General features: G+C 48.4%; 1 protein-coding gene across 5 annotated transcripts; it reads left to right on the top strand.

The window, feature by feature from the left end:
• The first annotated feature begins 15,696 nt into the window (after window positions 1-15,696).
• PSD4 (pleckstrin and Sec7 domain containing 4) lies at window positions 15,697-61,979 on the top strand. Of its 5 annotated transcripts, none has more exons than XM_017891502.1 (17): window positions 15,697-15,895; window positions 40,862-41,905; window positions 43,384-43,509; window positions 43,801-43,876; window positions 44,315-44,690; window positions 51,077-51,253; window positions 51,731-51,811; window positions 51,941-52,053; window positions 52,275-52,333; window positions 52,548-52,637; window positions 54,452-54,495; window positions 54,873-55,033; window positions 56,297-56,367; window positions 56,480-56,646; window positions 57,462-57,606; window positions 57,804-57,947; window positions 59,882-61,979. In XM_017891502.1, the coding sequence occupies exons 2-17, from the start codon at window positions 40,973-40,975 to the stop codon at window positions 60,137-60,139; spliced, it is 3,021 nt and encodes a 1,006-aa protein (XP_017746991.1). In that variant the 5' UTR covers window positions 15,697-15,895; window positions 40,862-40,972; the 3' UTR covers window positions 60,140-61,979. The 5 variants fall into 5 exon arrangements, with proteins under 5 accessions (XP_017746991.1, XP_017746992.1, XP_017746989.1 ...); XM_017891503.1 differs by lacking the exon at window positions 15,697-15,895 and adding an exon at window positions 15,928-16,024; XM_017891500.1 differs by lacking the exon at window positions 15,697-15,895 and adding an exon at window positions 25,468-26,786 and having other exon boundaries at window positions 56,483-56,646.
• Window positions 61,980-70,740: the final 8,761 nt, after the last annotated feature.

Below are 70,740 nucleotides of genomic sequence, written 5' to 3'. Positions count from 1 at the left end.
AGTCCCCACACTCCTCTTTCTCTCTGTGAGAGCCACAAAACCTCATAGAAGCACGTGTGGTGGAATTAACTGGGAAGAAAGAACGACTTTCGAAATAGTGATTAAAGGATCATAGCAGAGCCACTGAACATGAGATGGCACTGTCAACACGCCCCAGCCTCACCACCCAATAGGGCAGGATCCCCAGGCCTGGCTTGCTGCTTATGATTGTTCTCTATCTGCCAGCCCCAATGCCCACAGTTCTGTTGCTGTCTTCTATGAAGGATTTCACTTCTCCTGACCTCCTGCCACTCCAAGTGCATCCAGGGTTCACCTTTGGCTCTCCAAACACAGACCAAAGTTCTCTGCTAAACACAGAGTCCATCCACTCCAGAAGGGTAGAACTTTAAAATTATAGTTATCTTTAACATCAAACTCTTTGACAGAACTTGTGCCCCTTTCAGACCAGGGCAAACCTTCTGCTGAAAGTATGCCTCCCCACGCCCCTTCTGAGAAACTCAATTCAGAACATTGTGCTGCAGGGAGCAGAGGGGAAGGGGTCAGCTCCAGACAGAGTCGATTTTCAGACAGGCCATTTGCAAGTGGAAAGGGACAAGAGTCTGTAGTTTGAAATCATAACTCTCAGGGATGAGGTCCAGCTACATCATTTAATAGCCAAGTGATTTTGTACCAGCTCCTGAAGCTTCCTGAAGCTCATTTCATTCATTTAGAAAATCACGGCTGGGCACTGTGTCTCATGCCTATAATCCCAGCACTTTGGGAGGCTCAGGTGGAAGGATCACTTTAGGCCATGAGTTCAAGACAAACCTGGCCAACAGAGCAAGAGCCCACATCTCTACAGAAAATTTTAAAATTAGCCAGGTGTGGAGGCTGAAGCAGGAGGATCACTTGAGCCCCAGAGGCCTGGCTGCAGTGAGCCATGATTGTGCCACTGCACTCCAGCCTGGGCGACAGAGCAAGACCTTATCTCTAAAAAAAAAAACAAAACAGAAAGAAAACCAAGATCATAACACTTCTCAGAATTATCGTCACTATTAAATAACATGCAAAAGTGCTCTAGGTAAAAGCTCACTATAAAACTGCTTGAATAAGATTATAACCCAGGTATCACAAGATGTCTCCAGCCCGTGGGTCATCTGAATGTCCTGGTCCTGGCTCAGCTCACCTTTAAGCCCCTCACTACACCCTGACATGCCCCATGTACAGATCGTAAATGCTCAGTTGCAGAAATTTTGACAAATATATACATTCATTTAACCACCACCCCAATGAAAATGTAAAACATTTCCATAACTCCTGAAAATTCATTTATGTCCCTTCCTAATCAGTTCCTCCCACTCAAGAGGTATCCACTGTTCTGACTTTCATCCCATACGTTGGTTGTGTCCTGTTTGGAACTTCATATTAATGGAATCATATAGTATATACTCTTTTACTTGGCTTCTGCCTCTCAACATGTTTTTGAGGTTAATCCATGTTGTGAGAAATCAACAGATTGTTCCTTTCTGTTGTTGAGTAGTATTCCAACTCATGAATAACAGGCTTTCCATGGACTTTTGAGATGTTTCCAGTTTTTGTCTATGATGCATAGAGCAGCTATTCTTTTATACCATTCTTCTTGTGGACATTTGTTTTCAGCTCTCTTGCTTTGAGTAAATGCCTAGCAGTGAAAGGACTAGGTCAAAAGGTAGGTCAATTTACAAGAAGTTGGCAACTTGTTTTCCAAAGTTGTTGCATGGTTTTACGCTCCTGGCAGCAAAGTGTAAGAGTACCAGTGGCGGCCAGGTGCAGTGTCTCATGCCTGTAATCCCAGCACTTTGGGAGGCCAAGGTGGGTGGATGTCAGGAGTTCCAGACGTCCAGGAACTCCTGACGTCAGGAGTTGCAGACCAGCCTGGCCAACATGGTGAAACATTGTCTCTACTAAAAATACAAAAATTAGCTGGGCGTGGTGGTGGTGGTAGTTGTAGTCCCAGCTATCTGGGAGGCTAAGGCAGGAGAATTGCTGAAACCCAGGAGGAGGACGTTGCAGTCAGCTGAGATCACTCCATTGTACTCCAGCCTGGGCGACAGAATGAGACTTGGTCTCAAAAAAAAAAAAAAAAAGAAAAGGAATACCTGTGGCTCCAACTCCTTGTCAACTTGTCAATATTTGGTATGGTCAGTGTTTTAAATTCTAGCCTTTCTTAAGAGGATGAAGTAGTATATCTTTGAGGTTTGAATTTGTACTAAAAATATTGAGCATCTTTTCATGTGTTTATTGGTCATTTGTGATTTTTTTAAAATTGTAAAATATCTGTTTAACTCTTTGGGCCATTATTTTACATTTTCTTATTCATTTATAGTTTTAAAATTATTTTAATTTTGTGAGTACATAGTAAGTGCATATATTTATGGGGTACAGGAGATATTTTGATATGGGTATGCAATGCATAATAATCACATCAGAGTAAATGGGATATCCATCCCCTCAAGCATCTATTCTTTGTGTTACAATAATCCAATTATACTCTTTTAATTATTTAAAAATGTTCAATTAAATTATTATTGACTATAGTCACCCTGTTGTGCTATCAAATACTAGGTCTTATTTATTCTTCTAACTATTTTTTGCACCCATTAACCTTCCCTACTTCTTCCTCACTCCCTCACTACCTTTTGCAACCTCTGGTAACCATCATTCTACTATCTCCACGAGTTCAATTGTTTTCATTTTTAGCTCCCACAAGTAAATGAAAACATGCAAGGTTCATCTATCTATCCCTGACTTATTTCACTTAACGTAATGACCTCTGGTTCCATTCATATTATTGCAAATGCCAGGACCTCATTCTTTTGTATGGGTGAATACTACTCCACTGTGTATATGTACCTCATTTTCTTTATTCAGTCATCTGTTGATTGACACTTAAGTTGGTTCCAAATCTCGGTGATTGTGAAGAGTGCTATAATAAACATGGGAGTGCAGATATCTCTTCATTATACAGATTTCCTTTCTTTTGGGTATATACCTAGCAGTGGGATTGCTGGATCATGTGGTAGTTCTATGTTTAGTTTTTTGAGGAGTCTCCAAATTGTTCTCCATAGTGGTTGTACTAATTTACATCCCCACCAAGAGTGTGCGAGGATTCCCTTTTCTCCACATCATCACCAGCATTTGTTATTGCCTGTCTTTTGGATAAAAGTCATTTTAACTGGGGTGAGATGATGGCTCATTGTAGTTTTGATTTGCATTTCTCTGATGATGTTGAGCACCTTTTCACATATCTGTTTTCCATTTGTATGTCTTCTTTTGAGCAGAGTCTGTTCAGATCTTTTGCCCATTTTTAATAGGATTATTAGATTTTTTTTTCCTGTAGAGTTGTTTGAGTTCCTTATATATTCTGGTTATTAATCCCTTGTCAGATGGATAGAGTGTAGTAAACATTTTCTTCCATTCTGTGGATTGTCTCTTCGCTTTGTTGATTGTTTCCTTTGCAGTGCAGAAGTTTTTTAACTTAATGTGATCCCATTTGTCCATTTTCCTTTGGTTGCCTATGCTTATGGGATATTACTCAAGATATCTTTGCCTGATCCAATGTCCTGAAGAGTTTCCCCAATGTTTTCTTGTAGTTTCATAGTTTAAGGTCTTAGGTTTGAGTCTTTAATCCATTTTGATTTGATTTTTGTAAATGGCAAGAGACAGGAGTGTAGTTTCATTCTTCTGCATATGGATATTCAGTTTTTCCAGCACCATTATTGAAGAGACTGTCCTTTCCCCAGTGTATGTTCTTGGCACCTTTGTCAAAAATGAGTTCACTGTAGGTGTATGGATTTTTTTCTAAGTTTTTACACTGTTCCATTGGTCCATGTGTCTGTTTTTATGCAAGTACCATGCTGCTTTGGTTACTGTAGCACTGTAGTATAATTTGAAGTCAGGTAATGTGATTCCTCCAGTTTTGTTCTTTTTGCACAGGATAGCTTTGTCTGTTCTGGGTCTTTTGTGGTTCCATATAAATTTTAGGATTACTTTTTCTGTTTCTGTGAAGAATGTCATTGGTATTTTGATAGGGATTGTACTGAATCTAAGGTGGCTTTGGGTAGTATGGACATTATGACAATACTGATTCTTTCAGTGTATGAACATTTTAACAATATTGGTTCTTCCAGTCCATGAACATAGAATATCTTTACATGTGCTTGTATAGTTTTCAAAGTTCTTCTTGTTATTGATTTCTAGTTTTATTCCATTGTGTTCAGAGAAAATACTTGATATTATTTTAGTTTTTAAAAATGTTTTAAGACTTATTTTGTGGCCTAACATGGTCTATCCTTGGGAATGATTCATGTGCTGAGAAGAATATGTATTCTGCAGCTGTTGGATGAAATGCTGTGTACATATCTGTTAGGTCCATTTGGTCTACAGAGTAGATTAAGTCTGATGTTTCTTTGTTGATTTTCTGTCTGGATGATCTGTCCAATGCTGAAAGTGGGGTATTGATGTTTCCAGCTAGTACTGTATTGGGGTCTATCTTCCTCTTTAGCTCTAATACATGCTTTATATATCTGGGTGCTCCAGTGTTGGGGATGTACGTATTTACTCTTGTCATATCCTTTTGTTAAAGTAGCCCTTTTATTCTTATATAATGACCTCTTTTGTCTCTTCTTATAGTTTTTGTCTTGAAATCTATTTTGTCTTATGTAAGTAGAGCTACACCTGCTTCCTTTTTGTTTCCATTGGCATGGAAACAAAAAAAAAGTCATTTCTTTATTTTCAGTTTATGTTTGTCTTTTTAGGTGGAATGTGTTTCTTGTAGGGAACAGATTATTGGGTCTTATATTTTTTAATCCATTCAGCCACTCTATGTCTTTTGATTGATGAGTTTCATCTATTTTCATTCAATATTATTATTGATAAGTAAGGACTTACTCCTACCTTTTTGTTATTTGTTTTCTGGTTGTTCTGTGGTCTTCTCTTCCTTCTTTCCTTCCTTTCTGTCTTCATTTTAGTGAAGGTGATTTTCTCTGGTGGTATGTTTTAATTTCTTGCTTTTTTATTATTCATGTATCCTTTGTAGGTTTTTTGATTTGAGGTTACCCTGAGGCTTGCAAATAATATTGTATAACTATTTATTTATTTATTTACTGAGACAGAGTCTTGCGCTATCAACCAGGCTGGAATGCAGTGGCACGATCTTGGCTCACTGGAATAACTCATTATTTTAAACTGATGACAATTTAACACTGATTGCATGAACAAACAAGCAAAAAGAAAATTAATAAAAACTCTGCACTGTAACTTTATCCCTCACTTTTAACTTTTGGTGTTTCTGTTTATATCTTATTATACTATCTATATCTTGAAAAGTTGTTACAGGCCAGGTGCTGTGGCTCATGCCTGTAATCCCAGCACTTTGGGAGGCTGAGGAATGCAGATCACTTGAACCCAGGAGTTTCTGACCAGCTGGGCAACATAGCGAAACCCTATCTCTACACAAAATACAAAAATTAGCCAGGCATTGTGCTGTGCACCCATGGTCTTAGTTACTCAGGAGGCTGAGGTGGGAGGATCACCTAAGCCAGGGAGGCTGAGGCTGCAGTGAGCCATGATTGTACTACTCCACTCTAGCCTGGGTGAGAGAGTGAGACTTTGTCTCAAAAACAAAAAGTTGGCATAGTTATTATTTTTGGACAGTTCTTTTCATCTTTCTACATAAGTTGTGAGTAGTTTACACACCCCAACTATAGTGTTATAATATTTATTTTTTTGTGTACTTACTATTACCAGTAATTATCTGAATTTTGTACCTTCGGATGATTTCTTATTGCTCATTAATGTCCTTTTCTTTCAGATTGAAGAACACCCTTTAGCATTTCTTGTAGGACAGTTCTTGTGTTGATGACGAAGTCTCTCATATTTTGTTTGTCTGGGAAAGTCTTTATTTCTCCTTCATGTTTCAGAGATATTTTTGCTGGATATAGTATTCTATAGTAAAATTTTTTTTCCTTCAGAACTTTAAATATGTCATGCCACTCTCTCTTGGCCTGTAAAGTTTCTACTGAAAAGTCTGCTGCTAGATGTATTGGAGCTTATGTTATTTGTTTTTCTTATTTACTGTTATTAGGATTCTTTCCTTGACCTTCGAGAGTTTGATTATTAAATGCCTTCAGGTAGTCTTCTTTGGGTTCAGGTAGTCTTCTTTGGGTTAACTCCACTTGGTGTTCTATAGTCTTCTTGTACTTGAATAATTTGTCTAGATTTGGGAAGTTCTTGTTATGATCCCTTTGAGTAAACTTTCTACTCCTATCTCTCTCGTTACCTCCTCTTTAAGGCCAATAACTCTTACATTTGCCCTTTTGAGGCTATTTTCTAGATCTCGTAGGCATTCTTCTTTTTTTATTCATTTGTGTCCTGTATCTGTGCATTTTTAAATAGCTTGTCTTCAAGCTAAATAATTCATTCTTCTGCTTGATCAAATCTGCTATTAAAAGACTCTGAGGCTGAATGCAGTGACTCATGCCTGTAATCCCAGCACTTTGGGAGGCTGAGGCAGGAGGATCACATGAGGCCAGGAGTTCAACACCAGCCTGGCCAATATGGCAAAACCCGGTCTCTACTAAAAACACAAAAATTAGCTGGGTGTGATGTTGCATGTCTGTAATCCCAGCTACTCAGGAGGCTGAGGCATGAGACTCACTTAAGCCTGGGAGGCAGAGGTTGCAGTGAGCTGAGATTGCACCACTGCACTCCAGCCTTGGTAACAGAGAGAGATTCTGTCTGCAAAAAGAGAGAGAGAGAGAGAGAGAGAGAGAGACTCTGATGCATTCTTTAGTATGTCAATTGCATTTTTCAACTCCAGAATTCCTGCTTGATTATGTTTAATTATTTCAATCTCCGTTGAATTTATCTGATAGGATTCTGAATTTCTTCTTTGTGTTGTCATGGATTTCGTTGAGTTTCCTCAAACAGCTATTTTGAATTCTCTGTCTGAAAGGTCACATATCTCTGTCTCTCAGGCTTGGTCCCTGATCCCTTATTTTGTCCCTTATTCGGTAAGGTCATATTTTCCTTTATGGTCTTGATGGCTTGTGAATGTTCATCAGTGTATGAGCATTGAAGAGTCAGGTACATACTGTAGTCTTCACAGTCTGGGCTTGTTTGTACCCATCCTTCTTGGGAAAATTTTCCAGGTATTTGAAAAGATTTGGGTGTTGTGGTCTAACTTTTTGGTCACAGCAGTCATATCTGCTTCAGGGGCCATGTCAAGCTTAGTAACACTGTGGCTCTTGCAGACTCATAGAGGTATCACCTTCGTGGTCTTGAATAAGATCCAGAAGAATTCTCTAGATTGCCAGGCAGAGACTCTTATTCTTTTCCCTTACTTTCTCCCAAATAAACAAAATCTTTCTCTCTGTGCTGAGTGGCCTAAAGCTGGGGGTAGTGGGACACAAGCACCTCTGTGGCCACCACAGCTGGGAGTGCACTGGGTCAGACCTGAAACCAGCATGGCACTGGGTCAAGGCCCACTGTAACCACTACCTGTCTACCATCTCTTTTGACTTAAGGCCGTAGGACTCTACAATCAACAGGTGTTGCAGCCAGCCATGCTTGCATCCTTCCTTTCAGGGCAATGAGTTGTTGTCTGGAGGAAATGGCCTGATGTTGGAAACCTTAGAAATCTACCTTGTGCTGTAGTCTCTGCAGGTAAGCTGGCACACAAGCCACAAGACAATGTCCTTCCTACTTTTCCCTCCCCTTTCCATAAGCAGAGGAGTCTCTCCTTATGGCCACCATTGCCACAGGGCCTTGGGGCATACTGTCAGGCTACTGCCAATGTTTACTCAAGGCCAAAGGGCTCTTCAGTCAGCTCGTAGTGAATGCTGCCAGGCCTGGGACTTACTCGCCTTCAAGACAGTGGGCTCCCATCTGGCCCAGGGCAGGTCCAGAAATGCCATTCAAGTGGCAAGGCCTAAAATCAGGGACCTCAAGAGTCTGCCTGGTACAAGCCGTAATGTCTCTGGGGTCCTAAATAAACTTGAAAGCTGCAAGACAAAGTCCCCTCCTTTATTTTTCCCTCTGCTTTTCTCAAGCTGAAGGAGTCTCTTCCCATAGTACCATAGCTGGGAATGTGCTGGGTCACACCTGAAGCCAGCATGGCCCTGAGTCTCACTCAAGACCCACAGTGTATACTACCTGCCTACAGCTGCTGATTATTCAGGGCTCAAGGGCTCATTACTCAGCAGGTAATGAATCCTGCCAGGACTAGGTCCTTCCCTTCAAGGCAGTGATTTCCCTTCCAGTCCAGGGTATATCTAGAAATATCATCTGAGAGCTAGGACTTGGAATGTGTGCCTGAGGACTCTGCTTAGTGCCCTATTCTACTGTAGCTGAGCTGGTATCCAAGTTGCAAAACAACATCCTCTTTATTATACCTTCGTTTCTCCTCAAGCAGAAGGAAGGAGTATCTTCTGGATCTGTGAGCTGCACTTCCTGGGATTGGAGGAGGGGTAGTGCAGGCCCTCCCTTGGCCTCCCCAGCTGGCGTATCACTAGGTCATGTGCCCCCCAAGTCCACTGACTCTGAGCCCAGAACAGCACTAGGACTTGCCTAGGAGTTGCAGTCTTTGTGGCTTAGATTGCCTTTCAAGTTTATTTAGGACCCCAGAGACCTTTAGTTCATGACATTAAGGCTTACCAAAACTTAAGTTCCTTCCTCTGGCATGGACGATACCTCTCTGCCTAGGGCTGATCTAAATGCTCCCTCTGTGTGCATCAGCTGAGTTCTGCTTGGTGTTGCTTTCTACTGTGTCAGGGCATCGCTGAGTTCCAATGCAAAGTCTGGCCATCACTGCACTATCCCTCCTCCATACTCATTGATTCTCTTCCTGTGCCACATGGCTGCTGCTGGGGGATGGGGGAGGGGTGACATAGGTAACTCAAAACCGTCTTTTCTACCCTATTCAATGCCTCTTTCAGTGCTATGAAGTTAAAACCAGGTACTGTGATGTTCACCTGACTTTTTTTTTTTTTTTTTTTTTTTTTGAGACAGAGTTTCGCACTTGGTGCCCAGGCTGGAGTGCAATGGCACGATCTCAGTTCACTGCAACTTTCACCTCCCGAGTTCAAGCGATTCTCCTGCCTCAGCCTCCCGGGTAGCTGGGATTACAGGCATGCGCCACCACGTCCAGCTAATTTTGTATTTTTAGTAAAGACAGGTGTTCTCCATGTTGGTCAGGCTGGTCTCGCACTCCCAACCTCAGGTGATCCGCCCGCCTCGGCCTCCCAAAGTGCTGGTGAGCCACCGCACCCAGCCTTGATTTTTGGTTCTTATGAAGGTATTTTTTTGCATAGATCATTGTTAAACTTGCTGTTCCTGTGGGGAGAGTGATTGTCGAAGTCTTCTGTATAGCCATCCTCCTCTGCCTCCCAGGCCTAGGAGTGAAATTCTGGGTCATATGGAAACTCTATGTTTCATGTTTTGAAGAATTGCCAAACTGTTTTCCAAAGTAGCTGCACCATTTTACAAGCCTACCAAAAGTATATGAGATTTTCAATATTTTGCAACCTTGCCAATACTTGTTATTATCTGTACTTTTTATTATAGCCAATCTAGTAGTATCTTATTGTGATTCTGATTTGTGTTTTCCTGATTGCTAATGATATTGAGCATCTTTTCATGCGTTTGTTGGTAGTTTGTCTACCTTAGAGAAATGTCTGTTCAGGTCCTTTGCCTACTTTAAAATTAAATTATTCTCTTTATGATTGGGTTATAAGTATTATTTATATATTAGATACAAGTCCCAGGGTTCATTTTTTTTAACCATATAGATTTCCAGTTGCTCCAGCACTGTTTGTTGAAAAGGCTTTTCTTTCTTCATGAATTACCTTGACACCTTTGTCAAAAGATATGTAGATATATATTAGGACACTTTAATTCTGTTACCTTAATCTGGTTTTATATATTTATGCCATTCTAATTTGAAGTATTCCCTCATATTTCCTGTGATTTCTTGTTTGACCTATGAGTTATTTGGAAGTGCATTGCTTTATTTCCAAACATTTGGATATTTTCTTAGATAGAATATTATTATGGATTGCTAATTTAATTCCATGGTAGTCAGAAAACATGATCTTATGATTTCTTCCATTGAAATTTAGAGATTCTTCTATAGTTCATGAATCATAAGTCTTGGTGAATATCCCATGAGCAGTTGAAAAGAATATGTATTTTGCCATTGGTGGTGTAATATTATATGATGTCAGTTTGGTCAAGTTAAACAATTATGTTGTTCAAATCTGTGTCCTTAATAATTGTTTGTATACTTGTTTTATTAATTATTGAGAAATGGGTTTTACAATGTCCAACTGTGTGGGTTTTCTACTTCCATTTTTGCTTGACATATTTGGAAATTCTGTTGTGACATTCCTACACATTTAGGATTGTTATGTTTCTTCCTCTTCCTCCTCCTCCCCCTTCTCTCTTTTGAGATAGAGTCTCACTCTGTTGCCCAAGCTGGAGTGCAATATCAGGATCTCGGCTCACTGTAACCTCCACCTCCTCGGTTCCTGCCTCAGCCTCCTGAGTAGCTGTGATTACAGGCATGTGCCACCGCACCCAGCTGATTTTTGTATTTTTAGTAGAGACAGGATTTCACCATGTTGGTCAGGCTGGTCTTGAACTCCTGACCCCAGGTGATCCACTCGCTTTGACCTCCCAAAATGCTGGAATTACAGGCATGAGCCACCACACCCGGCCTGTTATGTCTTCTTGATAAATTGATCCTTTTATTGTTTTAATATGACCATTTTTATTTCTGGTAATTTCCCTGTATTAAAGCCTACTTTGTCTAAAATTCATATTACATAGTATATTTTCCCTGTACTTTTACTTTCAATTAGGCTGGGTTTTTATATTTAACATGTGTATCTTGTAAACACAGTATAGTTGGGTCTTGTTTTCTTAGCCTATTTGACAAGTCTATCTTTTATTTGAGGTATTTAGTGTATTAATGATACATTTTCTATCTTGCTATTTGTTTTGTGTGTCCTCCTTCTTCTTAATTTTTTCTTACTTCCATGGCTTCTCTTGGGTTAACTATTTTTCAGTGATAATTTTTATATCTTCTATCAGATTTTAGTCTGAATTAATATTATAAAACGTCATACACAATGTAAAAATCTTACAATGTACTCCCATTTTTCTTCCCCTTCTATGCTTTGTGCTTTCCTTGTTATACATCTTGCTTCTACAAGTGTTACAAATCTCCCAAAATCTTACTATTTTTTTAGTCAATGAACTTTTAAATAACTTAATACAAACGTGAAAAGTATTTTGTATTTATCTGTATATTTATAATTCCCACTACTCTTCATTGCTTCACTGTAGATTTTAATTTTTATTTAATATCATTCCCTTTATCTTGAATAATATATTTACTCTTCATATAATACTGTCAGATTTTATTTATTTGAAGATGTGTTCCTATTTAAAAGTTTTTTAGGGGACAAAGCACTGTAAGTTGCTAGCTTTTTAACTTTTAGCACTTTAAAGATGATATTCCATTTTGGCTCAGCCTGGTGGCTTATGCCTGTAATCCCAGGACTTTGGGAGGCCGAGGGTGGGGAATCACTTGAGGCCAGGAGTCTGAGAGCAGCCTAACAACATGGTGAAACCCTGTCTCTATCAAAAATATGAAAATTAGCCAGGCATGGTGGCATGCACCTATAATCATAGCTACTTGGGAGACTGAGGCAGGGGAATTGCTTGAACCTGGGAGGCAGAGGTTGTGGTGAGTGCAGATTGCACTACTGTCCTCCAGGCTGGGAGACAGAGCAAGACTCCATCTAAAACAAACAAACAAACAAAACAATATTTTGTCCTCTGGCCTACATGGTTTCTATATGATGAAATTATTCATCATTCCTGTATGCAATGTACATTTTTTTATTTGGTTGCTTTTAAGAGTTTTATCTTCATCTCTGTTAAGTCAGTAACTGTGAAAGGGTCTGAGTTTTTATTCTGCTTACAAGCTAACTAGATAGCCCATCACAATTTTATAGATTCTAATAGATGATGGTGGAAGACAGTCTATTTCTTACAGCAGTAGCAGAGTAATACACAGACTCCTCAAGCCCCACTTTTTTTTTTTTTTGAGACAGAGTCTGGCTGTGTCACCCAGGCTGGAGTGCAATGGCGCAATCTCAGCTCAATGCAACCTCCACCTCCCGGGTTCAAATAATTCTCCTGCCTAAGCCTCTCGAGTAGCTGGGATTACAGGTGCCTGCCACCACACCTGGCCTCCGCCTGGCCTTGAGCCCCACTTTCTACAGGGAGTTGTGATGAGCTCCATATGTTACCTGAACACATAGTGAAATACATCATAAAAAGGGACCCTGGCCGGGCGCGGTGGCTCACGCCTGGAATCCAGCACTTTGGGAGGCCAAGGTGGGTGGATCACGAGGTCAGGAGATCAAGACCATCCTGGCTAATATGGTGAAACCCCGTTTCTACTAAAAATACAAAATAGCTGGGCGTGATGGCAGGCACCTGTAGTCTCAGCTACTTGGGAGGCTGAGGCAGGACAATGGCGTGAACCCAGGAGGTGGACCTTGCAGTGAGCCGAGCTCGTGCCACTGCACTCCAGCCTGGGTGACAGAGCGAGACTCCGTCTAAAAAAAAAAGGGGGGGGGACCTTAATATTGTAATGGAGGCCCTGAACTTACATAGGGGCTGTTGGCAAACCTGCCCAGGCTTCCCCCTGGAGGGCAAAAGTTGAGATGTCTGGGGTAATAAAGATACAGATATTCATTCTGGGGTAATAAAGATACAGATATCACCTTCATCGATGTGGATTTATTTATATTGCATTTGGTACTTCATTTAAAAGATGGTTATATTTCTCCTGAAATGCCTGATTTCTTTACCCATTATATCTATTTTTTGCTGGAAGTTTTTTTAAGCCATATTTATCATAGTATTTGTTTTTAATTCCTTATCTTTGGATCCCAATATATTGGTCACCTGAGGGTCTATTTATTTTTTTCTCTTGACTATGGCTCACATTTTTCTGCTTTTCTGAATGTCTGATAATTTTTTGTCATATGGTGAACATTGTGAATGATATATTGTAGATGCTCTGCATTCTATTTTCCTTTGAAGAGTGTCAAGTTTTGTTGTAACAGGAAGTTAAATTATTGAAAACTCACCTTGGTTTTGTGGAGATTTGGTTTTGCATTTTGTTTGGATTAATTTCTTTTGATTTTGTCCCTAATTCTAGGGTATATCCCTTAATGCTGGGATACAGTCCTTCCTGCTAAGGGGTGGTCATTCTAGGGTTACAATGGAAAGCCCAATAGAACCAAGTCCCTCTCAGATGGTGGAACTTTCCCAGAGATGAAAACTAACTGCTCAGATCTCTGCTCACTATTGTTCTCCTTTGGGTTGTCTAGATTCTTGTTCCATGCATTGTTCATTCAGGAATCTGCCAAGAGTTAAAGGAGTTTGCATGTAGTTGTTGGGCTTCTGTTCTTTGTGGCTCCCTCCTTTTCAGGATTTTCCCCCTCAAAGACACCCCACTCAGTCTCCCAAGTTTACAATTTACCAGTGTACCTCACACTACTGCTTATATTCCCTGCTAGCTGCAAGCTTTTGGAGTGTTCAGTTCATTGTTTTAACCAGTACCTGGCATATATACAGTAGATGAATACTGAAGTGAGTATTTGCAGAGTGAACAAATGAACTAATAAATTATAGGATTATTAAACCTAGCATCAGAGCCACATCTAAAAAGACTAAGCAGTAGTGTTGCACATTGATTTAGAGCAATCCCTTGTCCACGGCCTGTTAAGACCATGTTGGAGGTGGGGGATTGCGAGCAAAGCTTCATCTGTATTTACAGGCACTCCCCATTGCTTGCATTACTACCTGAGCTCCACCTCCTGTCAGATCAGCTGTGGCATTAGATACTAATAAGAGTGCAAACACTATCGTGAACTGTGTGCGCAGGCGATCTAGGTTGTGCGTTCCTTATGAGAAGCTAGTGCTTGATGACGTGTCGCTGTCTCTTATCACCCCCAGATGGGACTGTCTAGTTTCAGGAAAACAAGCTTAGTACTCCTACTGATTCTAAATTATGGTGAGTTATAAAATCATTTCATTATATATTACAATGTAATAATAACAGAAATAAAGTGCACACAATAAATGTAATGTGCTTGAATCATCCTGAAGCACTATCCACTCCCGCCTCCCCCATCTGTGGAAAAATTGCCTTCCCCAGAAAGCAGTCCTTCCCTGGTGCCAAAAGGTTGCACACTGCTGATTTAGAGCATGATCTTTGGGTCTTGCCTGACTGTGTGTCTGTGTGTCTTTGATCAGGTTACTTAGCCTCTCTGTGCCTCAGTTTCCTCATGATGTGAAAAGCTTCCTAACTCGTAGGGTTGCCATGAGGATTAAATGTTTTAAGACAGTTTATTGCCTAGCACTCAATAAATATCAGGTGTTGTCAGGGTTGTTGCTGCTTGTAGAGAGTCTGGTCAGTGTCATTTTAGCAGCATCAAATCAAGAAATGTACCTCTCTAGGTTGCCAATTCCTAGGGGAGCTAAAATGTTCACTAGATATTGTGAATAAATGTGAACCTTAAACAGCCAATTCTTCCAGATGGATCCTGAGTGGTTAACTGGGCCTAGATCTGTTTTATTTTTCTGTTTTTACATGTCAAATGACTGGACCGTATTGGCCTAAATTTAAAATAGAGCCAAGTGGTCGTTTGCTGACTAAAGGTCACATAGGCTGAGCTGTCTGGAAGCCAGCACCTTTTGTTTCTGGGAATTTCAGAGCTCACCTGAACCAACCAATCAGAGCTCACCTGCCTTGGCCAATCAGGGTTCAACTGTATCACGCAGTCAGGGCTCAGATGTATTGATCAATCAGAAGTTAGCCTTGTCAAGCAGTCAGAACTAAGCAAATTTCAAGACTTCATTTGCACAGGAAACCTGTGTGGGACCATTTGCTATAAAACCTGAGCCTTCCCTTTGTTCTTTGGAAGCGCACCTTTGTTTTACAATAAAGGTTGTGTCTCTCCAGTTTACAAACTGCTTACTGGAAGATTCCATTTGGAGAACTTTTATTCACGACATACAGGAAATATGGAATCATTTAACTCAAAATGTCATTATATGGTGCCTTACATAGTTACAGAAATAGAAACCAGATCGTGCCATCAAGGGTGACATTGAAAAATAATAGCTTCTCGCCAATGACAACCTATTCTGAGCATATGTTTGCTGAAATAGATTAAGTGTAAAATCATAGCTATTTGCTTCTATGCCACCAATCCCCAAACCAACTAGTGAATATTCACTGTAAGTCAACAGTTACGGACAGCTGAAATTCGGAAATCAAATAATGCAAACTTTTTCTTGTGCCCAGTGAATAGTAAATGAATAAGGGGTTTGTAAGAACTCCAAACAATCCCTTTCAAGGCTTGCACGTATCTAGGGCAGGCCTCAGTTTCCGGTTTAGGTACTGGAAAAAGAGCCAGAGGGCTTTGGAGTGCCTGCAGCTCGCTAGCGCACAGGTCAGGCAGTGCGGTGCAGGGCGTGCAGGAGGTACCCGGCCTGCCTGGCGGCCCAGCCCGGCGTCACCGCGGTCAGACCAGTCCGACAGCTTCGCCCCCCCACACCCCAACCCTGGCCTGGTCTCAGCCCGCCCCTCCCTGCCCTGCGCCGCCACCAGCCCGCCAGCCTGCAGTCCCGGAAACCGAGTCCCTCCTGTAAGCGCCCGGAGCTGGACTGGCCCAGCCCCCCGCGCAGCCGAGGCCCCACAGCTCTCGCTGCCCACGGCTGGCGCCTGGGTGCGGGGCCATGGGGCGCCCGGGCCGGCGGGAGGCCGGAGCAGGAGCCCAGCGGGAAATGGGTAAGGGATCGTGGGGAGGCCTGGGCCGGGCGGAGGCACCCCCCGCCGTCGCCGCCCTCAACAGTGACTGTGTGCCACGCACCGGTCTCGCCAAGCCGGTGAGCACCTGCAGAGCGGCTGTCGCTGAGGGTAAGGGTTCCTGGAGCAGGAAAGAGGGTTGAGAGCGAGCAGGGGACCCTGAGAATCCAGCCTAACCAAGTGGCGGAGACTGGGACAGCAAGGGGACACTCTCTCCACTGAAAGAATCAGCCTGGGCTCTCTCGCTGTGGGCTACTCCAGCTGCGCTGCTGGATCCTGGCTCCAAGCCCCGCTGGCGAGCAGGAGGAGCTCTTAAAGACCCAAGTGTCAGAATCAGGCGACACTGAGGGCTTTGCGCCTAATCGCTCATGGCCCTGTGCCTCAGTGGTTTCTGGTGCTCATGACCAGGCCAGGCTGGCCCCTGCTGGCCCCTGCTTGGTGGGAGCTGCCCCCCAAGGAGTGCACTGGGCTAGAGGACCAGGCAGCTCTTCCCTATCCCCTTGGGTGCTGGCCCTTCTCCTAGGTGTGTCTAGCAAGAAAGTATCAGAGATTTCTGGGAAGGTAAACAGTGTCTGCTCAGCTGACAAACTCATATCCCTCTAGGATTTCTTTCTGGCTCTAGAATTGTCTAGCTCCTCTTTTCCGTAGGATGATGGAGGTAAGAATGTGAGTTCTTTGCTGGATTTTTCCATGCTGCAGGATGGACTTGCTGCTCTGGTCAATGCGCTCGCCAGACCTCTGTGTCCACGGTCTGCATGTCTAGGTTGGGGGACAGTATCAAAGTAAGACTGGGCAAGGTAAGCCCCATCTGCCCTTGAATCTCAGGCTTGGCCATCCCCGAGCCCAGAGCTGATTGAATGTAATTAGCAACTAATTGGATGTCCATGAGACTCTCCACATAAAGAACACACCAAGGTCAGGTTTAGACAGTGTGTAGCGCCAAATGATTCATTCTTTTCTTCCAGATGTGATATTTCCTCTATGTGAGGCATCTAAAGAAGATCCATTCATTCATTCATTCATCTAGCAGGTATTTACTGAGTGCCAACTAGGAATCAGGCATGTAGGGACTGCGAATACTACTGCACTTATTTGCATATGGGTTGGAGAGAGAAAATAAGCAAGTAAGCAGCTGAATGACATCATTTCAGAGAGCAATAAATGCTGAAGAAACAACACTGAAAAATTTTCAATCAGAAGGATATGGGGCATGACAGTGAAACGTGTAAGAGAATTTGGGCCTTAGCTAGAAAGTGCAGCAAACAGACTTTCTAAATTAGATGGGAAAATGGTCCCATGTTCAGGTCCTCAAAATCTAGGGACACAGGATGGGGTGCCCTCTGTTCCTATGAGCAGGGAGTTGTAAGCTGCCTATAAGAGATCAGTGAGAAAGGGACTAGTGGTGAGTAGCTCCTCTCTAAGAGTATGTTTCTTATTGGGAAGCTTAAATCTAAGACAGAGATGGAGATTCCAATGGACTAGTGGTGAGTAGCTCCTCTCTAAGAGTACGTTTGTTATTGGGAAGCTTAAATCTAAGACAGAGATTAAGATTCCCAGAAAACTTGGTCTATTGACTCACTCACTCATTTGTATAGTTATTCAACAAATATTTATTGAGGACCTGTATGTTCCAGGCACTATTCCAGGTTTTAAGGATACATCAATGAACAAGACAATCCTTCGTTTCATAGAGCTTATTTCTTGTGAGAGAAACAGACAATAAACAACATAGCAATTTTAATGTGGTGTCAGATGAAGGAAGTGAAGACAAGCAAAGCAGCTTAAGGGGTCAGAGTTGATAGGGGCTGCTGTGTCCAACAGAGTAGTCAGGACAGGCTGTGCTGAGATGAAATTTGAGCAGAGACCTGAATGAATGTGGGACATAGCCATGTGACTACCTGGGGGAAGAACATTCCAGGCAGAGGGAACAGCAAGTGCAAAGGCCCTGAAGCCAGAGCGAGGCGTGAAAATGCTGGGCATGCTGGATGAACAGGGAGGAGGTCAGTGTGGCTCTGGGGTGGGGAGCAGGCATCTCAGAGACTCGTCTTAAAGGAGACCGGGGTAGGACTTCACCTTGACCAAAGGCACCCAGGAAAGCAGGTGATGCCCCTCATTGCTGTGGCAGGAAGATTTACAATCTCCAACTTGTAGACAGGACTGGTGGTTTATGCCAAGTAGGGCAAGAGGTGATCAACAGAGATGGAGAGCATGTCTTTGGGTGGGAGAGGTATCATTTGCTTTTCTTACTCACACCCTGTGTCCTTCAAAACATTACGGACAGCCTGACTAACATGGTGAAATCCTGTCTCTGCTAAAAATACAAAAATTAGCCAGGAGTGGTGGCGCTTTCCTGTACTCCAGCTACTCGGGAGGCTGAGGCATGAGAATAGCTTGAACACAGGAGACAGAAGTTGCAGTGAGCAGAGATTGTGCCACTGCACTCCATCCTGGACAACAGAGTGAGAACCTGCCTCAAAAATAAAATAAAATAAAATAAAATAATAAAAATAACATTATGGGGCCATACAGTGAGAATTATAGTGGGCAGCAGACCCTGAGGTTTTCAAATTTAGTATTAGGTTGGTGCAAAAGCAATTGTGACGTTTGCCGTTACTTTTAATGGCAAAAACCACAATAGCTTTTGCACCAACCTAATAAATGCCCAGGGAATGGAAGATGAGAAAAAACCTGCCTTCTGGGAAAATTCCAATAACCTATTTTTTTCATCCTTAAAACTATTATATGATCTCATTAGCAGGTTTTTCTTAAAAAACAAACCAGCCCAAGAGCATATAAATCATTAGCATTTATTGAACACATACTATATGCCAGACCCTCCTTTGGGTTACTTGTGTGCAGTAACACAAATAATTCTCCCAGAAAGTCTGTGCAGTTTATACTATTTTGATCCCACTTCACAGATGAGAAAACTGAGGCCCAGAGAGAGTAAGAAAGTTGGCCAAGGTTACATGGGTAGTAAGTGAAGAATCAGAATTTGCCATCAGGCGGTGCTATTTTTGAGCCAAGTGCTCTCACACTATGCTGTAACAATGTCAGAGAGTCAAACTTGGGCCCAAATTTTGAAGAGATTCTGTCCACCAAATGGACTTCTGCCTGCCCTAACTTTTGGAGAAGCTCCTAGTTGGCAAATGAAATTGGTCCCTTTATAAAATAGTCGTGGCCGGCCGGACGCAGTGTCTCCCGCCTGTAATCCCAGCACTTTGGGAAACCGAGGCTGGCAGATGACTCAAGATTAGGAGTTCAAGACCAGCCTGGCCAACATGGTGAAACCCCCATCTCTACTTTAAAAAAAAGAAAAAGAAAAAGAAAAGAAAGAAAGAAAAATACAAAACAGCCAGGTGTGATGGCTCGCGCCTGTATTCCCAGCTACTTGGGAGGCTGAGGCATGAAAATCACTTGAACCCCAAAGGCGAAGGTTGCAGTGAGCCAAGATTGTGTCTCTGCATCCCAGCCTGGGCAACAGAGCGAGACTATGTCTCAAAAAGAAACAAATAAATAAAATAAAATAGTTGTGGTCATGAGACATATTCCACAAATACTGGTCTCAGGTCATGGTGAGGATGCGGGTGCAGGGTGAGGACTACATAGGGTGTGGTAGGTCAGTGGGTCAGATCCAGTTAGCTGGGGCTCAGCCTTGTGCTCAGGATGCTAAAGCAGGAGGATGGCATAAGACCAGGAGGGCAGTTTTTGTCCATAGTGCATGACAACAGATGGTTAAAGAGAAGACAGCTGCTGGGTTTGAGCACATTCTACTTCTCTCCTTCTTTAAAAAAGATGTTTTTAAGATAGTACTGGCCGGGCACAGTGGCTCACACCTGTAATCCCAGCACTTTGGGAGGCCAAGGCAGGCAGATCACCTGAGGTCGAGAGTTCAAGACCAGCCTGACCAACATGGAGAAACCCTGTCTTATGAAAAATACAAAATTAGCCAGTTGTGGTGACACATGCCTATAATCCCAGCTACTCGGGAGGCTGAGGCAGGAGAATTGCTTGAACCCGGGAGGCGGAGGTTGCGGTGGGCAGAGATTGCGCCACTGCACTCCAGCCTGAGCAACAAGAGTGAAACTCTGTCTCAAAAAAAAAAAAAAAAAAAAAAAAGAACTTACACAGGTTAAATATTCTTTAAAATATTTTAAAGGCAATATTTACATGTATTCAAAAATCTTTTAAAAATATTAATGCAAACAGCCCTTAAGGTACACAGTGTAAAATCTCTTTCCCTCTCCTGTCCTGTCATCCTCAATTCTCCTCGGAGGCGATTTCTTGAGGATACTTTCAGAGTGACATATTCTATTTGTAAACAAGCATGTGTGTGTATATACCTTTCCTGTCTTCTTCTTTTTTTAAAACATAAATAGTAGGAAATAATACTTAGGTATGCACTTCTTTTACTTTATATACTTAACAATCATTCTGCTTCACGACATATAGACAGGTTTCATTTTTCTTTTTTTTTTTTTGAGATGGAGTCTCTCTCTGTTGCCAGGCTGGAGTGCAGTAGCATGATCTTGGCTCACTGCAACCTCCGCCTCCCAGGTCAAGTGATTCTTCTGCCTCAGCCTCCTGAGTAGCTGAGACTACAGGCGTGCACTACCACAACCAGCTAATTTTTGTAGTTTTAGTAGAGATGGGGTTTCACCATGTTGGCCATGATGGTCTCGATCTCTTGACTTCGTGATCCACCCGCCTCGGCCTTCGAAAGTGCTGGAATTACAGGCATGAGCCACCACTCCCGGCTTTTTTTTTTTTTTTGAAACAAGATCTCACTCTGTCACCCAGGCCAGAGTGCAGTGGTGCAGTCATGGCTCACTGCAGCCCAACCTCTTGCGCTCAAGCAATCCTCCAGCCTCAGTGCCCTGCCCTGCCCAACCCCTGCCCAGTAGCTGGGACCACAGGCAGGCACCACCACGCCAGGCTAAATTTTGTAATTTTTGTAGAGATGGGAGTGTCACCATGTTGCCCAGGCTGGTCTCAAACTGCTAGCCTCAAGCAATCCTCCCACCTTGGCCAGCCTCCCAAAGTGCTGGGATTACAGTCGTGAGCCACCACACCCCGCCTTCGTCCTTTTTAAGTACATGTATGATACTGTATCTCATTGAATGGGCTACCGTATTTATCTAGCCAGTGCACTGTGGGTTTACAAGCTGTTTTCCCCATTTCTGTTTGCCGTGACGGACAATAACACATTAAGCATACCTGTACCTATATAATCTCAGTTCTGCGACTGTTTCAGCAGGAGGAATTCATAAATGTGGTTTAAAAGTTACTGCCAGCCTGCCTTCCGAAGGCAAGCTATTTGTATTTCTGTGGGTTGTTCACATACTTGGCCTATGTTTTCAATTGGATTTTCATTGTTGTTATTGAATTATCAATTCCTCTTCATCCCTCATTCCTAGTCCCAGTGATTTCCCCTCACACTTACCCTCTAACCCTACCCTCATGAGCAGCAGCTACTCTGACATATTTATGATAGGTTTATCCTTAGATCTGGATGTATTTTAGAAAGGTATATGATGTTGATTTATATACACATGTATTTTTAACCCGACATAAATTGCACTATGGGGCTGGGCACAGTGGCTTATGCCTGTAATCCCAGCCTTTTGGGATGCTAAGGTGGGAGGATTGCCTGAGGCCAGGAGTTCAAGACCAACCTGGGCAACATAGCAAGACTTTTTCTCTACAAAAAGAAAAAGGTAATAATAAACAAAAATTAGCCAGGTGTGGTGGTGCACTCCTATAGTCCTAACTACTTGGGAGACTGAGGCTGGAGGATCACTTGAGCCCAGAAGTTTGAGGCTGCAGTGAGTTACGATAGCATCACTGTACTAGAGCCTCAGCAACAGAACGAGACCCCATCTTTACGGGGTCACAATTGCTTCACCCTATAAATCATTATATTTTTCTTTCTTTTTAAAACCAGCACTTTTTTTTTTTCTTTGAGACAGAGTCTCGCTCTGTCAACAATCTTGGCTCATTGCATCCCCTGTCTCGTGGGTTCAAGTGAACATGCTCGGCTAATCTTTGTACTTTTAGTAGAGATGGGGTTTCACCATGTTGGCCAGGCTGGTCTCAAACTTCTGACCTCAAGTGGTCCACCTGCCTCAGCCCCCCAAAGTGCAGGGATTACAGGTGTGAGCCACCACCCCTGGCTAACCAGGACTATGTTTTTTTTTTTTTTTTTTGAGAGGGAGTCTTACCTCTGTCTCCCAGGCTGGAGTGCAGTGGTGTGATCTCGGCTCACTGTAACCTCTGCCCCCCAGGTTCAAGCGATTCTCCTGCCTCAGTCACCCGAGTAGCTGTGATTACAGGTGCCTGCCACCATACCTGCCTAATTGTTGTATTTTTAGTAGAGATGGGGTTTCACCATCTTGGTCAAGCTGGTCTTGAACACCTGACCTCATGATCCACCCTCCTCGGCCTCACGAAGTGCTGGGATTATAGTCATAAGCTACCGCACCCAGCCACCAGCACTATTTTTTAAAATATCTATTTGACTGCAGTGTGTACTCTTGGTTTGTTGCTTCTGATTGCTGCATTGTACTCTGTAGCTGGAGTTACGGAATTATTGTAATAGTCAATTCCTATTGGATTGGTCTAGAAAGATTGTAAGGAGAATTGGCATTATGGGGTGAGCCTCAAATGATGAAGAGGACTGGGGAAGGAAATGAGAGCTGTCCGAGAGGACATGTGAACATGCCAAGAGCATTTAGGGAAGGACCCATTGCCTGCTGGGGCCATAGGTCAGGGTGTGCTGGTGTGTGGTCATAGGAGAGGCTGGAGAGGTCTCAGATAACAGGGTTGGTCATTCCCTTAAAGCAATGGAAGAAAGAGGCAGTTAGGGGCTTTGTTGGGGAATGGGGGAGGAGGGTGCCAGGTAAAGATTTTCTAGGGCAGGAGTGATCTCCCAGTGGAGAATTAGGCAGGCAGTTGCTGCAGTTCTCCAGGAAAGCAAGGAGGGGGTGGAGCCCAGGGACCCGCAGGGGAGGAGGATTCAGCAGGACTGGGGACCAAAGCCATGAGGGGAGAGGGGCCTGGGCTGGTGCCAAGGTTGCTAACTTGGGAAGCTGGTGGATGTGATGCCTGTCTAGACAGGTCCTGGGAGGCGCAGGCATGGGCATGGGATGGGAAGGATGCTTACAGGCATTTGAGCAGGCTGTGAAGTCTGATGCTCTGCTGTACATCCAGCTAGAAGATTCCTGCTGGTAATTAAGATGCTAGGCTAGAGAGGGAATTGAGAACCTTTAGTGAGTAGGTGGGAGGTTAACATGTGGGAGTGGGTGAGGTCCTCGCAGAAGAATGTGAGGGCGAGAGATGCCCAACCAGAACAGAGCATGGGGCAGGTTTACAGGGAGGAGCTGATGGACAGCGTGAGCCAGGCAAGAATACATGGTGACCTTTTGAACTCTGCCCTTTCCTGGCTTGATAACCTCTGGAAATGATCCTCTTGGCATGGACTCTGTGCTGCTGTGGAGCCTGGGCAGGGGAGGGATGGGAGGTTGGTATATACAACAAGGCCCAACGAGTGGACACTGCCTTTTTGGAGCTCTCAGTTCTGCCTTGGAGGATGCATAGATATATTGAGTCAGAGAGGAGGGAAATGGCCCCAGGAAGCTTAGGTGTACAGGCTCTCCTCTGGGAGTATGAGCTCCCAGGCCCCAGTGCTCTTCCTGCTAGGAGCTGCCAAACCAGCCGTCTCTTTTGTCTTCTGAAGATGACGGTGGACAGAGCGTGCGTCAGCCCTTGCTGCTGCAGAGGGCACTGCGAAGCTCACAGCTTTGTTGCTATGGGCAGGGTTAAGCGTGAGCCTCCCCAGGGGAATACGTGACCCTTTATAAGGCCCAGGAAATGTCCTGCTCTGAGTTTGTCTTCCTCCTTCACTTTGTGAGAGCACACCTTTTCTCTGTTTAATGCTAGAGCTTTGCTTTTCTGCAACTCATACCCACTTGAATTCCTATTCAGTGATTGGTGGCCAATCAGGGCTAATGAGCATTACAAGGAAGACTTTCAGCTCTTTCTCCAAAGGAGAACATGCTGCAAAGGTCAGCTCCAGCTGCACAAAGAGTCTGCTCATTTACATATCCCTACTATAATTTTTGAGATGAGAGTTTTGATATTTAATTATATTATTAAATAATACTTAATATTTTTCTTTGAATACATATACTTAACAACATAAAGTAGATGTTTTCTACTTTAGCGTTTTCCTAAGTCACAGGTTTGTTACACTATATCCTATTCTACTGCATATTCGAATAAATGATTAGCTATTAATGTTCAGTATGTGTACCACATATCCACGTAGGCAAACACAGCCTCAGATTTGTGGGTTCATGGAGAGGGTAATCTTGGGGTAGGTGCTTTACCCTAATCCTAGGTAGGGGAGGAAATAACCCTTTTCCTCTTCCTTCTTAGGTTTAGGGACTGAGACCTGCAAATTAAACTGACAAAAGCCAGATTAACAGAAGAAAAAGGTTTTATTCACATGTACATGGGAGTCAACAAAAGTAGTAGCTGGCTTGTTAGATAGTTAAAGTTCAAGGCCATGTACCTAACTCAGTAGGGGAAAGGGAGGGGCAGAAACAGTAACTTTATTATTTTGCTGATAACAGACATAAAGTATATTTATTTTTAAAAATTGAATACATATGAAACAAGCATGAAGAAATTGAAATCATGTATACTGTTGTCAGGCACAGATAGCTACTGTCAACCAATGCTTTCGTGTTTGATTGCCTAAATACACAAACACAAACAAGGTTTTTTTTAAATTGGGACCATAGGCCAGGCGCGGTGGCTCACGCCTGTAATTCTAGCACTTTGGGAGGCCGAGGCAGGTGGATTGCCTGAGGTCAGGAGTTCGAGATCAGCCTGACCAATATGGTGAAACCCTGTCTCTACTAAAAATGAAAAAAAAAAAACAGCCAAGCGTGGTGGCGTGCACCTGTAGTCCCAGCTACTTGGGAGGCTGACGCAGGAGAATTGCTTGAACCTGGGAGGCAGAAGATGCAGTGAGCCAAGATAGTGCCACTGCACTCTAGGCTGGGCGACAGATCAACACTCCATCTCAAACAAACAAACAAACAAACAAACAAAACAAATAAAAAACTTGGGACTATAGTGAAATTATAAATAGTTTTCTTATTTAACAAAATTCTGTGAGCATCTTTCCATTTCATTAGATACTCTTTAGGGCCGGGCGCGGTGGGCTCAAGCTTAAACCAGCCTTTGGGAGCCGAGACGGGCATCAACAGCCAGATCGAGACATCTGGTAACAAAGTGAACCCCCGTCTCTACACAAATACCAAAAAACTAGCGGCGACGGTGGGCGGGCGCCCTTGTAGTCCAGCTACTCCCGGAGTGAGGCAGGAGAGATGATGAACCCGCGAGCGGAGCTTGCGTGAGCTGGATCGGCACTGCACAGCCCGTCCCCGCGACAGAGCGAGACTCCCTCAAAAATAATAAACCTAAATCAATAAATAAATAAATAAATAAATAAATAAAAATAAAATAAAATAAAACAAGATGGCTAAGATTGCCTAGGTTCACCATAGGGCTATATGGCTACCCAGTAATCTATTCATTTATCTCGTTCCCTATTGTGGATATTGAGGCTGTGAGCATTTTTGCCATGCTGAGTAACTGTGTGCACATGTGTTTCAGCAGATGTTTTGTGGGTGCCTTCTGGTGCCAAGGGGGCTGGGGAGAGAGGGTGAATAACCAGTGCCCAACTCACTGCTCACGTGGAAAGGACAGGCCACAACATGGGCTTATCTAAAAAACAAAGAGCTGGGAAAGAGCCCAGGAGAAGGACCTTGAGAGTGTCTGAGGTGAGCTTTTGTGTTGGGGCAGAGGAGAGCCAGGGAGCTGTGACCTGAGTGGCCCCGTCCCTGGCCATCTGTCCACAGACACTGAGTGTGCTTCATTTGGCCATAGGGGGGTAAGGACAGCCTCCCAAGGCCACTGCATTGGTACAGGATTGGGCAAGCAAGTGAGGAGACGGAGGCTTGTCATTCACTTTTGTAATCACTTCCTGCCCTTCTCCAGAGCACCCAGGGCAGCAGCAGCGCACACATGCGCTTAGAGGTCAGTGATGTCAGCACTGGGCTGGGCTGTTCTCCCTTTCCTCTTTTCCCTGCCTCTAGGAGACTTCTCCCTCCCACTCTAAGGTCACGGGCGGCAAGGAGAGGCACTTTTGGCCCCTGCCACGTGCCCAGTCATTGGAAGCCCTGGCCCAGCCCTACCTCCCTGCTCTGATCCTGGGAGCCCACAGCTGAGCTGGCCAGTGGGACTGTAAACATCTTACCGGGCAGAGGAATGGATGGGGAGGCAGGTGTTTTGTCTGCCCTTCTCCAGGGCCAAGGCTTGTGGAGGTCAGAGAGCTGGGAGGGAACAGGGCCTTTTCCGGAGAAAGGAGCATGTGGCCACCTCACTCTCAGCCTTCTCTAAAGTATAGGACTTTTATGGAGACTAATTTGGAGCCCATTTGGATGCTTCAGTCCTGCTCTCTCACCCTGCCCCAGGACAGTATTTCAGCTCCATTAGCACAAAGGTTTTCATGAACTTCCAGTTGGGAGACATGAGTCAGGCTTACCCTGTCTAGCTCTGCTCGTTTGGGAAGAAGACCTGCTCCCCACCTGGGTTTTCATTTCTGCAGCCTGCAGTGGTAACGGGGTACAGCAGAAAGTGCATTTGGAGGGTTCCACAGGCCTAAGTCCAATCCCAGCCTTACCAAGCCCAAGTGACTGCTGACCCTCTGTCTCCTCATCTGTTCTGTAGCCTGGAGATAATAAAGCCCCTCACCCTGATCCCAGAGCCCCAGGAACTAGAGATGATGCGTGGAGAGGGCCTGGTAAGTGCCAACACACTGGGGTCCTCAGGAAAGGGTCTTGGGCTTTATGTCAGGTGCCATTTCCTTCATTGGTGGCCTCTCTCCTCTCTCCCCTCTGCCTCCCAGGAGGGGCTGACTATGTGCTGAGATCCCCAGGGCCCCTGTCCTGGAAGGTGGGCTCCACTCGCTGGTCGGTGCTCAGTGTGGAGAAGCCGCCTGTGCTGAGCAGCTGCTTCTGCAGGCAAACAGGAAGCAGCTTACCTTGAGGGAGGCAGCAGAGTTGCCTGGCTGTGCTGTGCGTCTGCTGTGTTGTATGTCCTCTGTGCCGTGGGGAGGAGGACAGGCTGGGGAGGGAACTCCCAACACACACACACACACACACACACACACACAAAATATGTAAGACCCACTGTGTGGAAGGAACGGGGAGAGGCAGGTCCCATTCCCCTTAATACTGTCTTGAAGAGAGGCTGAGCAACCTTTATTCATTCATCAAATGGCTGTGGAGCAAGTGTGAGCCAGGCACTCTGCTATAAAGCACATGGGCCAGTCCTTGCCGTGAAGAAGTCAAGGGGAGGATGGGAACCCATAACTAAGCCGAGGGGCAGGGCCTGGACTTGGGGAAGGGGGAAGATCACTGGTGCCTCCCTTTCAGCTTCAGGAAGCCATGGATTACCAGGAAGTCTGGACTGGAGGGGGCAGAGCCCCGACTTGAGGAGGTGACACCTCATCTCTTGGTCTCCTGGCTTCTGCTTTCCGCATCTGGTGCCAACCCCACTTGTCCATAACCTCTAGCCATGTACAATATAGATCACTTTCGCTTCTAATCTTCCTGCACTTTTCAGCAGCAGTCAACCAAGCCAACCACTTCCTCCGTCTGAAGTAACCACCTCTTGTCTTCTGTGAGAACATGGCTCTCCCCTTGTTTCTCTCACCTTCGCAACAGTCCCTTTTCAGTCTCCTTTGCAGACTTGTACCCTCCCAGCCGGGTAGGCAGCACCTTCCCTCTCCCAGCTCAGATGGGCTCCAGGTGCGTTTTTCAGTTGCCTACTTGACGTATTTCACAGGTAGTTCAAATCCAATATTTAAAACTTAAACTCTGGGCCAGGTGCGGTGGCTCAGGCCTGTAATCCCAGCACTTTGGGAGCCCGAGGTGGGCAGATCACCTGAGGTCGGGAGTTCAAGACCAGCCTGACCAACATGGAGAAACCCCATCTCTACTAAAAATACAAAATTTGGTAGTGGTGCATGCCTGTAATCCCAGCTACTCGGGAGGCTGAGGCAGGAGAATCGCTTGAACCCGGGAGGCAGAGGTTGTGGTGAGCTGAGATAGCACCATTGCACTTCAACCTGGGCAACAAGAGTGGAACTCCATCTCAAAATAAATAAATAAATAAATAAATAAAAGTTAAACTCTGGATTTTCTTCCTGAGCCTCATCTCCCAGTTCTTTCCTATTTCAGCAAATGCCATTATTACCACCCATCTGGTCACTTAAGTCAGAAATCTGGAAGTTGCCCATGACTTCCCATCCCATCTTGACCCCTCGAATATAATGAAGCAGCAGGTTCTATAATCATATGCATTCCCAGCCCTATGTCTCCCTTCTCTCCTATGACTGTCCTAGCCAAGCAACTGTCCCCTGTCACCTGGACTCTCACAGAGCCTCCTAACTGGTCTCCTTGAACTTACATAGCCTCTACCATCTCTTCTCCATACAGCAGACAGATCCATCTGTTCTCCATATAGCAGATGGACGATCTTAAAAGTAAATACACAAATACTCTTTGACCTGTCATTTCTCTGCTTAAAAATGTACCCTGGGGGTTGGGTGTGGTGGCTCGTGCCTGTAATCTCAGCACTTTGGGAGGCCAAGGTGGGCGGATTACCTGAGGGCAGGAGTTCCAGACCCAGCCTGGCCAACATGGCAAAACCCCAACTCTACTAAAAATGCAAAAACAAGCTGGGTGTGGTGGCACAGGTTAGTAATCCCAGCTACTCGGGAGGCTGAGGCAGTAGAATCGCTTGAACTCAAGAGGTGGAGGTTGCAGTGAACTGAGATCTCCCCATTGCACTTCAGCCTGGGAGACAGAGCAAGACTCCTTCTCAAAAACAAACAAACAAGGCTGGGCGCGGTGGCTCATGCCTGTAATCCCAGCACTTTGGGAGGCCGAGGTGGCCGGATCATGAGGTCAGGAAATTGAGACCATTCTGGCTAACACGGTGGAACCCTGTCTCTACTAAAAATACAAAAAATTAGCCGGGCATGGTGGCGGGCGCCTGTAGTCCCAGCTACTCCGGAGGCTGAGGCAGGAGAATTGCTTGAACTTGGGAGGTGGAGATTGCAGTAAGCCAAGATAGTGCCACTGCACTCCAGCCTGGACGACAGAGCGAGATTCCGTCTCAAAAAACAAACAAACAAGCGAACAAACAAACAAAAATGCACCCTGGGCCGGACATGGTGGCTCATGCTTGTAATTCCAGCACTTTGGGAGGCTGAGGCGGGTGGATCACTTGAGGTCAGGAGTTTGAGACCAACCTGGCCTACATGATGAAACCCTGTCTCTACTAAAAATACAAAAATTAGCCAGATGTGGTGGCAGATGCCTCTAATCCCAGCTCCTTGTGAGGCAGAGGCAAGAGGATTGCTTGAATCCGGGAGGCAGAGGTTGCAGTGAGCTGAGATCATGCCACTGCACCCCAGCCTGGGTGACAGAGTGAGACTGTCTCAAAAAAAAAAAAAAAATGCACCCTGTCTTGCCACTGGGGTGCCCGTAGGATCTGGCCCTGCCCCTCCTGGGCCCCGGGACTGCGCTGCACCACACTGGCTTGCTTTCTATTCCCTGGAAATGTGGAGACCTTTCCCACCTCAGGGAAGGAATTAGAAGCCGAAAATGCCCTTCCATGCTGGACAATCCTCACCAGGACATGGTGCAGCCTCAGAGGCCTTCCCGAATTCCCATGGCAGTGCGCTCACCCTCGCTGCTCTCTTATTTCTCTCTGCTTCTTCCCAGGCATTCCTCACAATTTATGATAAAGTTTGATTCATGAGTCCGATTGTTTATTTTCTTTCTCTGTCAGTAGACTGGAAGCTCCCTAAGAACAGGAGTTGTTCTACAGTAGACAGGCCTAAGCAAACCTACCCCAAAGTCTGAGGAAGCTGAGAAGTTGAAGAAAGAGGCTGAGAAAGCTAGGGGACTTTCCAACAGAAGCCATGTAGGTGTCTCAGGCGGCGATGAGATGAGATGATGGATCCTCGCATTAGCACCCAGACCCAGGGCTCATATACCATAGGGTAGGGGTGGTTCAGATGGGATTTGTAAGACAATTGAAGTGTAATATCAAGGTTGTTTGACCTACAGGTAGCACTTATGGACTTACAGTAAGTACTTGCTCTTACACAGGGAACAATAGATAAACTGGAAATCATAGAGGCCCTGCCTTGGAACTGGGGTCACTCAGTTAAGTCAATGTGGCAGGTTAGCTTTCAAGATGGACTTGTCTCAGCTTCCACAGGGGTCATGTGTTTTATTCCTGATGGGTCAGCGGCTTGTAGCATAGAGCCTACACGGAACAGGTGCTGGCTTTGAGCCATGGCCATGTTCTGGAGGCACCCCTAGAGGCTGGGGGCTGGAGTGGAGGGTTTGCATTTAGGTCTTGGTGACTTCAGGTTTCTGACTTACCCAGCTTGATGGAGACAGAGTTGTAAAAGCTGAAATATATGAGGAAGAACAGCTTGGAGAAGAGAGGGAACCAGGTTTGCCTTATAAACATGGAGTTTGAGGTGCTGGTGAGATAAGTGTGCCCCCAACATTTGCCAGCCGCAGGAAGTGGAGAATGGAGGACCGCATCTGATATGTCCGAATACATGAAAGTTAAGACTAAAGCTCACAAACTGTCATATAAAATGTATCCTGCCGGGTGCGGTGGCTCATACCTGGAATCTAGCACTATAGGAGGCCAAGGCAGGTGGATCACCTGAGGTCGGGAGTTGGAGACCAGCCTGGCCAACATGGAGAAACCCTGACTCTACTAAAAATACAAAATTAGCCGGGCGTGGTAGCACATGCCTGTAATCCCAGCTACTCGGGAGACTGAGGCAGGAGAATCACTTGAACCTGGGAGGCGGAGGTTGTCGTGAGCCGAGATGGCATCATTGCACTCCAGCCTGGGCAACAACAAGAGCAAAACTCTGTTTCAAAAAAAAAAAAATAATAATAATGTATATTCTCCTACCTAATTCTCCAACCTCCCACCTTCATCATGGCCTGGAGCTCCAGGTTGGAGGGAGGATTCTCAGTCGCCTCTAAGTGTTGCTGCCACAGCACAGCCCACCCCAGCCTTTGGTCCATGTCACAGCTCCACCTCTGTTTCTCTTCCTCACCCTGCTCTGTATCATACATGCGTGTGGGTGGGTGACCTGCCCACAGGTTCAAGCTCTCTCTACCTGCTCCTGTCTCTGCTATCAGGACTCTTGCCAGCGCTCCAACCAATCTCGAGCAGTGCAGTGTGCCCACATGGGGAGGAGGCCATTTGGGCCCCAGAAGTGGAGAATCTCAGGATCTGGGGCACCCAGAGTGTGGTGGAGAAGCAGGGTGCACGGGCTCCATGTTGGTATGTTCCTGTGGACTCTGCACCCTGTGGGGAGGGGTGAGACTGTGGGTTAGCTAGAGCCCGACCCTCTCAACTCTGGGTGGGGTGTGCATGTGAGTGCACAAGTGAGGGAGTCTCCTGGTCAGCTGGAATCGTGAAAATGAGAGTTCAGGGAGGGTGGGAGTGGTGGAGCCTCAGCAGAGAAGTTGATGGTCACTGATGCTGAGGAAGTAGATTGGGTGGAGGGAGGAGAATGGCATGTTGAGTGCGCTCCCCACCAGCCTCATTCACACTCGTGGACACTGCGGCCTGTGTCTCGAGGACATGTGTTGAGAATTCAGCCGTGGGGAATGGAGGTCCATTGGTTCATATAGTCAGAGGCTCTGTATTTTAACCCCAGCTTTGTGATTTTCCAACTGTGCAACCCTGGGCAGTGGCTTAGCGTCTCTGAGCTTGCCTCCAGATCCAGATCTGTATGATGGGTTTATTAATGCTTCATAAAGTAGGTGTGAGGAGGGGTTGAGGTGCTATTGGGAGACACTTTGTAACTAAAAGGCAACTGTATCACTTGCATTAGTACCAGTGACATGAGACAAAAACTGAAATGTCGTTTGTTAAAAACCAGAAATTGCCTGACTTAGGGCCCTCAGGTCTCTCACTGGGTGCCCTGAAGGGGACTGAGAGCCAGGGCAAGACTGAGAACCTGGGGCGGAACTGCAGGGAGGAAGGAGGTGGGGCCTGCTTACCAACCAGGCCTCGGCGGCCCCTTCCCCTTTCAATCCCAGGCCCCTGCATGGCAGGGAGAGGACAGTTCCACCATGGCAGGTTCTTTCTAGGCTGGTGTGCAGAGTGGGGGCCTCCAAGGAGCAGAGGCATGGGGAAGGGAGTTGGAGGCGCTGGGCCTAGGAGGAGAGACTCTTGTCTTGTGGGCAGGAAGTGTGAGGTGTTGAGCAGCTAGGGAACCCTGGGGAGGCGGCAGGGAGCAGGAGGGGTGTGTGTTGTGGTGAGGAGGAGCGGAAGTCGGAAGCTCCAGCCGTCACAGTCACATTCACTGGGCAAGCCGACTGTGCAGCCAGGAAGTGCTCTTGGGGACCCCAGGCCAAGCCATCCTTTCTTGGGTCCTTTGGAGGTGAGTTAAGTGGGTCTGCCTAGGGTGGGGCTGGAGGAACCTGCGGGAGCAGGGAATATGAAGAGTCATATGTGGGTCCTTGTGGCAGGGGCTGGGGCAGGTGGGCAGGGGAGAGGCGAGGGCTCTGGCAGTGCCGTGTGTACCTACCATGACACCGGGCTAGGCTAGGCCCCTTCTTCCCCCTTCCTGCTCTTTGTCTCATCCCCCTCCTCCCTCAGCCTACCCCTCCTCATCTGAGCCTTCTCCCATTCTCTGCCCTGGCCCCACTGACCCCTGTTGTTTCCCTTCCCTAGCTCCCAGCAGAGCCCCTGAAGGTCTGCAATAGTGAAGGGTGAAGGAAGTTCCTTGCTAAATCTCTTGTGAGTGTCACTGGGTCCCCAGTGACTACTCTGGCTGAGTACCCAGTGGGGGCTTTTGTGGCCAAAGGCCCCAAGTGATCCTCGACCCTAGACTCCGGAAAGAGGGAGTCTGGAAGGCCTGAGTTTGGGGTGGGGGCAGCTCTGTGTGTGGTTGCTGTAGGAGCTCAGAGTCAGCTTGGCCATGAGGGGACTCCCAGCTTCATCTTGCCTTCCAGGACCATCCTGGAGAAGCTCGAGGAGAGGTAAGGGGACCCTCCTTGCTGGTTTAGCTCTGGCTTAGGCCTGTTGTCCTGATGGGCAATAGGAACCACTGAACTCTCAAAGTTCGCCTGTGTGGGACACTCTAAGGCCCACTGTAATCGTTATTGTCATAGTAAAGGGAGTTGCATGGAAGGAAAGTCCCCTGACACCACCATTCCCCCCTTATTCCAGGGCCTAAAATCCCACAGTTGAAGTCACTCCTCTGCTAGAATGCAGGGAAGGGTGGCCTGTCATCAGCTGATGATAAATACTCCTCCGTTCATCGGACCTTGGCCCAGCTTTAAAAAGTGGGCCCCAAGCAGGCCTGTATCCCAGCTTCCTAGGACTCTAGAGCATCACATGGCCTCTCCTCCTATAGACAAGGAACCGCCTAGCATGGGGATCGGAACCCGGGGTGCTGAGCTCTTTGTTGGAGAGACCCACAGAAGGGGTGAGGGATGTGGGGTGAGAGGACCCAGGGAGGACAGGCCCAGCCTGGCCCCAGCCCCCTAGGGGTCTTTGTCCTCCCCAGGCAGCAGCTGTCCTGGGTCCCCTTTGGCACTTTACCCCTACCCCCATGATCTCTCCCCTGGATCCTCTCTGCCTACCTCAGACCACCATCCTCTGCTCCCTTCCTGAGCCTCAGCTGGCCTCACCACAGGCCTTCAGTAGCACTGGTTCTCTCTCTCTCTATCTCTCTCTCTCTCTCTGTGTATGTGTGTGCCAATTTGCATGATAGCTCTTTCTGTGTGGGCAGGATGTGGGGCCTTCTCGAGTCATTTCTCTCACGGTGCTTCAGGTCCCAGGTTCAGACAGAGGCCTCTGTCCTGCAGCTCCAGGCCAGGGAGCTCCATTCATGGTTCCTGCCTGCAGCAACATCTGTAATTCAGCAGCTTCCTGGGCTGCAGAGGGACAGGACAGGTCACCTCCTAAGTCCTTGGACCGGCCAGAAGCCTTCATACTTTTTCCATAGGAGGGAACACATTTCCCATTTCCAGGGTAAAAGGAGGGAGCGTTTGCTTGCTGAGTCTGGAAGCTCAAAAAGGGAAACAGAGACAGGCACCCTCTGGATGAAGGCTCAGGGCTGACTCCTTGAGGAGGCTGAGAGCTGAGCCTGACCAGGAGGGCTATTTGTTTGTTTTTGTTAATTTTGGCTTCTCTAAATGGACAGCAAAACAACAAAGTTAAACTGAGCAGGACACGGTATTTCCTGAGCACCCACTAAGGGCCAGGCCCAGCACTCAGACCCATTCCAGCTTTACAACAAACCTGTGAAGTGTAGCTTTACTGGGTCTTAGTTCCTTATTTTACAGATAAGGAACCAGGTGGAGTTTTTCACCCAGAGTCACATGGCTTGTCAGCTGTAGAGTTAGGATGGGATTCTGCTCTGCATTCTTCACTATGACCCTGAAATGGGCAAAGGAGGGTGGTCAGTGCTGCGCACCCAAGGCCAACACCTTCCTACTCAGGGCAGGCTCATACCCCAGCCTCTGTGCCCGATCTCCCGGTTCTTCAGCCAGAGCACTGAGGTGCAATGGTTCAGAGGGTGCAACTGCAAGGCTACAATGCCAGGCTGAGGGTGAAAAACAAACTCACTGTTAGAAAGCACAACCTGGGTGCCAGGTGTCAGCTGGGTTCCTTCCTGCCCCTAGGGTCAAAAGAAATTGCCTTGAAGCCAGGGGGTGGGGCAGGTGGGAGGGACTCTGTCTTCTAGTCCCTCAGCCACCACTTTCTGTGTCCTTCAACTCCCACAAGAGGGACATAAGGCTTAGCCCCTGCAGTATTCTCCATGAGAAACATGCACCTCCTCCCCACCATGGTGAAGCTTCCCTGAAATGCAGTCAGCTGTGCTCAAGAAGAGTGGCTAGTGGGCGGCAGAGTGGAGCTATGCTCTCTCTTTCCCACCTGGGCTCCCTCCTGCTCCCTCCCCTCTGAACCCTCCTTAAACTTTCAGAGCCACCTCAGTGCTCAGAAAAGATGAAGGACCACTTTAATGTAGAGGTAACAGAACTCAACTGGTGGGGCAGATGGCAATTCTTTTGCTGCGGATTCCTTTCCTCCTGCTTTCGTTCTGGTTGGGATAACAGACAGAAGATTTTAAAGGAGATTTTACTAAACACCAGGGGTGGAAAAACACAAGTAAACCAAGAAAATTTTAGATGCATAAGACCTGGGCTCTGCTGCCTGGTTCCTGGCCTGCCTCTGCCTAGGGGGTGCCATTCTACCTCAGGGATCAAAGGCTAGTTCCATCCTCCACCCTTCTGAGGTCAGACCACCCTCACCTGGGTGACCAGTAGGACTGCCTTTATGGCCTTAGGAAGTGACTTCACCTTTTAGGTCATCCTACCTTTCCATTCAGGCAAGAGCAATTGAAAAAAAAAAAAAAAAAGGAAGACATCTTTTAAACATACAGTTGCACAGTGCCCCCTCCACAAGTGGAGAGCACAAACGAGACGATTGAATGGGTCCTCCTTTCTGTTCCGGCTGCTGCCTGGGAGCCAAGACCCATAGGACATTTTGGCTGCTGACCTGGTAGGGATCTACCACTTGGGGACCACTGCCCTTGGAGCACTGGGCTTTCTGGAGAGGGGAGGAAGAGGTGATTGGTCATGGGCAGACTGGCCCCCACGAGGAAGTCTTCATGTTATACTGATGCTAATTCTCTTCTCCAAGCCTCGGTCTTGCCAGTCCTCTGGCCTGGTTGTTGTGGAGGGAGAGTTCTGAGGATCCATCCCATCAGTGTGTCTCTCCGTTTGTCTGTCCATTCATCTAGCCAACCTCTCTCTTATTTTCACAAATGTTCTACAGCGCCGACTTTCAGCCAAGGAGGTGCTGCACAGGAGTTTGAGTGACTCTAGTGAATTCAGGAATGTCCAAGAGAATTGATCAGAGGACAGGAGGAGAGAGTGATGCTTAAGAGAGCTGTAACCTGGGTTCATGCCCCAGCTCAAGTCACAGGCGGGCCTGAACCTCTCACGTCAACGCTAACCTTTAAGTTTCTAATCTACTTGAACTAAACCTCTCAAGTCAATGCTGATCTTTAAATTTCAAATCCAGTTGAACTAAAGTATGCCCCCAGAGCTTTGTGGGTGGGAGTGGTTTAACAAATTGGTCACATAAAGTGACTAAGCCATTTGACATTTTTGTACGGAGACACAGTGGTGAACAGGAAACACAAAGAATCTGCCATCTTGGCTCTTACCTTCCAGGCAAACTAGAACCATGCGGGTAAACACACTGGGAACTACACACCGGGATAAACGCTCAGAAAGTAAAAGTGAGGGGTGGAGTGTAGTCACATTGGGTTTAATTGGTTTAAAAAGTCATAGCCGGCCAGGTGCTGTGGCTCACGCCTGTAATTCCAGCACTTTGGGAAGCCAAGGCAGGTGACCTCAGGTGGATCACCTGAGGTCAGGAGTTTGAGACCAGCCTGGTCAATATGGTGAAACCCCGTCTCTACTAAAAATATAAAACTTAGCCAGGCATGTTGGCAGGTGCCTGTAGTCCCAGCTACTTGGGAGGCTGAGACAGGAGAATCGCTTGAACCCAGGAGTCAGAGGTTGCAGTGAGCCAAGATCATGCCACTGCACTCTAGCCTGGGTGACAGAGCAAGATACCATCTAAAAAAAAAAAAAAAAAAAAAAGCCATAGCCAGTCAAACTACATGCCTTGTCCCCGTCGAATACCTGATCTGTCTCCACCCTTCTTGTCTCCATTGCCTTGGGCTCCCCTCCACTGACCAGTTCCTCACCTCCCATCCCTCCCAGGCTCCTCAGGTGCTGCAGGTCCCAGAGATCTGCTCTCTTCTCTTTGCTCAGAAAGCTGCTGTAGCCTCTGGTATTTATTGTTTTCCTTTGAAAAAACCCAGCAAGGAACACTGGGTTTTTTCTGGGAAGGCAAGTCCAAACCTCATTTATATCTAGCATCAGCATTAACGTGTACCCAGAGGGCTGCTTTATGTACACATATATATCTATTTGCAAGTGCATATGTGCAAAGAGAGACAAATTTTCATCTTATGAAAAATTCAGGATGCCCTTTTCAGCAGGCCCAGTCCCGCATTCCCACTCCCATTCCCATATTGGCATGGGAACGTTCCTTGCCAAGTGAGTTGACTAATGGTGAGAGAAGGTGAGTTGGTGTTATCTGGGCAAAATGCTCTGATGCCCACAGGGCCATGAGGCTGGCACTCATTCAGGTACAATGTGTGGAGTTGGGTAAATGAGAACAGGAGAAGGGATAAGGGGTGGTGCATGGCAGGAGAGCTATTTGGGCCCAAAGACCAGTCCTTTGCAGAGACCTGGAGGCTGGTTTTGGGGTACGGTAAGGGAGGCAGTTGGGTAGAGCTAGGGATGTCCCATGTTCTGGTACCTGTAAACCAGGTGCTTTTCCCCAGCTTTTCCCTCTATCTCTAAATCGACATGTCTTCCTAGTCATTTCTTATACCCCATGGGCTCGTTTCTTGAGGAGGCTGCAGTGGGATGTGGTGGGGTGAGTCACCTCCATGCTCACACTCAGTTGCTCTCTACCAGGCAGGCCTGGGGAGGGAGATTTGGGGTCCAGGGCGTTTTCTCTAGTACAGACAATAGATCCGGAGGTTCCTCGTCCCTTCTGCCTTGGAAATAGAACTGTCTCAGGCCTCTTGCCCAGAGAGCACTGAGGGTGGACAAGGGCAGCTGCATGGGGAACAGATAGTGGTATCAACTTAAGGAGTAAACCATACAAATCCTCTGCCTGTTACCTGGAGCTGGTGATGTGAGGTGGAGAGGCAGAACCTAGAATGAAGGCTGGATCCATAGGAGAATGAAAGGCAAGACTGTTAGTGGAAAGGGGTCCCAATCCAGACCCCAAGAGAGGGTTCTTGGATCTTGTGCAAGAAAGAATTCAAGGTGAATCCATAAAATGAGGGCAAGTTTATTAGGAAAGTAAAGAAATAAAAGAATGGTTACTCCATAGGCAGAGCAGGAGCTTGGGCTGCTGAATTAAGGATACCCGTATCTTGAGCCCACCTCTTATCTCATCCTGTGACTTAGCATGCCTAGCCTACTGGGAATGCAGCCCAGTAGGTCTCAGCCTTATTTTACCAAGCCCCTATTCAAGATAGAGCCGCTCTGGTTCAAACACCTCTGACAAGATCAAATCCAGTCCATTTGATTCAGAGCATCATGTACAAGATTAAACATAAGAAAGGGCCCCTCCTCTTGGGAAGTCAGCCTGTTGGGGAGGCTGCCATAACTAATGGGTGGAAGGGCCCTGGAGGCCGGTCAGGGGCCATTCCGGGTGGGCTGAAACATCAGAATCCTGAGGCCAACATCCAGCAAGTCTAGATTCTTGTTATTCTAAAACAGGAATGCAGGGGTTGGGTCAGAGGGAGGGGTAAAAACCCAGAAAGAGATTCCTTTTGGAGACACTTTAAGAAAAAGGATACTTTCAAGGTGAATAAGACACTGAAATGCATACTGGTCCTCCTTCCTTCGCTCAGGTGCCCTCCAGAAAGAAGGCATGGGGCAAAGCGATGTTTTCTAGGTGACCTTGAATAACAGCTGGACCCCCTGACCTTGTGAGAGAGCGCTGAGGGTTACCATTTACTGAGTGTCTAACGGTGGGCCAAGCCTGGGCTGAAGGCCAGGCGAATCACCTCCATTAACCCTAGCTCCCCTCTGCAGTGGGGCTCCCAGATGCTAAGGAACTTTCCAGGCTCATCCACTCAACTGTAGGTGGCAGGACGAGGGTTTGAGCTGCGGTCCATGTGGCTATTGATTCAGCTCATGTTCTCTAGTGCTGGGCAGGGAGGAGCCGACCCCCAGGGGTTTGTTATGTGTGCTGGTTGGGGCCCTGCATGCCAGTCAAGCTCCTGTCCTACAGCCTGCCTGTGGCAGGACCTCGGTGTGAGGTCTGGAGCCCTGGACGAGGACACCTGGGTTCACTCTGTTCATACTGGAGCAGGGACAGGGCAAAGAGAGCTGCAGACCGGAAGGTGGATGATCTGGAGTCAGAGTCCGGCCCCTGTCACCAGCTGTGGGTCATTAAGCCAGACTCAAGCTAAGGCTTCCTCATCTGTTAAACAGGGACATGCAGGGGACTGCTCATCTTTCAGGTGGTAGGTGGGGACAGGCTTGGTTAACTGTATGTGGAACGGGCTGTTGTTCTTGGGGATCTGGAAGTCACACATGGTTCTAAATTGGGAGCGTGCGTGTGTTTGTTAATAAAAATATTCCAATACAGCTCACAAGCACACACACAAGGCTTCAAGACAGAAATCTGTGAGTGAAGAAAGTGAGGCAAAGGGAAAATAAGAAAAGACAGCTGCTGGGTGCAGTGGCTCACACCTGTAATCCTACCACTTTGGGAGGCCAAGGTGGGCAGATCACTTGAGGTCAGGAGTTCGAGACCAGCCTGGCTAACATGGTGAAACCCCATCTCTACTAGAAATACAAAAAAAAAATTAGCAGGGCATGGTGGTGGATGCCTATAATTCTAGCTACTCAGGAGGCTGAGGCAGGAGAATCGCTTGAACCCAGGAGGCAGAGGTTGCAGTGAGCTGAGATCGTGCTGCTATACTCCAGCCTGGGTGACAGAGCGAGACTCTGCCTCAAAAAAAAAAAAAAAAAAAAAAAAAAAAAAAAAAAAAAAAAAAAAAAAAAAAAAAGACAGCTGAGCCAGGGTTCTTACGACGTGCCATAAGGACCTGTGTACTTGACCCTGCACTTCCACTTTGTAGAGAGCAAGCATGACGAGACAAACAAGTTACAAGCTTACAGTGTGCTTTGGATCAAAACATGCCAGCTGTTCTGAGGAAGCAGGGTTGCTCTGAGAGCCATGTAAGTGGTGGGCTGCATGCAGGGAATGGAGATGCAATGCATGTTTCTAGAAAACACACTCTGAGGTTCCTGGGCTCATCTGATAAGGGCCCACCCAGAGAGTTAGTGCAGCCCGTGCAGACAGCAGCTGTGGGCAGATGTGAGGCAACTCCAGGCTGACATGGCCGCCACATCCCAGCCTCTTCTTCCCTAGAAGGCAGGGATCTGCTCTCCACGCAGCAGGTGGTCTGCTGGGTGGTAGGCAGTAGGACTGAAGCATCCTCCCTTCATGAGGGCTTGGGCTGAGTTGAGCAGAGAGCCCCTTGCTGCATCCACCTGGGCCAAATTCCAAGCTGTCAGTAGCTTACAAGGACCAAGAAGCAGCCTGTGAACCAGCCTCCTGAACAGGGTAGGCCCCAAGGATAGGAGCCTTGGAAAGTGGAAGTAAGGCAGGCTGTGGCCTTCCTTTTGTGGGTGCCTGCTTCTACCGTGAGTCGGCTGCATTCTCTACCTCCAGTCTGTGTCTGTTTGGCTCCCACATGCTTTGGTTTACAGCTTTGGTTTACATTCTGTAAACCAAAGCATGTGGGTTGCAGCTGCTTCCTTGATACCTAAAAGCATTTCCACCTTCTGTTCCTGCTGCCAACCACCTCGGTCTCCACGCTCTCCAATCCAAATGCCCAAGAGAAGGATCTGATTTGGCCAGTTTGTTCTTTTCAGCTAAGCCACATGGGCTACCTTCAGCCAACAGATGGGTGTCTTTGGGGCAGATGCTGCCCTGGTGCAAGTTTAGAGATTGTGGGGTCAGATAGAATATGTGGTACACTCCTTCCTCCCAGCAGGGCTGTGGCGGGCAGTGTCCCTTAGCAGAGGGCATAGATGGGGAAGACACTCCAAACACATCTAACACACTACATATGTGCCTCCAAAGGCTGACAGCCCTTCCCTAACCTGCACTTGCTTTGGGCATTTCCAGGGTAGATATGGATTCCCAGTTGCCCCAGCGGTCAGTGCTCCCCCTAGTCCACACAGTGAGACTGTGAAAGCAGATACTCCGGGGGACTCCTGCACAGCTTTTGTTCTGTGGATGATGGGTGACCACAGACTCTCTGGTCAACCCCAGCCCATGGAAATTCTCAATCCGTACTTGGGAGACAGCCTGGAGCCCCACCCAGGAGAGTGCCCAAGGGAAACGTGCAACCATGAGGATCTACCGGAGCCTTGCGAGGAGCAAACCTGGGCCACTGACCCTCCTGAATCTACCAGACAAGATGCTCCTCCCTGGGGCTCTGGTGTGGAGCTCACACACCTGGGGAGCTGCTCTGCCCAGGGGGAGCACAGGCAGAGCACAGCATCACCAGGGTCACCTGCGAACAGCCATCTACTGGGGAGCCCACAGCAGAACCGGAGCACGTCCACGCAGGTAGTGTTCTGGGCAGGCATCCTGCAGGCCCAGATGTGTGTCCTAGACCTGGAGGAGGAGCTGGAGAAGACGGAAGGGCTCAAGGCTGGGCTGAAATGCTGTCTCCCCACGCCCCCTGTGGACCTCCCTGGGGTCACGGGCCTGCACTCCAGCCCACCTGAGGATGAAGACTCAGGGGAAGACAGCAGCGAGCCTGAAGGGGAGGGTCAGGCATGTCTGAGAGAGGGAACCCCAGACTCTTCCCCACAGTGGGTAGCTGAGGAGGACAGCATGTTCTTCAGCAACCCCCTCTTCCTGGGGAGTCCTTTCTCAGAGAACAGTGCTTCTGGAGAGCGCTTTTCCTGGGGGGCTTCAGACTCCCATGCAAGTGTGAGAACTGGATCTGAGAGCCCAGCAACTCTGGAGACTCACCTCCCAGAAGGGACGGTGCTGTGGGAACTGGAAAGTGAGCCGGATTTGGGGGACAGTGCTGCTACCAGTGGGCATCGTACCCCTCCATTCCCTGTGCCCGTCTATAAACCACACTCCATCTGCTGGGCCTCAGTGGCTGCCACTGACGGGGTTCCTGCAGCACCTCCTGGTCAGGGGGAGAGTGAGGTAAGCCCAGTCTTGGGAACCAACCGGGGCTGTGCTGGGAACACAGAAGGGAGGGTCTTCCTCGGGGGTCACCAGGCCCAGGACCTTCTTTTCTGATGCGAAGAGATTTTGGGATAACCTGCATCAGTATATAGCAGGGGAATAGAGCAGAAAATCAGGACCAGTGTTTTCGTCAGAATGATAGGACATTTTATCAATGCCATGATGTCAGCTGATGTCAGCTGATAATTAGGTCCACAAATGTCTCCATCTCACCAGCTCCAAGGGGCTATGCTTAGATACGTTTGGAGAACAAACAGCTCCTCCAATTGCAGCATGTTCCAGGCCATTCTGATTCTTCCCCTCCCACCTCCAAGACATTCCCAACTGTTAACAGGGCAGGGCTCAGCCTGCAAGGGTGACCTCTGCCCCTAGCAGAGAGATGCCTATTTCAAAAGTCCTGTCCTCTCTCTTCTTGACAGATTTCAGCATGTTGTTACTTTTAGCTCACCATCTGTCATTCTTCCCACGTCCAGTGTCAATAGATCAGGCCCATATGACAATGGCAGAGATTCTTAATATCAACTAAGGATGGGGACATGCTCTGTGAGACAATAGGGAGCACAGTTTTCCCAGGGAAGCCTCTCTTTAAGAGATAAGGAGACTCAATATGGTAGAGTGTGGCTGTAATTTTCTAATCTCTCAATTCCCTGAGAACAATGAAGAGCTATTACCCAGAGCAACTCTATTAGCCAAGGCAACTCTATTACCCAGAGCAACTCTATTAGCCAGGGCAACTCTGTCACTGGAGCCCCAAGATCAGAGGACCTCCTAGGTACTGATGGGAGTCCCCTCCACATGGGCCAAGGCCCTCAGTGTAGGGCAGTGGCAGTTAGGGCTGTGCCTGTGGAGGTCCATTTTCTCAGGACTTTCTTTTTTCTTTTTTTTTTGAGACGGAGTCTTGCTATGTTGCTCAGGCTGGAGTGCAATAGTGCCATCTCGGCTGACCCTCCACCTCCCAGATTCAAGCGATTCTCCTGCCTCAGGCTCCCAAGTAGCTAGGATTACAGGTGTGTGCCACCACACTCAGCTAATTTTTGTATTTTTAGTAGAGATAGGGTTTCACCATGTTGACCAGGCTGGTCTTGAACTCCTGACCTCAGGTGATCCACCGGCCTCGGCCTCCCAGAGTGCTGGGATTAGAGTCATGAGCCACTGCGCCTGCCATGGACTTTCTCTGAGCACTAACTTCTCAGAGGGAAGCCTGGGAGCACTATAAGTTGGAGATTGGCTTCTGTCTGTGAAGGCAGAGCCCATCCAGCCCAGTGCCTGGGGCTATCACCCTCCCTAAAACACAGCCCCTCCTTGGGCTGGCACCACCTGAGGCAGGGCCATCTGGGCAGACTGTGAAGGGAGGCCTCATGGGATTTGAGGAAGGCCCTGGGAGCAATTTTCCTCTAATCACCTCTTCTCTCCTTCTCTCCTCTGTTTCTCTCTAGACTTCTCAGGGAGATAGGCTTGGTCTTGCTCCATCTGCAGCACCGTGTGTGGACGAAGCATTCAACTGGGAATCAGGATGTATCGGATCTGATCTTGGCCCTGCTGCACATCCTGTGCAATCTTGGGCAAGTCACTTCACTTTTCTGGGCCTTACTTTCTCCATCTTTGGAGGAGGACTATGAGCCCATTCAGTTCCAGGACCTAGCACCGACAATCCTAGCATGTGGAGCTTCTCACATCCAGGACTTTCTGAACTGAGGCTTCAGCCTGGGTGGGAGGATTACGGTGGGGCTTCTGCCTACTCATGGCATCCTTCCCAACCCCTCCTTTCCCCATCATTTCCCTGCCTGGCCTCTCCCCCATCCACCTCTCTTTGCCTCCAGGGCTCATGGGAATGCCTTTGCCTCTCTCAACAGGCCTCTCCCAGCCCTGAGGGCTGGCAGGGAGGAGGTCCTTTTTGGCCCCAGGTGACTCTTAACTCCCAGGACAGAGGTGAGCCCTAATAAGGGGGTTTGGGAAATTGGGTCCTGGGAGGCTTTGGAATTTGGAGTGGGGACAAAGATCATTCTTGGATCCATGGTTGCCATTAATGGGTCCCATTGTATTGTGTTTAAGCCAGACAGACTTGGGGTTAAATCCTGCCTCTTTAGAAAGTAAATGAAGGAAATGTACAAAAGGCCCAGCATTTCTTACCTCTGGGTCTTGGTAGTTTAGCAAAGGTCCTGAGCCCTTAGTGGCCTGGAGGCTGGAGTCCTGGGAGCCCGCTGTCTGCTGCCTCTGCAAGTGGGAGAGGTCACTGCCTGAGGGAGGGACAGGGCATGCTGCCAGGCTTCAGGGGAGGAGCCCCAGGGAGGGAGCCTCTGGAGGTGGTGCCCAGGCTGTTCTCCTGCCTCCTGCCCTGTGCCCGCCTCACTTCACATTCTTCCTCAGGTGAGACGGAGGCTGGGCACCTCCAGGAATCTGGTCCCACCTTGGCCCCCAGCCCCTGGAGGAGCCCAGCTTCTTCTCCAGAGCCTAGCAGCCCAGAATCTGAGAGCAGAGGCCCTGGTCCCAGGCCCAGCCCTGCATCGTCCCAGGAGGGCAGCCCGCAGCTTCAACACCACAGCTCAGGCATTTTGCCCAAGTGGACACTAGACACTTCACATTCTTCACTCTTGGAGACGGATGGGGAAGAGCCAAGGTCCTTGAAGAAAGAGGAGGCAGGGGAGGCCCCAAACCCAGGCGAGGACGTAAAGAGTGAAGGAATAGCCAGGCCTGCAGAGACTGGAGACATCCAGCCTGACATTCACCTGACTTCGGCAGAACAGTAAGTCTCAGACTAATTGGCTGTCATGCTCTTAATGATGGATACATTTAAGAATATCCTAGTCTGGATGGAGCGTGAGAAATGCACATTGGAATTAAGCATACTCATATTTATTAAGCAAGGATTATATGAGTGGGCACCAGGAAAGAGTTTTGAGAAAGACCATAAGGTTCAGAAGCATCAGAAACAAAACAGCAGATAGTTATACACGTGGAGGTGAGATCTGAGTGTGCTGGGGCAGGGCTTTCAAAGAAGCATCCACAGTTGGAGACCAGGAGAGGAGGAAGGGGCGGAAGTGTCCAGGGAACCTGAGCAAGGGCGTGTGCCTGCCCAGAAAAATGGGAGTCATGCTGGCAGGCCAGGGAAGTACAAGGTCAGAGCTTGTGATGTGGGGATTATGGACAGCTTTGAATTTGAGGAAGTATCCGGGAGGCATTCACCAAAGAACCTAGGCCTGGGGCACTGGCTCAGATCTCATCAAGTGGAGGTTTGATGGGGACCAAGGGAATGGATCCTGGGGCCCAACATAGGATTGTGTAACCCCAGAACTGTGACCAGAGGTAGGAATAGGCCAACTGGGAAACCATCCTAGATGTCTACTTGTTCCAGAATGCTGCCTCAAGACTGTCAACCCCTGGGATCTCTACACTGAAAAAGGGGTTTTGTTCTCTAATTGGCTGAATGTGAGTCATATTAATGGCACTAGCAGGAGCCAGCAGTGGTTCATGTCATGGACATAATGGTGCAGTCCATGCAGGTTAGTTGTTGCAAGGGTGCCTCCCTGAGCTCAGGGCCTTGAATGGTGGGGCCTGGAGGAGCTGGACCCAGTGCCTCAGGGAAGAGACAGAGTCATAGCCAGACTGACTTAGCCTGGCCTGGGACGAGGAGAACCCCAAGAGGAAGGTAGTCATGCAAGGTCTCCAGGTCTGGGGCCCTGTGCTTCCTCAGGTAAAGCACAGCCATGTTCCGAGTTTAACTCACCTCAGGCGGCAGGTGCGCCCCTGTGAGGACCCCAGCGTTGTTTTCTCCAATGCAAGGCACGTGGGATTGTCTCCCTCACCTGTCCTGCGGTCCTCCTATACCTCCTTGTCCCTTCCCCACCTCCCAACTCTGGCTGTAGCCTCCACTCCTAGATCTGGAGCCAAGAAAGCTGAAAGGATGGGCTGAGAATGGGAAGCTAGGTGGGCTCTAGTAATGGCAGCAGCTGGGGTAGTTCAGGAGGTGGTCCTCAGCCTCTCCCTTCCCCACCTAGCAGCCTGGATGACTAGGAGACTGGGTGGTGACCTATGATCCAGTGTGAACAGGCCCAGGTGACCCCAGCAGACTCAGAACCTCCGAGTCTGGCACTAAGACTCTCAGATGTCACTCACTCTAATCTTTACCTGACTCTTCTGCTTCCCCCACAACGTCACAATCAGGTGTGGGGTATTCTAGTTATGCAAACATTCATTATCCAACTGACACAGTGAGGAAGTTGAACTGGTAAGCAGGAATTATCATAATATGAAAATGTTCCCTGATAAACAGACGCATAACATTAAGTTTCACTTAAGCACCCTCTCCACCTAACACAGACGGGTCAGGGTCTTTGTTGGTGACTTCTCCCTGCCTCTTGAGGCTCATAAACACTCCACAATGCAGGAGAAGCACAACAGAAGCTAACAGAAAAGTGTAATTACGAATCTTGTCAAAAAACATATGATTTCATGAGGTCTATGAAAGTGATGCTGAAAGACCTCACACATCACATGGAAAACCACTGACAAAAGAGGAGCCAAAAGAGACTGTCCAGTGAACAACGGAAGAGGCGGAAATAAAAATGAAGAACCAATTGTCACATCTAAAGAGAATTACTTGAATAATCAACTGACAAAGCCCTAAAATATGCTTTTAAAAATGACCTAGTCAATTAGTATTCTTACTAAAATAATACTTAGATGAGGGAGCACGTTGAAAAAAAAGTATGCAAATATAAATTATCATAAAATTATACACTTTATGTATTTATTTATTTATTTATTTCTGGGACAGAGTTTTGCTCTTGCTGCCCAGGCTGAAGTTCAATGGTGCAATCTTGGCTCGCTGCAACCTCTGCAGCGACTGAACCTCTGTTTAAGCAACTCTCCTGCCTCAGCCTCCTGAGTAGTTAGGATTACAGGCGTGTGCCACCATGCCTGGCTAATTTTTGTACTTTTAGTAGAGAGGGAGTTTCACCATGTTGGCCAGGCTGGTCTTGAACTCTTGATCAGACTGGTCTTGAACTCTCAAATCCACCTGCCTTAGCCTCTGAAAGTGCTGGGATTACAGGCTTGAGCTGCCGTGCCTGACCCCACTTTATTATTTTATTTTTTTAACTTGAATTTTCTTTTCTTTCTTTTTTATAACTTTTATTTCCATAGGTTATTGGGGAACAGTTAGTGTTTGGTTACATAAGTAAGTTCTTTAATGGTGATTTGTGAGGTTTTGATGCACCCATCATCACCAGAGCAGTGTACACTGCACCCTATTTGTAGTCTTTTATCCCTCACCCGCTTCCCACTGTTTCCCCGAGTCCCCAAAGTCCATTGTGTCATTCTTATGCTTTTGCATCCTCATAGCTTAGCTCCCACTTATAAGTGAGAACACATGATGTTTGGGTTTCCATTCCTGAGTTACTTCACTTAGAATAATAGTCTCCAATCTCATCCAGGTTTCTGTGAATGCCATTAATTCATTCCTTTTTATGATTGAGTAGTATTCAATAATATATATATGTATGTATTCAATCTATATATGTATATTCAATCATATATGATTCAATTACATATAATTGTAGATATATAATTGTGGGAGTGTGTATATACACACACACACACACACCACAGTTTCTTTATCCACTCGTTGTTTGATGGGCATTTTGGTTGGTTCCACGATTTTGCTATTGTGAATTGTGCTGCTATAAATATGTGTGTGCAAGTATCTTTTTCTTATAATGACTTATTTTCCTCTGGGTAGATACCCAGTAGTGGGATTGCTGGATCAAATGGTAATTCTACTTTTGGTTCTTTAAGGAATCTCCACACTGTTTTCCATAGTGGTTGTATGAGTTTATATTTCCACCAGCAGTGTAGAAGTGTTTCCTATTGACCTCATCCATGCCAACATCTATTTTTTGATTTTTTGATTATGGACATTCTAGCAGGAGTAAGCTGGTAGTACAGTGTGCTGTTGGTTGGTTGTTCCCGGATCAGTGCTGATGGTGNATAGTGGTTGTATGAGTTTATATTTCCACCAGCAGTGTAGAAGTGTTTCCTATTGACCTCATCCATGCCAACATCTATTTTTTGATTTTTTGATTATGGACATTCTAGCAGGAGTAAGGTGGTATTGCATTGTGGTTTTGATTTGCATTTCCCTGATCATTAGTGATGTTGAGCATTTTTTCATATATTTATTGGCCATTTGTATATCTTCTTTTGAGAATTGTTTATTCATGTCCTTAGCCCATTTCTTGATGGGACTGTTTGTTTTTTTCTTGTTGATTTGTTTGAGTTCATTGTAGATTCTGGATATTAGTCCTTTGTCAGATGTATAGATTGTGAAGATTTTTTCCCACTTTGTGGGTTTTCTGTTTACTGACTGTTCCTTTTGTCGTGCAAAAACTCTTCAGTTTAATTAAGTCCTGGCAATTTATCTTTGCTTTTATTGCATTTGCTTTTGGTTCTTGGTCATGAAATCCTTACCTAAGCCAATGTCTAGAAGGGTTTTTCCAACGTTATCTTCTAGAATTTTTATAGTTCCAGGTCTTAGATTTAAGTCGTTAATACATCTTGAGTTGATTTTTGTATAAGGTGAGAGATAAGGATCCAGTGTCATTCTCCTTCTTGCGGCTAGTTAATTACCCAACACCATTTGTTGAAAAAGTGTGTCCTTCTTGTGACTAGCCAATTATCCCAACACCATTTTTTGAAAAGTGTGTCCTTTCCCCACTTTATGTTTTTGTTTACTTTGTTGAAGATCAGTTGGCTGTAAATTGTACACTTTAAATGTGTGAATTGGATGGTATGTGAATTATAATTCAAAATAGCTGTTTTTATCATTATTATATTTTGAGACAGGATCTCACTCTGTTGCCCAGCCTGGAGTGTGAGGTACAATCATGAATCACTGAATCCTCAGCCTCCCAGGCTCAAATGATCTTTCCATTTCAGCCTCCCAAGTAAGTGGGACCACAGGCGTGTACCACTACACCCAGCTAATTTTTACTTATTTTTATTTTTGGTGGAGATGTGGCCTTGCCATGCTGCCCAGGCAGACCACAAGGCTGGTCTCCAACTCTTGAGCTCAAGCAATCCTCCCACCTCAGCCTCCCAAAGTGCTGGGATTATAGGCATGAGCCACTGCACCCAGCCTGTTACTGTTTTTAACAGCCTTTATGATCTTACTGTGAAAATCAAGCATGAATACAAGATGTCTTATCCAGCCAGAAAACTTGTGCTGGGAAAATTAAATTTTAGGCATTGTGTTTAATATAAGATTAAATAAACTTATTTGTACCATGTCTAGTATCATTTACCAAGATAAAGCTCCAATTAAACCTTTTCATTATTTGCTATGAAAGTATGTTCTCATTTTAGTTAGATTTACTTACTTCTATTTTGGGTTGGGTGAACTTTAATTTTTGACATGAAGAACCCTCCCTTTTCAGAGGCTGGAACTTCTCTGGCTACCAAGCCTATGAACCTCTCAACAGGGCAGCCTAGTTTCCAGATGCATATAAAAGATCGTTCTTTGGTTTCTGCCACTGATTGACATTCTGTCACCATCACCCAAGGACACCGTAATGGGAGTGGGGTTAACCCTCCCATTAACCCTGACCCAGCCGTGTTAGGTAGTGAGGGTGCTTAAGTGAATTCTAATGTTATATGTCTGTTTATCAGGGATTGTTTTCTTTTTCTTTTCTTTTCTTTTCTTTTTTTTTTTTTGAGACAGAGTCTCCCTCTGTCACCCAGGCTGGGGTGCAGTGGCCGGATCTCAGCTCACTGCAAGCTCCGCCTCCCAGGTTTACGCCATTCTCCTGCCTCAGCCTCCCGAGTAGCTCGGACTACAGGCGCCCGCCACCTCGCCCGGCTAGTTTTTTGTATTTTTTTTTAGTAGAGACGGGGTTTCACCATGTTAGCCAGGATGGTCTCAATCTCCTGACCTCGTGATCCGCCCGCCTTGGCCTCCCAAAGTGCTGGGATTACAGGCTTGAGCCACCGCGCCCGGCCCTTTCTTTTCTTTTCTTTGAGACAGCATCTTGCTCTGTCGCCCAGGCTGGAGTGCAGTGGTGCAATACTAGCTCACTGGAATTTCTGTCTCCTGGGTTCAAGCGATTCTCATGCCTCAGCCTCCCGAGTAGCTGGGACTACAGGCATGCACCACCATGCCTAATTTTTGTATTTTTAGTAGAGACGGGGTTTTGACATGATGGCCAGGCTGGCTTCGAACTCCTGGCCTCAAGTGATCCACCTACCTTGGCCTCCCAAAGTCGTAGGATTACAGGCGTGAGTACTGCGCCTAGCCCCACGGAATGTTTTCATGTTGTGATGTATTCTGCTTACTGGTTCAACTTCCTAACTATATCACTGGATAATGAATGTTTGCATAACTAGAATACCCCACACCTGATTGTGACATTGTGGGGGAAGCAGAAGAGTCAGGTAAAGATTAGAGTGAGTGACATCTGAGAGTCTTAGTGCCAGACTCGGAGGTTCTGAGTCTGCTGGGGGTCACCTGGGCCTGTTCACACTGGATCATAGGTCACCACCCAGTCTCCTAGTCATCCAGGCTGCTAGGTGGGGGAAGGGAGAGGCTGAGGACCACCTCCTGAACTACCCCAGCTGCTGCCATTACTAGAGCCCACCTAGCTTCCCATTCTCAGCCCATCCTTTCAGCTTTCTTGGCTCCAGATCTAGGAGTGGAGGCTACAGCCAGAGTTGGGAGGTGGGGAAGGGACAAGGAGGTATAGGAGGACCGCAGGACAGGTGAGGGAGGCAATCCCACGTGCCTTGCATTGGAGAAAACAACACTGAGGTCCTCACAGGGACGCACCTGCCGCCTGAGGTGAGATAAACTCGGAACATGGCTGTGCTTTACCTGAGAAAGCGCAGGGCCCCAGACCTGGAGACCTTGCATGACTACCTTCCTCTTGGGGTTCTCCTGGTCCCAGGCCAGGCTAAGTCAGTCTGGCTATGACTCTGTCTCTTCCCTGAGTGACGGCCTGGGTCCAGCTCCTCCAGGCCCCACCATTCAAGGCACTGTGCTCGGGGAACTCTTGCCACAAGTGTCCTGCAAGAACCCTTGACCCAGAGCTCCTGCATGTCTATCTCAAGTGAGAATCTGAGGACACCGATGAACTCTTCTAGGCTTCCTGGGAGCCCTATGCCCCAAGCACGGTCCCCAGAGGAAGGCCAGAGACCACCAGCTGGAGACAAGCTAGCTAATGGCATCAGGAACAACAAGGTAGCCTGGAACTTGGCCTCACGCCTCTATCGCCTGGAGGGCTTCCGGAAGTCTGAAGTGGCTGCCTACCTCCAGAAGAAGTAAGGGGCTTTTAGCCTGGGGAAGGCTGGAGGCTGAGGCAGCCAGGGAAGAGCTGCTGAAGGTCTCCCTCCACTGGCCACCCTCCCCTTCCCGTTCCTGCCCTGTTCCCTCCCCATCTCCCCTCCCAACTCTTGCCCCATACCTTCACTGTGTCTGCTGCTTCCTCTCAGTCACGGTCACACTGTGTCACCTCTTCTCCACACCCTTGGTCCTTGGGCCTCGCTGCCTTGCCAACCAGAGTCCATAGGTCTTTCCCGGTGTCGCCCAGTGTACACTGAATAGGGTAGCAGGGCATACCAGACCCTGGCTGCTCCCTTGTCCTGTCAGGACCCAAGGCCCAGTGTGTCTGCGCCCTTCCCTTGCTCACCCCCAATGCATCAGGCCCCATAATGTGTGCAAGTCCTGGGGGCCCCAGTGCATCTGCGGCCCCAGCCCAGGCCCCTAGTGCAGACTCCATGCCCCTTTTCCCTCTGCAGCAATGACTTTAGCAGGGCTGTGGCTGAGGAGTACTTGTCCTTCTTCCAGTTTGGAGGCCAGAGCCTGGACCGAGCCCTCCGGTAATGTCTTTGGGTCCTCTCTGGGGAGGCTGTGGAGGATGGCATGGGGCAGTGGCACCAGCCTGAGGCCGGGATCTGATTGGCCCTAAGCTCCTGGGCTCTCTCCTTGACTCTGGCCCTTCTTTTCAGGAGCTTCCTCCAGGCCTTGGTGCTCAGTGGGGAGACTCAGGAACGGGAGCGAATCCTCTACCAGTTCTCCAGACGCTTCCACCACTGCAATCTGGGGGTCTTCCCCTCAGTAGGTAGGGAGGGGCTGACCCTGACAACAGAGCAGGGAAACTTTGGGGTGCCCTTGTCTGCTTGGGAGTTTAGTAGGTGACAGTGAACTGGGGGGAGTGTGTTGGGGGCTGTGGAGAATGGAAGCATTCCAGGGTTTCTGAGGTTACCCCACCCAGTGTGGGCAAAGGAAACAGGAACCCTGGTTCCAGTGAGCTTTCTCTCCACTCACCTATCTCTGGGGCAGATTCTGTACACACCTTGACATGTGCAATCATGCTCCTTAACACGGACCTGCACGGACAGGTAAGACGGTGGAGAGAGTCCCTGTGGGAACTGAGGCCGGGGCTGTGGCAAAGGGTTTGGGGAGGAGAAGACCAGAGGCCTGAGACCAGGCAGGGAACACCCCTGAGGGATGTGGGTCTGGGGAGCTGGAAAGGGTTCCATGGTGGCTGGCTGGGGGGTTATTCTATTGGGATGGAGTGTGTGCTCAAGTCATCTCACTTCTCCGTGGATACAGAACATTGGCAAGAGCATGAGCTGCCAGGAATTCATAACCAACCTGAACGGGCTGAGGGATGGCGGGAACTTCCCCAAGGAGCTGCTAAAGGTATGTGCCATGGGATCTTCTTACGGGCTCAGGACCCGGGGATCCCTACTTAGGACCTGCAGCCTTGGTTCTTTGTTCCAAGGGAGATGCTGAGCTTGAGACTGGCTTTGCCAAAATATCCTTGAGAGAACAGGGCTTATTTATTGCAGGCTAGTAAGTGTGGTCCCTGGCTGGCAGCATCAGAAGCATCTTGGAATTTGTTAGCCATGCAAATCTGCTGGCTCCCTGTGCTGGACTTACTGAATCAGACTCTCTGAGACTGGGACCCCTAAAATATTTTCTTAAGTTTTCAAGTCATTCTTACCCCTTCAAAGTCTGAGAAGGGCAGAGCTACACACGGTGAAAGTCTGGAGCTCAGACTTGGGAGCCTGGTGTTCCTGGGTTTGAATTCTAGTCTTGGGCAATTTGCTCCCTCTTGGCCAACTCAAGTTCCTCCTGAGGGTGTTAACCACTTTACAATGCCATTATCAAGGTGAAATAAAATCTGTCAAGTGCTCAGCGCGGTGCTTGGCACACAGCATGTGTGTCATAAGCAATTAAAATCATTTGCTGTTTCATCACAGTCACGCATCACTTACCGATGAAGGTATGTTCTGAGAAATGCATCGATGGGCAATTTCACTATTGTGTGAACATTATAGAGTGAACTTACACAAACCTAGATGTACAGCGCACTGCACACCAGGGCTATATGGGATAGCCTATTACTTCTGGCTACAAACCTGCATGGCATGCTGTTGTACTTAATACTGCAGGCAATTCTAACACAGTGCTGTACTTGTGTATCTAAACATAGAAAAGGTACAATAAAAACATGATAGAAAAGATTAAAAATGATACACTTGTATAGGACAGCTCCATCATAATCTTACGGGACTACTATCATGTATACAGTTCATCCTTGACTGAACCATCATGATGCTGTTATATGGTACATGACTGTACTTCATGAACATTTACTGAACACCTACTATGTGCCAGACATCTTGCTAGGCACTGCAAGGGCTATAAAAGCAAGTGAGATAACATCTACATTAATACGTCAAACTTTTAGTGCATCATTCATTCATTTATTGCACATTTATTGTGGGGATTGGTCAGCCAGTTTCTTCTCCATCAGATCCCTCCCAGCAGGATGCCAGGAAGGCAATTCATTTGTCCTCCATGAGAACTAGTTAAGGCCTCACTAAGCATGGGCAGGACAGGGACTTGTCTGCCTTGGTCATCATCTTTTTTTGTTTGTTTGTTTTTTGAGATGGAATCTCGTCCTGTCACCCAGGCTGGAGTGCAGTGGTGTGATCTTGGCTCACTGCAACCTCCGCCTCCCAGGTTCAAGCAATTCTCTTGCTGAGGCTGAGGCCTCCTGAGTAGCTGGGATTACAGGTGTGCGCCACCACTCCCAGCTAACTTTTCGTAGTTTTAGTAGAGATGGGGTTTCATCATGTTGGCCAGGCTGGTCTCGAACTTCTGACTTCAGATGATCCACCTGCCTCGGCCTCCCAAAGTGCAGGGATTACAGGCGTGAGCCACCACGCCCGGCAGGTCATCTTTATGTCTTTAGCACCCAGCATAGTGCTTGTCACTGGGAAATGCTCCAGAAATACTTTGCTGCACAGATGGATGGATGGATGGATGGATGGATGGATGGATGGATAGATGGATGGATGCTTGCCTACTCAAGGAGGAAGGGTAGCTATGTTGTGGGTGGAGGAGGCAAGCTGTACACATGCCCCTATCCTACCTCTGCCAGACAAAGAGGCTTTAGGCTCCACAGTCCTGAGTTTTCCCTGCCCACCTGTGTGCTTCTGTTCCAGGCCCTCTACTGGTCTATCCGCAGCGAGAAGCTCGAGTGGGCCGTGTGAGTGAGACCCCCTTTCCCCTGTCCTCCTCACTCCCTTCCCCTGTCTTTGGGCTGCCCTCCCTCTGTCACCCATCCAAGATTTAGAGAAACTCAAATAGTGCTCCCCTCTGAGTGGGACAAAGCCAGAGGCAGGGCTCTGGGGAGACAGCATAGAGGAACCCAAGTAATGCTGGAGGGCCAGTGGTAGTGGAACATGGGGTACGGCAGAGTTTTCAGGAATTGATGGGTCTGCTCTGAAGGAGGACTCCCTTTGGGGGGGTCCTGGGGTGTGGCTCCCCAGGAAAAGAGAGGTTGCTGAGGCTCTGGGAGACAATGGATACCTCCCAGTGGTCTTTGCGTAGTCAGCACTTCCAGCCCGATTCTCTGTTGTTCAGGGATGAGGAAGACGCAGCCAAACCTGAGAAGGCCCGGCCATCCCTGCCAGCTGGCAAGATGAGCAACCCCCTCCTTCAGCTGGCTCAGGATCCTACGGTGCCCACCTACAAGCAGGGCATCCTGGCTCGGAAGATGCATCAAGATGCAGATGGCAAGAAGAGTGAGTGTCTGCTGCCCACAAACAGGGTGGTGTGCTGGGAGTGGCCCTGCTCAGGTACCTGTGCGGATACATGCACAGGTGTGCAGAGAGATGGCCCGTGTTGAGGACAGGCAGCCAGCCCATGTTCCTTCCTCAATGTGTACTGAACAGTGACCTCGTGCTGGATGCCGTGTGAGGCGCTAGAGGGTAGGTAGGAGAACCCAGACAAAACAGGTCTAGTTATTCCTGGACCCCAGAGTCCCTGTAGTAAGATAGAGATTAGACAAGTGTGTCAATGTCTGGGACAAAAAGGTAGCAAGAGCTGAGTGTCTAGAGGCTGAATCAAGTGAGGAGAAAAAGGTTTTTGGTTTTGCTTTGGAAGTGGGATGTGGGGACAGGGAGAGGTAAGGCTCCTGGTAAGTGACGGTATCTGCACTGAACTTCGGAGAAGAAGAGGGTCTGGAATTTGGAAGCTGGGCAGACAGCATCCCACACAGAGAAAACAGCAAGCCAAGTTTGCTCAGAACATGGGGTGTGTGCAAGGGAGGTACACTTGTGGCAAAATTGCCAGGGCCTGCGTTTGGGCCTCATTCCGCAGGCAGCTGAAGGCTTTTGATTAGGGTACCAACATGACCAGAGTGGTGATCTCAGCATACTAATGTGCAAGCACAGATTGAACAGGGTGGGGCGACCAGGATGGGAATTAGCATTTGCTGTGAAGCCGCCGGGGCCCTAGGGCTCACCATACAAGACCAGGGTGGAGAGGTAGGGGGAAAAGAGGGCAGGTGGTGTTCCAGGTGGTGTTCAGAGTGGGGTACACAGGGAAGGACACCCCAAAGCTGGGCCCTGAGCCCTTGAGCCCCTCTGGATGGGTATGCAAGGTCAAGAGCATCCTGCAGGGACTAGAAAGCTGTCTGGTGGAGTTGTGTTTGTGCCTGGGTGTTTGCCACTACTTGGGGTAGTGGGTGTGTGTTTGGAGTTGGAGAGAGGATGATCTGTATGAATATCCATATTTGGGTGTGAGTGGTTCTATGGTTTCATTTACAGGAGGGATTGCCTGTGTGTGGAGAGACTCAATGTGTACTGAACAGTGACCTCATGCTGGATGCTGTTTGTTTATGATTGTATATGTTTTCTTGTGTTGGCATGTTCTGCATTTGTGTGCATCCTGGTGAGAGACTGGAGGTGGTGTGAGGGGCAGGGGGCTTATGCACACTTGTGTGTGTCTGAGTGTGTCTGGATGCTGGTGCCCCCACCTACATTTGTGTTCTGTTCCTGGAACAGCGCCATGGGGCAAGCGTGGCTGGAAGATGTTCCACACCTTACTGCGAGGGATGGTTCTCTACTTCCTGAAGGTAGGAAAGGAGCCAACACCCCTGTCAGAATGGGAGACTGAGAGAGGCCCAGAACTGTCTGGAGGGTGGGCAGCTGATGATAACCTCTTGTCTGAGCCCCTGTGACTGGTAGCAGGGAGAAGACCACTGCCTGGAGGGGGAGAGCTTGGTGGGGCAGATGATGGACGAGCCTGTTGGGGTGCACCACTCGCTGGCCACCCCCGCCACGCATTACACCAAGAAGCCGCATGTCTTCCAGCTGCGCACGGCTGACTGGCGCCTCTACCTCTTCCAGGCACCGTAAGTCCCTGGGGTGGGAGACTGTGGCAAGGCCTTGCCTTGCCCTAGTTCTCTCCCCACTGACCCTGCTGACACCTGAGGCCTGTGGACCCCGGGGGCCCTGGTGCGAATGGCCATACTGATCAGAAATTCTTAGAATGTGGCAGCAGGAAGAGGAGCTGAGGACCAGGGATGAAGTCCAGGCATTGCCTGCTTCCTCACCATCCTTGGCCAACGTTGCCAGCACAATATGCCTTTTCCTTGTCAGTGGGATCAAGCCTCCCAGTTCAGAACACAGGATTCTGGGAAGCTGCTAACGATTGACCAAGTTTGGCATTTGTTATAAAATCTGTTGCTTTCTCAGACTGTCCTCTTTATTTTTTATTTTTGAGACAGAGTCTCGCTCTGTTGCCCAGGCTGGAGTGCAGTGACTCGATCTCGGCTCACTGCAACCTCTGCCTCCTGGGTTCAAGCAATTCTCATGCCGCAGCCTCCCGAGTAGCTGGGATTACAGGCGCACACCACCGTGCCTGGCTAATTTGTGTATTTTTAGTAGAGACGGGTTTCACCATGTTGGCCAGGCTGGTCTCGAACTCCTGACCTCAGGTGATCCGCCTGCCAAGGCATAGCCACAGCGCCTGGCCTCCAGATTTTCCTCTTTATTGATAAGAAATGCCTTGGTCAGAGGTCGAGTGCCCTGCTAGTGGCAGGGCTCTAACTACGGGAGGCTGAGTCCTGAGCAGCTGGCCAGCTGTGCAACCAACCACAGGAGGCTGCGGGAGGAGGGTGAGGACCAACTGTGTGTCCCTGGGGACCAACGACCTTCTTTGCCCCAGCACTGCCAAGGAGATGAGCTCCTGGATCGCGCGCATCAACTTGGCTGCGGCCACACACTCCGCACCGCCCTTCCCCGCCGCCGTGGGCTCCCAGCGCAGATTCGTGCGGCCCATCTTGCCGGTGGGCCCCGCCCAGAGCTCCCTGGTATGGCCTCCGGGAAGGGGTGGGGTACGTTGAATTGGGAATGTGCACCTGGAGCCCTAGGACTAGCTCGGGGAGGCTGGAGGCCGGCTGCGCACCCGGCCTGGGAACTGAGGTGACCAGGAGGGCAGCACACCCGGGCCCGGAAAGCGGTGGAGGGGACGCCCGGGACAGCGTCCCTCACCGCCTGCCGCTCGCAGGAGGAGCAGCATCGATCCCATGAGAACTGCCTGGACGCTGCCTCGGACGACCTGCTGGATCTGCAGAGGAACTTACCGGAGCGGCGGGGCCGCAGCCGCGAGCTGGAGGAGTACCGCCTGCGGAAGGAGTACCTGGAGTACGAGGTGAGGGGCCGAGCCCACCTCCCCGCCGCTGCGCAGGACCCTCTCCGCCCTCTCGAGGCTGCCTCGGTCCCTGCAGCCGTCACTGCCCTGACCGCGCCGGGGCGGGGAGAGGCGCTTGTGTGAAGGCGGGGCCCGTGTGTGATCTCTGCAAAGGGGCAGGGACTCCCATAGGGACACCCGCGTGCACGGGCGTGCGCAAAGAGTGTGTGTCCCCATGCACTTAGGCCTTTCACCTCTTGTCCTGGGGGCACATAGCAGCTGCTTGTCTGGAAACACCCATAGCAGACATTATTTTATAGTTTTCTTTCTCCTGAGTATATTTGATTTTTCCCAAGTTGAAGGAATTAACTACATTTCAGCTGAATTGTTCCATCTAATACCTGCCAAATAGGTAGTATTTATGGAGCTTGTCTTCCTTGCATGGATTATCTCATTCAATTATCTAACAACTCTGGGTAGGTACTGTTATCCTCATTTTACAGATAAAGAAACTGAGGCACAGAGAAATTAAACTACTTGTCCAAACCTGGTAAATTTACATGCTGCTTCAAATGCCCCATTTATGGTCTTAACTAAGAAATGACCATGTTTTTTTGTTTATGTTTTGTTTTGTTTTGTTTTGAGATAAAGTCTCACTCTGTCTCCCAAGCTGGAGTGCAGTAGCTCGATCTCAGCTCCCTGTAACCTCCGCCTCCCAGGTTCAAGTGATTCTCCTGCCTCAGCCTCCCAAGTAGCTGGGATTACAGGTGTTAGCTACCACCCCTGGCCAATTTTTGTATTTTAAGTAGAGACAGGGTTTCACCGTGTTGGCAAAGCTGGACTTGAACTCCTGGCCTTGAGTGGTCTGCCTGCCTCAGCCTCCCAAAGTGCTGGGATTACAGGTGTGATCCACTGCCCCTGGCCAGTAATGACTTTTGTTGGCTCTACAGCCCATGTTGCAATGTTTCATCCCCTAGTCTCCCCCAACCCTCACCCATCCACCCACACTCCCCAATTCTGCTTTGGTGTCATGTCACTTCATCCGAGATCCTAACACTGGGTGCCTGCTTCAGGGGTCCTGAGTGCCTGCTTAGGGTGAGGGCCCACTGGGGAGGAAGCATAGGTTAATGCAATGTGAAAATAGAGGGAATCAGAGGCCACCCAGAGGCAGAGACCAGGAAGTGGGAATCAACATTGCCTCCTGCCAGTCCCCACTGCACCCTCATGCAGCCTTCTGCCTTTCAAGGCCCCAGCCTATCCCTTGACTTGGTGATTGTATCCATGGCTGTGAACTCCCCACTTTTCAGAGGCTTCAGGGTGTGGCTGTGAGGACCCAACCTCTTCCTCCCACTGACCAGCTAGGACCTTTAGCAAGCCACTAGCCCTCCCTTCCACAATGATTTGTGCCCCTCCCAGGGCTGGCATGAGGATCCAATGGGATGGAGGGTGAGGAAGCACTTTGTAAACTGGAAACCATATCCCAAGGATGCTAGCTGCAGGGGCCTTAGTAGTACAGTGTTAAGCAGATGAGGGTAGTTAGCATCATGCTCCACAGATGCCAATTGTTAAAATGCTATTCAGACCCAATTAGGGCTGTACAGATGTGAGCTGTTTGTGTGTAGTGCTGCAAAGCTCTCAGGCATAGTGGGTGACACATCTTTTAGTGCCTCAAAGATGGAACATGGCATAGAGATGTTAGTTACAGCACTCCAAGGGGTTGGTTATTATTAGAAAAGGGTTGGGCTGATATGTGTCATTATAATACCATCCAGAGGTATGCTCTGCAGTCTGCTTGCCCAAGCATTATACTGACACTCACTGTTGGTCCAGCCCTCTTTCTGCAGAGGTCTGTATCACCATAGCTTCAAGTACCTGTGAGCTGTCCCTCACGATTCTAGCCTCCTCCCGGCCTGGAGCCAGGATGGTGCTAAGGTGGTGGGGACTGTGTGTTGCAGAAAACCCGCTACGAGACCTATGTGCAACTGCTGGTGGCCCGCCTGCGCTGCCCCTCCAATGCTCTGGACCTGTGGGAGGAGCAGCTGGCGAGGGAAGCTGGAGGCACTCAGGAGCCCAAGCTCAGCCTGAAGAAGTCCCACTCAAGCCCGTCCCTGCACCAGGATGAGGCTCCCACCACAGCCAAGGTGAAGCGCAACATCTCAGAGCGCAGAACCTACCGGAAGATCATCCCAAAGCGGAATCGCAATCAGCTGTGAAGCCGCGCCACCTCAGAGACACTGGCCCCTGCTCCAGGGTACACTTGAGATGGACCTCCCTGGAGGAGACTTATTTCAATGAGTCCACCATGACGGAGGAGGCACCTCCTTTCCCTGCTAAAGGACAAACCTCATTTCCCTGTGGCCCTCATTCTCATGCTCACTGAAGCTTTCCTAATACTGCTGTGCTGCCCCCCACCCCCATGGCAGTCCCTCCGAAGCCCCAGTCCCTGGCCACACCCAAGGGAAGAGGGAGGTTGAGGACTTGACTTTCCTCCTGGAGCTCGTCCCATGTCACCCTGCAGGCCCCAGAATCCAGAGTGGCCTCATTTCCTAGACCTGCTGGGAACTCGGCACTTGTTTGAGAACCAGGGCATATGTGGTGTGGCCTTGGCTTCTGGGGGAGAGCTTGGGGCAGCAGAGGTCCCCTGGGCAACCCAGCCAGGGGAGCCACAGCCCTGAGAATGGTCTTGCTCTGGGAATTAGCTGACCTTCCTGGGGAGGCCCCAGAAGAGTGAATCAGGGACTCTTGAGAGATTCCCAACCAGCCTCCTGTGACACAGGGAGCAGGGTCGCTAAGGTCCTGCCTACTGAAGGGACAGCCTTCTGGGCAGGGACCTTGGGGGGCTTCAAGGGCTCCGCATGGCTGTGGGGCACCGTGCCTTTGTCTCCTTTCCCCCTACAGTCGTCCTTTCCCCTGAAGCAGATGAAACAGCCTCACATACCCAACTGCCCATCAACAGAGCAGGGCTGATGGCCTGAGTGAGGGCTGGGAGGGGTGGGGCCTCCAGAGCTTTGCAGTGAACCCTGGAACCCTGGGAACAAGAAGCCTTTGTTCCAACAGAGCAGGGAAGGAGGTTCTCTAGGTTCAGACCACTGGAGAGGATAGAGAAGTATAAGGTGGCGACAGTTTCCCTTAGGGGTCTGCCTGGCAGGAGCCACGGCTCCGGAGAGTTGTGAGGGATGGGATGGAGGCTGGAGACCAGGTGAGGCCTAGACCAGGCTTGGGAGACTCTTCTGTGTGCCTTCCTACACATGCCTTAAAGCTTCCTTCCTGGACGAAGGTGCCTGGACCCCTTCCCCATCTCTGGCAGCTCAGAGGGTCTCCGCTGCTCCCCCCTGGGAAATCCCCTCGTCCTGCCCTCTGGCTGCCTCCCAGCTGGACTTGTTCTCTGAGGGAGGTTCCGGAGACTCATGGACTTGGGGCTCTGCCTGTAGGAAGGAGGCTGGGCCGGAGGGAGCAGCCACCATTGTCTCTGTTCAGCCAAGTGTGCAAGTAGGCTGCCCGCCAAGAGGGGGCCTCTGCTACCCACTGCTGCCTGCCGGCTGACGCACTGCCTCCCCAGCCTTCCTGCTGGGCCACCCTCCTCCCTTCCCATGCTTGTAATCAGCTCTGGGGCCTGGACCTCCACAAAGTAAGGCTGGCCCTTGGAGGCCATGTTTGGGTCTCTGGCCAGGTCCTGGGGCTAGACCTTGCACCCAATGGGTGCACAATAAATACAGGTCAACAAAGACGGAGGTGTGTCAGTGTGTGAGGAAGGGAGGTCAGGCAGCTAGGACCACCTGCAGTGTGGCAGGCTTCATCCCTCTTTGCTTCAAGTGTGTATGTGTGTCTGTGCATGTGTGTAGTATCTGTGTCTGTGTGTTCATGCATATGCAGGAGTCACACGGTCGTAGGCTGTCAAAGCTGGAGGAGACCTCAGAATCATTCATTCACCTACTTGCTCATTTATTCACCTACTTGCTCATTTATTCATTCATTCATTTTGCAAATAATATGGGACGCTTTCTATGTGCCAGTACTAGGGGATTCACAAATGAATTAAACATGTCCCTGACTGCATGAGTTGACAATCTTGCCCCTGGTTTCCTGCTCTCAGTTTACAGATGCACTTTTATCTTGCTGGGGAAGTGTGCTGAAAAGACACATTCCCAGCCCACACCCAGGGATGCTGATTCAGTCAGCCTGGGTCAGGGGGATAGATAAATATGTTGGGTAACTCTGATGTGTAAGTAGCAGTTACCTGCAGTACAGTCCAATTGCCTCATTTGATTGAGGTGGAATCCCAGCATCGGGTGGACGTGACTTTTGGCCCAAGACTAATGCTTACAAACTAAATGGAGTAGGTTATTAGAACTCACTGAACATGCATCCTTTTTTCTTTTTTCTTTTCTTTCTTTCTTTCTTTCTTTTTTTTTTTTTTTTTTTGAGACGGAGTTTCACTCTTGTCACCTAGGCTGGAGTGCAATGGTGTGATCTTGACTGACTGCAACCTCCGCCAAATCAAGCATTTCTCCTGCCTCAGACTCCCAAGTAGCTAGGATCATAGGCGAGTGCCACCATACCTGGCTATTTTTTGTATTTTCAGTAGAGATGAGGTTTCGCCATGTTGGCCAGGCTGGTCTCGAACTCCTGACTTCAGGTAGTCCGCCTGCCTTGGCCCCGTAAAGTGCTGGGATTACAGGCGTGAGCCACCACACCCGGCCTATGCATCCTTATTTCTAAAACCATAAGAAAAGGTGGAAGTTTGAATGCATGGGTGTGTGACACTTTGATGCTCCTTTGCTCATGTAGAACCGGCACCTCTCTTTCACCTGAGCACGTGGAATCTTCAGAGCCAGATGATGGTGGCTGCCTGGCTTCCCATAGTCGATGCTGCCCAGGCACCTCTGCCTGGAGGGTCTGGGTTGTGGGCTGCAGTTATGACATGTGACCACTTGGCGGCGGGCTTGCATCTTTCTAGCTTCTGGCTGCTCAGGTGTCCTGCTGTGGAGCTGCGCTGTGCTCCCTGAAAGGCAGAAAGTTACTGTGTGTGCCCCTATGCCATCACAGAACCAGGACCTTCAACTTCGTCACACCCACAGTGGCCCAGGCCAGGACTCGCACCATCTAGGGAAGCCTCTCCTAGGGAAAAGATTGGGGCTCTGACATCTTCCTGCAGATGTAAAGAAAGACATCTCAGAAGTCTACGGGGACAGCCCACAGCTCCCCACAGGATTGCTCCAGGTAGCCCTGGAAGGTGAAAGCTGAGCAGGCCCCAGTCCCCATCCTAGGTATGGAACAGATCAAACCACCATAGGCCTATGTCTGACCTTCTTGTCCCCACCCCATGCTCCTCTGGCACCTGTGTCCTTCTCTTCGCAGGAGAAGGGAAGACAGAGGTTCTCAGTGATGAGCTCAGGCTCTGGAAGGGCAGTTGAAGTCTGGCTTTAGTTCTTCCTTTCCCATATAGGGTAGCTCAGCTTCCGGGGGCCTGGGCCTGCTGTGACCCAGGTTGACACCCCTGATATAACTGCTTCCTGGGCTCTCATGATCTCAGCTGAGCCTGGCTTTCTGCTGATGACATTTGTTTGTTGCTTGCCAGGCACCAGGGTAGATAAAAAGATCACTAAGACCTGGACCTTTTTCCTTTAGGAGGCTCTGAGTCTTCTGGAGATGGAGACATATGGGGTGTGTCGGGGTTGGAAGGAGCGGGACTGGAGGGTGGGGGTGAGGGGGGCAGAGGGAAACAGGGCTGTCAGGGCGGCCTAAGGCCAGATCATCCAGGGCCTCCAATGCAGCCAAGGACAGTGGCTTTTTGTGAATGTACAGTGCAATTTTTATTTTTTATTTTTTGAGACAGAGTCTCGCTCTGTCATCCAGGCTGGTGTGCAAAGATGCAATCTCAGCTCACTGCAAACTCTACCTCCTGGGTTCAAGAGATTCTCCTTCCTCAGCCTCCCGAGTAGCTGGTATTACAGGCATGCGCCACCACGCCCGGCTAATTTTGTATTTTTTAGTAGAGACAGAGTTTCGCCATGTTGGTCAGGCTGGTCTCAAACTCCTGACCTCAAGCGATCCAGCCACCTCGGCCTCCCAAAGCATTGGGATTACAGGTGTGAGCCACCGTGCCTGGCCAGTGCAGTGCAAATTTTATAGAGAAGAGTGCCAAGCTCAGGGCTTGGGGGACAGCCTAGGGATTTCATTTTAAGAAGATGAGCTTTTATCTGGCCGGGCACTGTGGCTCACACGTATAATCCCAGTGCTTTGGGAGGGTGAAGCGGGCGGATCACCTGCGGTCAGGAGTTTGAGACCAGCCTGGCCAACGTGGTGGAACCCAGTCTCTACTAAAAATACAAAAAATAGCCGAGCATGGTGGCACATGCCTATAATCCCAGCTACTCAGGAGAATGGCTTGAACCCAGGAGGCGGAGGTTGCAGTGAGCTGAGGTTGTGCCATTGCACTCCAGCCTGGGCGACAGAGCTAGACTCTGTCTCAAAAAAAAAAAAAAAAAAAAAAAAAAAAATTGAAATGCCTTGAATAAGTAAGGCCAATGAGTAGGGTCAGAATATAGACTGCAAATGCCCTGTACTATTTGTGTAACTTATATGTAAATCTGAAATTATTTCAAAATAAATATGAAAAGAGAAAAAGGCAATATCCCAGAACCTTGTGAAAACCTGGCCATAGCAGGTCCTTTTTCCTCCTGCTGAGCTGAGCAGGCATGCTCACAGGTCCTCAGGGTTTCCTGAATGGCTACTGTCCTCCCCACTGGCCCCTCTGCCAACACCTCTGCCCCCCAGCTGATGCCCATGCCCCCTCACCAGCTCATCGTGGCTTGCACCTTTACCTGTTCCCTTCATCTTCCCTTCTCCAGAGGAAGAGGTGCTCTCCACAAGCCTGTGACCAACCGTTCCCTTCAGCCGGCACACTGGCCCCTCTTCTCCTGCCTGCCACAGACCTGTCTCCTTCGTGGGCCCACTGGGGCTCTTTGGGCCTGTTCTCTACCCCCTTCATTATCATGCCTTGTAAACATCATCGTGAGCAAAAATCAAAGCTGGTGTTAGACTCTCTTGCTTTCCGTAGCTGAGCCTGGCTTCCCTGCTTTCTGTGATGAATTCACGGGATGTGTGCGCTTTGCCAGCTGTTCCCAGCCCTTACCAGGTTCCCATTCATACCTGGCTCTAATTCACACCTTACAAATCGGCGTCCACCCCACCTTTGCCTGAAACGCCACCTCCCAGGGCCATTGATGGCTTCAGTCATCAACTCCAATGCCTTCTCAGCCTTCTTCCCCCATCACCTCTCAGCGACCTTTGGCCTTGGTAGCCATGTGATCATCTACCAGACCCTGCACCAAGACTCAGCCTGATCTTGCCCCAGTGGCCAGGCCCTTGAGTGGGAATGCCAGGAATTGAGTCCAGCTTTTCCAGCCGTCTGACTGTGGCCAGTTAGCCTCTTATGTTCTGTTTGCTTCTCTATGAAATGGGGATAATAACACTACTTATGTCGTAAGGTCCTCGTGAAGATTAAGTGAAATTATGCACGTAAACATCTCAGAACAATGCCTGGCACAGAAGGAACACCTGTGAGGTTAGCTATTAATTCATAGCCTAACCAGACTTACCCCATGTCTGCTCCCCTCCTCCTCTGGGCTCTGGCTTAGGCTCTGCCCTCATGCATGCCATCCTGCTCGGATACTGGGTCTCTGCACTTGGCTCTGCCTTGGCCTGCAAATAATAAATCTTAGCTCAAACGAGCTTTAGCAGAAAAGGGCTTTGATTGACTCCAATAGCTGAATAATCTGTGTCCAGGTGAGGTGAAGCTTCATCTAGGGCTCCACTCTGATCCAAGGCCCCTTTTCTCTCTTGTTCTTTTGGAGGCTCCATCTCCCAGGCCTATGAGCGGGAGCAACCCTCATGCTTCCAAGATGGCCCCAGGAGCTCCCAAGATCCCTTTTCTTGGTGCAAATCTAGCAGGAAGTGATTCTCTGCTTCCTGAAAGTTTCAAACTCAAATCCAGGAATAGTCTCCTGTAGCAGCCTGCCTTGGGCCATGTGCCCATATCTGAGCCAGTCACTAGGGCAAGGGGTTTAAGGAGATCAGAGTCCATTTCTGGAGAGGATGAGAGTGAAGTCAGCACCACCCAAAACATAGGGACCAGTTGTGGCGAAATTCTGAGCACTAGAAGCACAGGCTAGGAGGAATGGATGAGGGGGAGAAAACCAACTAATATTCAGATGCCCTTTCCTCTAGGAGGCCTTCCCTAAGTCTTCCTCCTTCAGTTTCTATCACAGGAAACTCTGTAACTCTCCTCTCCTCTCTCCTCCTCATTTCTTTTCTTTTCTTTCTTTCTTTTTTTTTTTTTTGAGATGGAGTCTCACTCTGTCGCCCAGGCTGGAGTGCAGTGGCACAATCTTGGCTCACTGCAAGCTCTGCCACCCGGGTTCACGCCATTCTCCTGCCTCAGCCTCCCGAGTAGCTAGGACTACAGGTGCCCACCACCACGTCTGGCAAATTTTTTGTATTTTTAGTAGAGACAGAGTTTCACAGGATGGTCTCAATCTCCTGACCTCGTGATCCGCCTGCCTCGGCCTCCCAAAGTGCTGGGATTACAGGCGCGAGCCACCGCGCCTTGGCCCTCTTCATTTCTTTTTGCCTCTCTGCTTCCAGAGCAACATAGACTCCCTGTGGGCAGGAAATGGAATTGTTGATTTCCACTGTTTCCCCAGGGCCCGATTATCTAGAGTCGAAAGAATGCACATCTCAAAACTATCTCCTGGTTCTTTTTCTACTTTCTTGCGTATTCTTTTTTTTATTTTTTATGGTTTTTGAGATGGAGTCTCACTCTGTCACCCAGGCTGGAGTACAGTGGCATGATCTCAGCTCACTGCAACCTCTGCCTCTTGGGTTCAAGCAATTCTCCTGCCTCAGCCTCCTGAGTAGCTGGGATTACAGGCATGTGCCACCATACCCAGCTAATCTTTGTATTTTTAGTAGAGATGGGGTTTCACCATGTTGGTCAGGCTGGTCGCAAACTCCTGACCTCATGATCCACTGGCCTTGGCCTCCCAAAGTGCTGGTGCATATTCTTTTTTTGTCTTTCCTGCTACTCCCTCTTGCTCTTCCCACCCCTAAACTATGTAGCCTCAAAGATCTTACCTGGCTGACTGATGAGCTTTCAAGATAGTTTCTGGAAGATGCCTCTAAATCTAAGCCTTCAACTCTCATCTCTGTTCTGAATTTCAGACCTGGAATTCTAACTGTCCACAATACATGGCTCCTCAATACATCTTCCATACGGTACAGTTGTTACTTATCACCCGTAAGACCACACTTGGCGTTGTCTCCTGAAAACTAGTCCTCTCCTGACTCCCCTGCTTCTGTGAGTGATTCTGCAGTGGCCTGAGGTCATCCATTGCTTTGAAAGATCTCACACAAGGGTACATATGGAGATTTGACCCGGACAGTTGGACCTGTGCCTCATGATCAGGGTAGAAGCCTCTAGCTGTCTCATTTCTTTGTCCTCCTCTGTGGTGTGACACAGGTGCAGGAGGAGGTACACAGACACAGAAGAGATGCTTTCCCTGTGCAGGGTTGCTGACAGTCTTGCCCGTAACTCCTGGCCTCCTCCCCCTGCATCAACACATTCACTGCTCTGACCCTGAGTTGGACCCAGCTAGGAATTGTGACTTCAGTTACTAGTATTTCCTCTGAGCCTCTAGTCATGGCCAAGGGCTAATCTGCATATGAAAACCCACTTGAAAGAAATCCCAGTGCTGAAGAAAGAATTGAAACATACAGAGTGTTTCCTTGCTCAAGGGAGTGTGGACTTCAGCACTTTCACTGAGCAGAGGCTGCAGGTGACCACCTTGTCTCTCCCTGCAGGAGACAGCCCAGGGAAACTGAGCCTGAATTTGCTGCCATGTTTTGAGGACATTATCCACGCTAGTCTCTTTCATCTGGGCCGAGGTGGGTAATTTTCCTTAGAATCAAGTAATAGAAAAAGTGTTGCTTCTTCTGAGAGCTGGTACATTGCCCTCTTGTGAATGAGAGCTACATACGTGACCACAACACCCTTTCATTTGACCACTAAGAGACTGAAGGCCAATTCCGGATCAACTTTACAGCTGCCTAAGGTCTGCTATACCACCCATGGCATACTTTCTGTGGTCTGATGCTTTATTTTTTATTGTAGTTTACTAATTTATGGCATGCATATCGTATGAGCTGTCTCAAATCCTCCCCAGAATAAGGTGAGGAATATATTAATATTTAAAATAAAATAAACAAAATGTCAGTGTGTGTGTGTCTTAGGCTGGAAATTCCTTAAGGGCAGGGACCATGTCTGTTTATATAGCACCTGGCACAGTGTCAAATTGAGGCTTAACACATGAATTTTGATGAAGAGCAGAAAGAAGCTGCAGAGACTTAGGCCTCATGCTCCCACTGATAGTCATCCAGACCCTGTTTGCCAAGGTCCCCTTCCTCATGCCTGACGAATCCTTACCCCACTCCTGACCATACAGCTTCACTCCCCACAGTCTACCTGGTCCTCACCCAAGCTCATGCTCTCTCACAAGCCCAGCCACACCCAAATCTGCTCAGAGGTTCACCCCAATCACCCAGCCCACCCTTTCACCCACTGTCCCCGCCACCCTGCAAGCCCATCCCAGGCTGGGCAGCCGCATGTGGTGCTAGGAAATGCCACTGGCATTTGAGGCGTTTGAGGTGCTGTCCCCACACGTGCCTTGGCCCTGTGGGGGCCTCCAGCCAGGCAGGGACCCGGGAGAGGGAGGGAGAGGATAAGCCGCTTCGAAACTCCAGATGCAGCAGTTAAAAAGAGGACAGAGGCAATGATCCTTCAAATTGCCACATCTGTATAATCTGCCTTTTATTTTCTGCTTCATGAAGTTTTATTTCCTATTATTTATTCACCTCCCCGCCCTCCCCTCCCCTGCCTCCACTCCTCCTTAGCAGGCGACATGCTCAGATGGGTCCTGAGCCCTGGCCTGGGTCTGGGTCCACCCCCATCCCCTCCCTGGGGCTGGCTGCTGGGAGGAGGCACCTGCTCCCCGCTTCTCTGACTCCCTGTCTTCTACTTTCCCTTCCTTCCTTGAGACATTCGGGTACTGCATCCCCCCATCATTGTGTTTCAGCCTCTAAAGTCCCCTCCCTCCATCCTTCAAGTAGAGCTCTGAGAAAATGTGCATGGATCATGGGATCATGGAGGTGAGGCCTGTTCCTAAAGCCTGTATCACTGTCACCTCCCCCAGCAGTCCTAGAACTCACAGCCAGGTGATGTCCTTGGCCCTCTCCTTTCCTCTGCTTGCCATTTCCCACTCTCCCCACCCTGGAACCTTCCCTCCCTTTTCTAGTTCTCCAACCTGTGGTTGGGGAGCTTGGCTGGTCCACCCTGGGTGCAAGGGGCTATCAAGATGGGAAGGAGGGGACCAGCCAGATGTGCAGGGAGGTGCAGCCTGTAGTGTGTTTTCAGACCCTGAGCACCCACTGCCCCCTTCCCCACCCAGGTGTAAGAACAAAGAAGCAACTCAGAGAGAGACGCAGGCCTTCTGGTCCTAGGCTTTGTGGTCCAGTTAGATAGGTTTGGAGCAAGTCTGGAAGACGGTGGTTGGAATGGGGTGAGAGGGTGTTTGGGAAAGGATGCTCATGATGTTTTATTTCTTCCTTGCCTAGCACCACCTTACTCCTCCCAGACACAGAAGCATAGGAGGCCAGGGGAGCAGCCTTTTTCCAGGAAGACAGGTCGGACTTCAGGCTTGAGGGTTAGAGTTTGCAGTTGCTGTTCCTAGTGGCTGCTTCTTGGAGAAGACAGTGATCCCAGATAGAGGCCTGGGATGATCCTGAGGGACTTTGCAAATATTATCTGAAACCCAACAGTATTTTGTGTTTTATATGCAACCGTCTTCTGATCTTCACTTTCCTACTTTGCTCTATAGTTCTGTACAAGTCTCATTTCTTAAGCTATTGTGTTTTTTTGTTTTGTTTGTTTGTTTTTTCCCCCTGGGAGCTGGGAGGAGTCCTTTTGGGTTCATCTTGTTTTCTCCTGGTGCCTACCAAAGGGAAACGTTCATAGCTGGTAGTTCATGAAAGACTTCTGAATGAATGAATGAATAAATCAGCTAATGTAAGGGTTATAGCAGAATCCTCATGTCCCAGCCTATACTAACTGTGGCTAGCTGGCTCTCCTCTGGTTTCTGCCCCATCCTGGACTTTTTTGGAAGCCTGGCTTTAGCTCGGTGGCAAACTGAGTCAGGATCCAAGCTCCCATCAGGGAGGGTGGGGCACCATAAGCTGCCCCACCCCCACCCCAAACACAGAGCAGATTCCAAATATGGAAATACGGTGTTTGCCTGATGGAAAATTACTGGGGAAATCTGGGAGAAGGAGGGTTTCATATCTAAACCAGTCAAATGAGGCCCTCGATGCTTTCACTGACCTGGGTCACTACTGCGTCACACTGTTAAGCTGCACATTTTTTCTGGCTCAAGCCACGCATTTTACAGTTGAGGTAAGTGAGCAGTCTCCCGGAATCGCCAGCAGGGAAGGGACAGAAATCCGGTCACAACCCTACACTCCAGGTCTGGGCTCTTTTAGCAACATCCCTCAGCCAATCTCTCCCAGGGGGGAAACAAAGGCAATGACCAGGGGCCACGTTATTATGATATGATAACTAGCAAAACTTGAATAACACCAACCAGTTCAGCCCCTAGAATAACAGACTGGGCAGACCCTTTCCTCCTGCCTCAGCAAAGAGGGTGTTTCTAGGGAAGAAACGGCTACACTTTGCAGGTAAACACTTTCATCGCCTTCATGGCGA

Source organism: Rhinopithecus bieti, unplaced genomic scaffold, assembly GCF_001698545.2.
Source record: "Rhinopithecus bieti isolate Rb0 unplaced genomic scaffold, ASM169854v2 scaffold_20362, whole genome shotgun sequence".
In the NCBI taxonomy this organism is placed as follows: domain Eukaryota; kingdom Metazoa; phylum Chordata; class Mammalia; order Primates; family Cercopithecidae; genus Rhinopithecus; species Rhinopithecus bieti.
Note: the sequence above shows the minus strand (reverse complement) of the source record. Positions and strands in the feature narration are given on the sequence as shown.

Excerpts from the sequence above, each read along its gene's own strand:
- PSD4 (XM_017891498.1), top strand. The coding sequence starts at position 26,766 with ATGATGCGTGGAGAGGGCCTG. Across the intron at positions 52,638-54,451 it reads TCCCCAAGGAGCTGCTAAAG|GCCCTCTACTGGTCTATCCG; the intron begins GTATGTGCCATG and ends CTTCTGTTCCAG. Across the intron at positions 57,607-57,803 it reads GCCCCGCCCAGAGCTCCCTG|GAGGAGCAGCATCGATCCCA; the intron begins GTATGGCCTCCG and ends TGCCGCTCGCAG.